The sequence below is a fragment of the Diabrotica virgifera genome, chromosome 2 (genome assembly GCF_917563875.1).
Source record: "Diabrotica virgifera virgifera chromosome 2, PGI_DIABVI_V3a".
In the NCBI taxonomy this organism is placed as follows: Eukaryota; Metazoa; Arthropoda; class Insecta; order Coleoptera; family Chrysomelidae; genus Diabrotica; species Diabrotica virgifera.
In genome coordinates, this window is record NC_065444.1 from 265955174 (window position 1) to 266027262 (window position 72089).

Consider the following 72089-nt stretch of genomic DNA (forward strand, 5'->3'; position numbering starts at 1 on the left):
TGTAAAATCGCATAAAAAAACATTTTGAGAAAAAAAGAAGAAGAAGATTTTTTGACCTTAAATATCTTATTTTTAGGTCCCGCAGAAGCTATATACCAATTTTCAGACAAATCGGAGGTCGAAAATTTTTTTTGCTTTAAAATTGAGTGATTTGAAATGGAATGACCCTTATAATATAGTGAATATCAATTTGATTTAATACTGACGACTCTATAAAGATGATACATAAATTATTTATCAACCGCCCTTGACTGATGGTCGATCTCAAATAATTTTAAGTTTCAGTTTATAAAAAGATCACTCAGCAGTGGCATCAGATATGGCCAGAGTGAGCAGAATGTGAAGAGCTATTGCTAAAATTGGGCAAACTTCAATAAATTCGTTGAAAAATATAAATTTTAAAATTTTACAAACATTATTTAATTCTTTTAACAAATGCTGAAGCTGTATAATTTCTTCAATTAAATCGTCTCCCTCTATATCTAGACGATCATGAAATCTCATTTTTTTACAAACTACACACAACTTTTAATTGTGAGTGTGCTGTACTGCCGTTTAAATTATATAAAAATTTGAAAGAATTAACAGGATTTTCCAATATGGAAAATCTTTCATTTACTGAAATTAATGCTTGGTTGAGAACACAATAAAAGAAATGAACTTTGTACGACATTTTAGGATACAAAATCGGTTCGTCTTTATGTTCGTAATAGAACTGTTTGCTTTTATTCCGACGCCGAACTGTGTGTCTGGTTGAAAACTGAGCTCCACATCCAGTTTCTCTGCAGTTTCATTTGCTGTAGTAATAACATCAATAAATTTGCTCTCTATCCGAAATTAGAGCAAGAATTGTTTTAAGGGCGTAGGCGCAATATTTCGCCCCAATATGTTTTAAATGAATTCATTTTTTTCTAATTCCGAGAAAACTTTTTTTTTTTTTTTTTTTTTTTTTTATAACATCCCATTTATTTACAATCTGTAATAATGATTACAATAAGTAAATTCTTAAACAATTAAAAGAGACTTGCAGGAGACTGTCCAGTGACAATAACCTATAAAATCATAATTTTAGTACTTAACAAAATTATTTGTGACTAATAAATAAAACCCTATAAATAAAACTCTATAATAAATAAAATATTTTTGAAAATTTAAAATTTAAAATCTTGTTCGTAGATCGCTTGGAGTGTGGCGCTTTAGCCTTCTGTTTGCCTGGGGTCTCATTAGGTTCTTCGCTAGCCTGTTGGGGTGGTTTTGTAGTCGAATGTCGTATTTTTGGGCGTAACTGGCAATTTCTTCTTTGACAGTCTTCATTTGGAGATCACGATTGATGTGTTCATTGGGCATGTACCACGGTGCAATTGTGATAATGCGCAAGGTTTTCGATTGGAATCTCTCCAGGATGTCGATATTGGATCTCGACGCAGATCCCCACAGTTGGATACCATAGCTCCATATTGGCTTAATCACTGCCTTGTATACTAAAATTTTATTGTACAAACTCAGTTGTGACCTTTTTCCTATCAGCCAGTACATTTTATTGAGTTTCAGACCCAACTGTTTTCTTTTCGTGAATATGTGTTTCTTCCACGTTAATCTGCGGTCCAAGTGCATACCTAGGTATTTTACGTCATCCTTTTGTTGTAGTACTTGATTATTTATTGAGACGGTTGGGCACGTATCTTTTCGATTAGTGAACGTTATATGTACTGACTTGCTTTCGTTTACTTTAATTCGCCATGTTTGTAACCAGATATTTATACTGTCAAGATTTGTCTGGAGCAGTTGCGAGGCGATGTACGGGTTTGAGTGAGCTGCAATGATTGCTGTGTCATCTGCATATGTGGCTGTGATGATGTTTTGGCTTGTAGGAAGATCTGCTGTGTAGAGTAGGTAGAGAACTGGTCCAAGGACACTACCCTGAGGTACTCCAGCGTTGATTGGATATAAGTTAGTGCACTGATCTTTAACTTTTACAAGGAAATGGCGGTCGGAGAGATAGGACTTGAGGATTAGAAAGTAGTTGAGAGGAAGGACTTTTCTTATTTTGTATAACAAGCCAGTGTGCCAGACTTTATCAAAAGCCTGCGAGACATCCAAAAAGGCTGCAGAGCAGTATTGCTTCTCTTCTAAGGCTTTGTTTATGGAATTGCAGACTCGATGAATTTGCTCGGTGGTAGCATGTTGTTGTCTAAATCCAAACTGGTGGTTGGGTATTAGCTGCTTTTCCACGAGGATTGGCTGCAACCTGTCTAGTAAGAGTTTTTCAAAAACCTTTGACATCACTGAAAGTAGACTGATAGGTCTATAGGACTTAACTTCTTCTACAGGCTTGCCTGGTTTGGGTATTAAGATGATTTGTGCCACTTTCCACAAAAGGGGATAGTAACCAGTTCTTAAGATTGCGTTAAAAATCTGTGTCAAATATTGCACGCCTTTCTTGGGAAGTTCTTTTAAAATTCTTGCAGTGATTAAGTCGAACCCTGGGGACTTTTTCGGATTCATATCTGTTTGGATTTTGTTGAAAACTTGTTTGGCTGTGAATTTCTCCAACGGTGCTTCTAGTTGGTATGGATATTCTAAATACAATTGAATATTATCTTCTGCATCAGAGTTGTTGTTTTGGGCATGTGGTTGGAACACTTCCTCCAGGTATTTGGCAAAGACTGTAGCTTTTTCGTTGTTACTTTTAGCCCATCGTCCGTTACTGGCCCGGATAGGCGGATTAGAGAGTTGTGGTCTGTTAATCTTTCGTGTTGCCTTCCATAGCGAGTATTCGGAGGTTTCCGTAGCAGATAGATTTTGTAGATATCGTTTTATGTCGTTGTTTTTATTGTTGTTTAACAAAGTTTTTAGTCGCGCTGTAGCTTGGTTTAATCTACTTTTATCCTGGGGTGCACGGGTTCTTTGCCATACTTTCCTTAGTCTTCTTTTTTCTGCGATTTTTTCTTTTATTTCGTTGGGTAAATCTTTGTGTATGATTGTTCTTGGTTGTTTAGGTGTTGACTGCCAGCCAGCTTCCTGAATTATCCTACTTAATTGATTTACTGCTTAGTCAATTTCGCCATCCGATTTTAGTGGGATGTTTAGGTCCAGTCTCTCATCAAGGATAGCCCGGAATTTAATCCAATTGGTATATTTACTACTTAGATATGGTGGAGGTTGTGTTTCGAGGATATTCGTAGATATCATGACCAAGACAGGAGAGTGGTCGGATGAAAGATCGAAACAAGATTGTGCTGTCTGGGATTCAAGTGGTATTCCTTTAGTCACACACAAATCAACCAAATCTGGAATTTTGTTTGTGTCTGTGGGCCAGTATGTGGGTTCGCCAGTAGATATGTATTTAAGGTTGTTGGTTTCCATTGCCATGTATAATTGCCTACCTTTCGGAGTTATTAGCCTGGATCCCCAGTGAGTGTGTTTTGCGTTATAATCGCCGCCTGCTAGAAACCTGTTTCCAAGTGTGTTGAAGAATTCTTGGTATTGATTTTTGGCTATAGTATGTCGTGGTGGACTATATATTGCAGTTACTGTTAAAGGACCGTTCCAGTCTTCTATGCTAATACTTGTTGCTTGTATATAGTCTCTTTTAAACTTATTTAACACGTGGTGTTTTACAGATGACTTAATTATGATTGCAGTTCCTCCATGTGCAGTGCCATCTGGATGCTTGGTGTTATATATTGCATAGTTGGGAATTCTCAGATAGCTTCTATTTGTAAAGTGTGTTTCAGATATTAACATTATGTCGATGTTGTGTATTAGTATAAAAGCTTTAACTTCTTGAGCATGATTTGTTAGCCCGTTGGCATTCCAAATAGCTATTTTCAAGAATTTGATCATTTTGTTAATTTAGTGACGACGGTGGTGAGAAGGTTTAACAGTGTACCCATTTGTTCCATCAGGACTTTTAACATATTCTTTAGTTCAGCCATGTCATTTGAGGCGGGAGTATTGGTAGTAATTACTTCTGTTTGGTTTGTATTACTATTCGTAATTTGTTGTGAGTTATTAACGATTTGGGCGTAGGTAACTCCTGCTTGGACATGTTGTGCATGATTAATTGGCATGCTAGGCCTGGGTCTAATCGTTGGGAATTTTTTCGTTTGTAGCTCCTTGTATACCCTGCAACCTTTGTAGTTTGCTGGGTGGTCTCCCTCGCAGAGTACACACTTGACGTTGGCACTTCTTTCTTTATTAGTGCATTGCTCTGTTGCATGATCCCCTGTGCACTTTACACATCGTGGTCTAAGGTGGCAGTATGATTTGGTATGTCCGTATCGTTGACATCTAGCACATTGTGGTATCTCTCTTTTCTGGTACGGTGGTTCAATTTTAATCTTATGGTTTAATAGGAACTCAATGTCATATATATTTCTATTATTATCAGAAGGTTCCAAGTCGACGAAAAATAGTGATAGCTGATCTTTAGTTTTAGGGTGTTTGATGTTCCAAATGTTTCTAACAGTGTGGCCTTTCTCTTCTATTTCCTTTTTTATAAGATTTTTGTCCATCGAGTAATGCATGTTCTTAAGAACAACCCTGAAACTGCGCTCGTTTTTTATTTGATAAATATGAAACTCTGTCTTTTTTTCCGATAGGGCTTTTGTTATTGTATAGAAAAAGACTTGTCAGTAACAGCTGTTTGTAAGAATGGTAGCCATTTTATAAAAAACACATTAAATGTAATTTTTAAACATTTAAGGGTTTTTACCCTAACCAGTGGTTATATCCCTGGGTTTATTTTAAACTAAAGAATGTGTTTGTTCGAAGTTTTCTCTTCTTTTGAGGTTTTTACACCTATAAGACGATAGCTCTGATGATGGCATAATATGCTGAAAGTACTTAGCTGATTTAATAAATTTATTTACACACTATCAGTCTTTTGAAAACATACACCAGTTCCCGTTTAGATTTTGTTATTGTACTATAGTAGTCAGTAGATTTTGGCTGAAGTTTAATTTGATCGGAGCTAAGAACTTTTAATTCGTAATTATTTTCAGCAATTTGGTTTAGTAATTCGATAAGTGGGGGTATGTGTTTAACCCCCTTAATAAATATTGGAGGCGGTTTGGTTATTTTCTCTTTTTCACTTGTGCTTTCATTGTCATTTATTCATCATCTTTTGACTCGCTATTTAGTGCCTCGAATCTGTTAGAAGTGGTAGTCGGCGAGTTCAGCCAGTAATCGTTTATTTTTGTTTGCTTTACAATTCTTTTGTCTGGACTAGTTCGATGTCTTTTGTTGGAGTTTTTGACTGTTTTCCATTCGGTTTGATTTAATGAGGTGGAAGGTGGGTTAGTATATTGGGGTTGCTTTAAGGGTTGAGAGTAAGATGTGTTTAATGGTTGAGAAATTTGCATATTACCTTGTAATTGTTGATCAGTGCACATTTGGTATTTTGGAGCGTACGCCACTGGCTGCTGACTAGTACCCATTGCGTCGCATTGCATAGGTTCGTTAGATTGCAGAATATTCCGATTTATCGCCGTCGAAGCGGAATCCATTTTCGCTTTTTGGGTCCCATTAACAATCGTTTAATTTGTTTCACCACAAAAACTGGATTTTTATTTTTGTATTTATATTTAACTATAGATAAGCAAACTGGTAATATCGACTGTCTCGTTCGAAATTCAAACAAAGACTCCGATAAAACTAATAAGAATTTTTACAAAATTTAAACGCAGAATGAAAAAATACATTATTACCGAGTGCAGAATAACCAAAGTCCCTTAAGTCCCTTAATAACATAAGTCCCTTAGAATAACCAAAAATCATGAGATATTTTAAATTAAAAATCACACAAAAATTTTTTTTACCCCTGTAACCTAATAAAATGAACATCATAGAAGTTTTCAGGGACTTTGGGCCCTCGGTAATAATGCAATCTTTCATTCTAGGTTAAATTTTTCAAAAACACCTTTTAATTTTCTCAGAATTTGAAAAAAAATAAATGAATTTAAAACACATCTGCGCGAAATTTTTCGCCTACGTCCTTAAATATTGTAAATCATTTAAGGTAGGCTGCATATTCATTGTTTTTGATTGTAAAACTTTGCTAACGAAGTTAACTTTCATCAGAACTTCATACCATATCTATATACATATTATGTATACCATAAGCATAATATGAATGTAAATGTTGATATTTTATCTCCTAATATAAATGTTGATATTTTGAATTAAGATCAAATTTATCCGAATGTGTTATTAGGCTATTGATTATGTTCAAAATAAGAGAGCTAAAAGGAACTACAACGTTAACGGGATTTTATTGTCTCATATGGTCAACGGACATCTATGTTTGAAAAAACCGCGGAGTGCTACCATTTAAATGGGTGCGTTTTTAAGAAAGGGGTGAATTAGTCCCTAGGCACAGGGTGAATTAGGGTGAGTTCCATTCACTTTTGGTACAAACACTTCTAAAGGAAAATTGTTCCAGGATAAATTTACTATCGAAATATCATATTTTTAAGTCAAAAGTATTTTTTTTTTACAAAAATACATTCAAAAGAAAAGCAAGAAAAAAACACAAAAGAAAGTAATTTTGTTTTTAGCCCCATAATTTCTTTCCACATGGATATAGGTATAGCCATTGCTTCAGCAAAAAATAACTTCCATCCTTCCTTTTTAAAATGACGTTTGGTAGAAGACTCCAGGATTTACAGTTTCTAAAATAGAATTTTTCAAAATTTGCCGCTCACAGAATTTTTGAGAAATTTTCCCCATTATTTCGCAAACATTGTTCTGTAACTTTTTTCTACGCATTTCTAGGTATATGCAATGGTACATTTAGTAAAAAGAGAAGTCAATTGCCTTTAAAATGGTCCACTGTGTAAGGTCGTACGACTATTTTTAAAGAAGTTATGCTTTTTCAAGCTTTTATACTTTTAATGATTTTTGATATATTTTATGATTATTTTTTTAAATTTCTTATTATGACTTTTTTCTTGTACATTTAAGTATATACATTTTAGAATAAAAAAAGCTTATTTTCTTTACTTTAAAATGTTGTATTGCAATCACCTCTAGCACTATTTTTAAACAAGATATCCGTGGGATATCCAAGGGGATCCGTAATTTGAGAAAAAATTTAATTTTTTTTTATTTTTTCAATTAGAAGAATATACTTGCATATTGTAACATAATTTTTAATTCTAAATAACTTTTCTTGATAACACTTTTCGATATTGTGGAATATAAAGGTACTTTACTCTTGAGCTAAATTCATATTTTTTAACATGCCTCGTACACTATTGATAAAATTTTATATCTGATGATTACATCTTAGGTTTTAGACTATGCAGAGCATTTTATAAAGAATAATTTTTGCATAAAGTTAATAATAAAAAGTTTTCCATATGGTTCCAACTTAGTGGGACCTATTGCATGTGTATATGTCAAACTATGAAAAAGCATATCTTGTTTAAAAATAGACCTAGAATTTTTTACAATACACCATTTTAAAGTAAAGAAAATAAGCTTTCCTTTTTATTGCACAATGTGTATACCTAAGTATACAATAAAAAGTTATAATGAGAAATTTAAAAATAATCGTAAAATATATCAAAAATCATTAAAAGTATAAAATTTTGAAAAACCATATCTTACTTAAAAATAGTCATACAGCCTTATACGATAGACCATTTTAAAGGTAATTGACTTTGCTTCCTACTAAATTAACATTGCATATACCTAAAGCTGCGTAAAAAAAAGTTAAAGAACAATGTTTGCGAAGTAACAAGGAAAATCGCCCAAAATTGTTGTGAGTGGCGAAATTTGAAAAATCATATTTTGGAAACTGTAAATCATACAGACTTACACAAAACGCCATTTTAAAGAGGAAGGATGGAAGTTTTTTTTTTCTATGAAGTAATGCCTATACCTATATCCCCGTGAAAAAAAGTTGTAGGGCAAGAAACAAAAATGTTACCTTTCGTGTTTTTTTCTTGCTTTTCTTTTGAATATATTCTTATATATTAATATTTGTGCAATGGCTTTAAAGCATAAATTCTGCTGGACCGGTGGCTGCATGTCTTTACAGGATTTTCCTTGTTTATGAAGATTGTATAAATCAATACGTAATTTAAGTGTTGTTTTGACCTGCGTAAAATTTTTGTAACAACTCTAGTGGCGCCCGTTAATTGCTGGCGCCTGTGTGTGCCGGACACATTGCACACGTGGACGGCGCGGCCCTGATGGAGTCTCCAACCGTGTATTGGTCGTCTCTCCCTCGACTTTATAACTAGAAGAGAAGTATCGATTATTAGAGGACTTAAAATTAATCACATTAAACTTACTCATGGTTTCTTGATGTCGTCAGGAACTCGTCCAACTTCCCTCCATTGCAATGTTTACCTGACCATGAAACACATCCTCACCGACTGTAATCATTCACCAACACTCAACAACCCTTCAGTGATAATAAAAACTATGTACTGTTTTTAAAAACCGTCCAGTTCTACCAAAAGATTTAATCTAATAGACATTAGCTAAAGTTCTATAATAATTATTTATTTTCGTTATAGACACTCCTGGCCAAAAAAATCGTGGTCCAGAGAAATAAGATTTTTCTCGTGACACATCCCCCTCCAGGCCGAAACCAAATTTTTTGAGTAGTATGGACATCTATATTATTAACCTATATGTTTCCTGCAGCCGAATTTGATGATATACATAGTTATAAACAAATGAACATTACCAAAAAGTTAAGCACTTTAAACAAATTTTAGTGCAAGAAACTCATAAATCGTATAAAAAACTTCAATATGGCGTTCGCTGAATATGTCCATCCTTATTGGTTGCTTAGAAAATTGCAAAATAAATCATAAATTTTGAGTTTTTAAAAATATTCATAACTTATGTAAAAATTAACTTAAAATCTTGTTATTACACGGAATGCTGATACTTCTTGTACTTAAATTATATTTTAAATTCCAAAGCAAATGGTCAAATAGTTTAAAAGTTATTTAATTTGTTTATCCCAAATTCATTTTTTTTGCAGCACTGTAAGTCAGAAAATTATGAGGCTACAATAATACTTCGGACAGTTTATGAAAGAAGAACATTTATACTATTACCTTAAGTAAAAATAAATGACAAAAAATAATTTTAAACAGTATAAAATTATTTTGAAAAAACATGTCGATTTTTTGCTTACTTATAAACAATTAGAATAACTTTTTAACCGTTACCTGTAGAAAAATTATTTTTTCATATTTAGAAACACTGAATTTTTATACACATTTAGAAAGAAAAACAACTGTCCTAGGACAATTAGGGACAAAGTTAGCCCCCCCCCCCATTTATTTAATTCACATGTTTTTGCAAAATAATTTTGCAATATTAATAATTATTTTTTGTAATTTTTTTTAATTAAATTAATACTGTAAATTTCCTTCTTCCATAAACTATCCAAAGTATTACTGTAGCTGCATCATTTTCTGACTTACAGTGTTGTAAAAAAAATTAATTTGGGAAAAACAAATTAAATAACTTTTAAACTATTTGACCAATTGCTTTGAAATTTAGGGTATGAATTAAGCACCATAAGTCTCAGCATTCCGTGTAATAAGAAGGTTCTAAGTTAATTTTTACATGAGTACGTTTTTTCTAATATTTATAAAAACTAAAAATTTATGATTTATTTTGCAATTTTCTAAGCAACCAATAAGGATAGACATATTAATCGAACGCCATATTGAAGTTTTTTATACGGTTTATGAGTTTCTTACTCTCAAATTTGTTTAAAATGCCTATTTTCTTAGTAATAGACGAAAAAAGCGAAAATTTACCGTTTTTTGATCTTCATTTGTTTATAACTATGTATATCATCAAAATCGGCTGCAGGAAATATATAGGTTATTATTATAGATGTCCATACTACTCAAAAGATTTGGTTTCGGCCTGGAGGAGGTTGTGTCACCAACAGGCTATTTTTTTCCTTATTTCTCTGAACTATCGGGACACCTTAAAAATGGGTCATTTTTGATGTCTCGAATCTCCTAAACCTGTTGTCCGATTTTAGTGATTTTTTAAATATGTTATAGCCTTATTCTCTAAGAATATGGATGTAATAATAGTGTTGCTGAACAGGTAAATGTCATTGAATACCGGGTGTAACAAAAATACTGTGTTTTTTCTTGAAAGTTCATAATACCCTGTGGAATATTCTAGTATTTAAAAAATATTGATATTAAAACTCAATTGTAACCTTATCCTTTCTTAACATTCTACTTTTTGACTCATTCACTTATGGTGGATAAGAAAAAGTTAGGTACTTTGACAACTAGCCATGTTCTTCATCAATACAGGGTGTTTCTAAATAAGACGGCAAACTTTAAGGGGTAATTCCGCATAAAAAAATAATGACCGTTTGATTTATAAACATATGTCTGCAAATGCTTCGTTTTCGAGATACCGGATGTTGAATTTTTTCTTACACACTGACGATTTATTTATTGCTCTAAAACCGGTGGAGATATGCAAATGAAATTTGGTGGGTTTTAAGAGGCACTTATTGCGCATTTTTGGACATACAATTATGTATTTTATATTCACCATTGGCGTGCATACTGGTCATATTACCCGGTCATATTACCTGTATGCACGCCAATGGCGAATATAAAATTTTTAGTTGTATGTCAAAAAATGTGAAATATCTACCTCTTAAAACCTACCAAATTTCATTTGCATATCTCAACCGGTTTTAGAGCAATAAATAAATCGTCAGTTTGTAAGAAAAAATTCAACATCCCATATCTCGGAAACGAAGCATTTGCGGACATATGTTTATATAGCAAACTGTCATTATTTTACATGCAGAATTAACCTTTAAAGTTTGTCGCACTTATTTAAAAACACCCTGTATTCATGAAGAACATGGCTAGTTGTCAAAGTACCTAACTTTTTCATTATCCAACATAAGTGAATGAGTCAAAAAGCGGAATGTTAAGGAAGGCTAAGGCTACAATTGAGTCTGAATTTCAATATTTTTTAAATGCTAGAATATACCACAGGGTGCAGGATGTTACGACCTTTCAGGAAAAAACACAGTATTATTGTTACACCCGGTATACAATGACATTTACCTGTTCAGCGACACTATTACTATATCCATATTCTTAGAGAATAAGGCTATAACATACTAAAAAAATCACTAAAATCGGACAACACGTTTAGGAGATTCGAGACATCAAAAATGACCCATTTTTAAGGTGTCTCGATTTTTTTGGCCAGGAGTGTATTTAATTCTAGTGTTCCTGTACCAATGGCCGTAGTTGTCGAGGTACTTTATGTAAATAAATAAATAAAAATAATGCTTACTACTTTCCAAAAAATTTTCTTAAAATAATACCAAAAATTAGAAAACACTAAGGCAAGGCAACAACATGAGGTATTCCCAAGCGGTTACACATCCAAACGCAACCTTATTATTATCTAAGGTTATTAATAAGTCATAACGCACCTTTAATAAAAAAAAAAGAAATAACTCAAAAAACACAGTTTGTGGGAATTTGCAGTCAAAGTTTTTAAGTTTTGCACAGTACAGGTTAAAAATTAATTTTACAAAAATCATACGGGTTAGAGGAATTCTAAAGGTTGGTGTGGAGAGTTTAATTAGTAAGCTCTTAGATTTTAGTAAATGCTAATCCTCTCGTCTATTGTTAAGGGTGCAAATGTGTTGTTCTTTTGATAGTTTATAGTTATTTCACTTTATGATTAAACATATATTCTGCGCCGATGAAATAATTCTACATGATGCTGTTTTATTGCTAAATGAACTGTCATGTAAAATAAACAATTAGGTTTGTTGCAGTTTTGATGTAAAAACTTTGAGTGAACACTGAATTAATCCTAGTTGTTTCTATATTTTCTTAAACACAAAATAAATTTTCGTTTTCTTTATAATAAAATACTGATTATTCGTTTATTTATCTTTATTAACAAAATTGCCTGGTTACAAAATTAAACTAAAACATAAGTAACACTATAATAATACAATGAAAAGATATTAATACATTTTAAAAATAAACCGAAAATATAAAATAGATTGTTTCAAGAAACTTGTGTGGCTACTCTCAAATATGGCACAACGTTTATCTTAGAACTAGGAATTAAAAAACGATTAAACTATTGAATTATAAAATTGGGAGTAAAAAGAAGGAATCAATCCTTTAGATAGCAATGCTTGCAAAACTTTCCGTTTGTTTCTACTCAATTTTTGTTTTTCTGTATAGGCGGGTTTGAGTGCTATTTCCGTTATTGATCCTATTTTTTTTTCGTTTGTTCCTTACATCTACCTGTTTATAAGTCTCATCCTTGTATGATGTCTTATAAAAAAATATGTAGGATTATCTTTGTTCACTTGTATTGCTTTGATTTCGTTTCAGTTAACATTTTCTCCCTCAGTATTAATCGTAAAGTTATACCCCAATTCTTCTTGCAAACCTTTTAAATCATAAAATGATTGGTAATTCATCTCGTGCACAATTAAAGGTGGGTTCGATTTTCTAGCATTCCTTGTTATAGTTACATATTGGTCTGGAGTGTAAATAGATCCAGATTTCAATCTCTTTTTAACTTCTTTCTCAATAAGACTGTGCACACTATCGGCTTCGTTCTGACTGTGACCCCTTAATAAAAATGTATGTGTAATTCTCTTAATTTTTAACGTATGCACAGCCAATAAATACAGCGACGTTATATACTTATTCTTGTTTTGGTCCACAGCAATTGTCTGAATAGAATATAACTTCTTTTTCACCATCGCCTCTTCACTTATATTTTTTAAATAGGCCCATATGCAAGAACCGATTTCTATGGAGCCTCGTTTTGCATCACATTTAGATAAAAAATAACAGTGTACATTTTTATATGCCTGCTTGGATTCTTTCTGTCAGTTCCGACACCGTTAAATTGTAACAGTTCAGTTTTGATTTATAATAAAATGAAGAAGACTGACCTGTATGACATTACAGCACAGCTAACTACTCTTACATTTTGGCTGACTTTGTTTCGGTCATTTAATTTCTCAGCCCTACTCCAGTTTTTTTTCTTCTAAATTTGATTTATATTTTTGCTCCAGGTCTTTATTTTCATTAACATTGGAATTGTTGTAGGTATTACACAGATCGCATTGATCTTTTTTTTTGGTTGGAAGAAACCGATATTAAATTCATTATTAAATATTTTATAATAGGTAATATATGTACCAATTTCTTTAATGTTCCGCTCTTGTTCTAATTTAAAATCATTGTATAAATCTTTAATGGTTTTGCTGCCTTCTATGTATTCTCTTGAAGTAGAAACGCGTAGGCAGTGAGATTCAACCCTTGGTATAGAATTAATATGCCCCTTGATGTCGGTTATCAGTTCGGGATTATTTTTTCTGTGCTTGCCATGTTTTCCTCTTAAATCAGCCAGTGCAAAACCATTTGCATCAATCTTAGTCTGTATTGTAAAAATCATGCGGTCAGAAATATCTAAAGTTGATTTAAAAAATGTTTTGCACACTCTAATTTTGACATCATTTATAACAAAATGGAAAGCCTGGTTGCAGCGCCTAGGATTCTCAGCGTTTGTGTACCTGTACTTAGGTTGAATATCATCTATACAAGAATTTATGTATGCTCTTTGCTTTAGCAAACTGCCCAATTCCCAGAATTTGCAAAAAATACCATATCTGTTTGCTGTATTGATATTATCGGAGCACTTAAATCTGCACTTTTCGGTACATGGCTCTTTCAGACAACGAGCGGGGATAGTTTTTTTTGTATTTTTTGACATAGATACGTTTAGTATTATTGCGTAAGATACTATTACTGTTTGATAGAAACAAGTAAAAGCCTTAGTTTATAATAAAAAAATGTGTATTTATACATATATTAAAGTAATACAAATTAAAACTTACTTCTTCCGTAGTTTCACATTTATTATTAACGGGTTTTTCATTGATGGAATTATTATCCAATGACGAATTTTTCGCTACTAATCCAAGTATTTTTGTGCTCTAGACTAGAAGACGCCACTCTAAAACAAGAGTATAAAATATTATACCGCTTAGTTATACAAGAAGCTGATAGTCAACAAGAATCTAATTAAATTGGATTATCAAAAAATAAGTACATAAGTATCAATGCAAACATCAAACCACTGCATATTAAAAGTATTACTATTACAATAATTATTGTTGATTATATAATAAAGTGAAACAAGTCAAAAACGTGAAGGTTTCTAACTACCTATCTAATAAAATAATAGTAGAATATTGAAATAATACTTATTGTACTTTAGTAATTTTTTAAATTTTTAATAAGAAACTGCATAAAGTTGAAATAATACGGCACATAATAAGAAATAATTTCTACTAAAATGAACTAACTCATAAATGAACTAACAAATCTTCAACTAGTTTTCTAATAAAGTGAAATAAGTCTGAAAGAATACACTTTTCTAAAAAGCGATAGCAAATAATATACTTACTCGTTAGTAAAACACAGAATTGTTTCGTATTGTATCACTTTCTTTGAAAATACCGGATATCTTACCTCCAAACACAGCCGGAGTATAACTGAATTCCACCACTTTACGAGTACCGGTTTGTGCAAAGGCGTTAGTAAAAAAGAGCGGGAAAATCATTTATCTCTCGCATTTTCATCATTTTAACCTGGCTCTTAAACGGAACAGGTTCTTCTCGTCTAGTTATTTCACTTTATGATTAAATCTCGAAAACCATGAATTTTCAGTTATTTCGCTTTTTTATTAAAGGTGCGATAAGCTTTTGTATTTTCCTATTATCTTATAATCCTATTCCCGACGAAGACAAACCCAAAGACACAAAAATTATAACAAAAATGTATTTACTAAAATCACCAATATATTTTTTTCACCCTTTATTTGCACCGATACATACCTCACTCTAATGATTATGCAACTAAGTCGGCGAGCGCGTACTTCATGCTGTCGTTTTTATAAAAATTCATAATTAACTATTCTAAATGGGAAATAAGCCACAATTTACGTTAATAAAATCATTTTTTTTTGGTAAATTGTGGCTTATTTCCCATTTAGAAGAGTTAATTACAAAAATGCCACAAATAAATAGCTTCAGAACAACAATATCAAAATGCAGTCTCAACATTATACAAAAAGTGTAACCTCAAAAAAATTTAAATAGGTAAAAAATTTTTTATACAAAAATAACAAAGCTTTATTATACACATTATTCAGTTTTGTTAGGTAACAAAGTGTCATAAGAAAATTTTTTAAACAAAGTCGTGAAAAGTGATCTTACAATATCTTTAACAACTGTTTCTATAACGGGAATAAATTCTTCTAAGAAAAGTGAGGTGTTATCGTTAAGCAACTCATTTCCTTTTGCATTTAATTCTGCATTGTCCCCGAAAAATTTATCAAATGACATATTATAACTGCCAATTTTCAAATTGATGTCCATTTTATTGATCTTTAAATGTTCTTTTCCTCTCTTGATCTCCTTATCTAAGACTAAACCTGCGTCAGCCTTGATCTTAGCTTAAAATAAAACAAATAATTATAATTAGCAGTACCAAATAATAATAACAGTAAAATAAAATATAACAGTGGAATATAATTCGGAGGAAGAATAAAATTACATTAAAAAATGAACAAGTTGAATATGAACAAAACAGACTAGCAGCCGATTTGAACGAAGGTATTATAGTACCTATATATAAAAAAGGAGATCGGGAGGAGTGCGAGAATTACAGAGCAATAACTTTATTAAACACCACATATAACATTCTAGAACAGCTAGAGAATGTTAAAGTCACAGAAAAATTAATACATGTGCTAACAGTGAGCCTAAAGAACACCAGAGCAAGGATCATTTTCAACGGAACAACTTCTAAGGAGATTAATGTAAACAAAGGCGTGAAACAAGGTGACTATCTCTCCGATATTATTTAATCTGATATTGAAAGTAATCATGAGGAGGACAAACTTTGCAAACAAAAACATTATTGCAGATCAACTTCAACTAGTAGCATATGCAGATGATCTAGTCATCATAGCGAAGGCGAAGATGACACTTATAAAAGCAGTTGGAAAATTACATAAGGAAGTGAAGGCAATAGTACTAGAGATAAACCAGCACAAAACAAAATACATGACTATAGAGAAGGATGACACAACAACTCAGAAATATCTAATAACACAGAACCTTAAATTTGAAACTGTATCCACCTTTAGCTACTTGGGAGTAACAAAATAGGAAAAACCGGAAAAGAGAGAACAGAGGAAAGAATTCTGAAGGGCAGAGAAACATATGGAATGAATAGAAATCTGTTGAGAAGCAAGACTAAGTATAATATGAACCTATATAAGACCTGTTGTTACATATGGGATGGAAACACGACGATTAATAAGAAAGAGGAAGATAGCCTTCTGAAATTTGAAAGAAAAATAATGAGAACAATACTGGGCCACAATGTAACAAAAAACGGAGAAATAAGAATGAAAACAAATGTAGAAATTTAAAAAAAATTAAAGAGAGAAAATATTGTCAGATAAAAATCAAACCAACGCAAATACGGGACATTTAGGCGTCCCGAGAGACTTTGTCGGGACCCCGGGACAAATCGTTAAAAAACGGGACAATCCCGTTTTTACGGCACGTTTGGTCACCCTATCCAAGTAGCATTTAACGTGTCTTGGTTTGTTTATTTTTACTGCATCTGGATTGTAAATATGTTAGTCTAGGCGCCAAATAGAGGTCACCGTGTCATTTTCAATTCTGATGGACAAACTCAACGGTTTCTTATGGATTTTGGGCTGCTGATTACGAATTTCGAGGGGGTATTTCGATCCGAGTGGTCAAAAAATTGTTATAAACAATTTAATTGTTTATAAATTGTTTATAAGGCTCTGGCTCATAAACTAAAAGAGATAAAAAAATGTTTCAAATAAAATTTGTTCCCTAATAAAAAACAAGGAAACAACCGTTTACTAAACTTAAATCCGACAATTAGAACTCAAGATATTGTAAAATTAGTGCACAATGCAAATTGCAAATTGCAAAATAAGTATTTTTTCGAAGGTTTATCGATCGTAACTCGGCTTCTACGCAAGCAAATGAGCCTTATAAGGTGTGCTTTTAAAGCTTAATTAAGAGGCTTCCAAACAAAGTTTGTTAAATTATTTGATCTTCATTTGTTTTAAAGTTATACCCGTTTGAAGTTATAATTTTCTTTAAAAAATTGTACATTAATTTGTTTATAAAGGTTTCAAGCAAACTTGAGCTATAAACATTTATACTTTAATTAACAATAATGATAAAACAACTCAAAAGGAACAATTTGAGCTTACGAATATGTTCGTAAGTTTATTTTTGGCTAAGATGTCGATATTTTAATGGCGCGCTATGAGGCGCAAGATTGGCTCACAGTCAAGTAAGTATGTATTCTTCGACACTTTATCGATCGTAACTCGGCTGCTACGCATGAAAATGAGCCAATATGTGATATCCATATAAAAATGGATCGAGTTCTTTTGCAGCATCATCATTGCATATAAAACGAGCATTTATGATGTGGCGGCATACACACAATTGACGGGACTTGATGATGCTGCAAAAGAACTAGATCCACTTTATATGGATATCATATAGATAATTAGACTCTGAAGCCTCAAAAAGTTTTAGTTTTACTGCCTATAAGAACAGACATGTACCACCATGTAACTGTTAAAATTTCGCTAAGAACTTATGCAGATGTAAAAGAGCTGATATTCCCTGTATATCTCTATGCAGATTTGCAGATGCATGAAAAAAATGTTTGTAAAAATAGTATTAATAAATAATATCAACTTACTGTTTAGTTATACTTCTGAAATATTAGTTTTTAATGTTTTTTTCTCATTTAGTGCAAAAAATAGAAGACAATGTAAATAGAATGAAAGGTGATACGAGGTACAGTATGATAATTTAATTATAATAATTATATGATAAAACTTTATTAGGATCTTCAAAAATGAAAAATGAAGATAACGTATGTATACATAGAAATTATAATTTGCATCGAGAAGTTAGCGCGTGAACCTTTACGCGGTGAGCCGATCTTGCGCCTCATAGCGCGCGCCATTAAAATATCGACATCTTGGCCAAAAATGAACTTAGTAACATTTTCGTAACCTCAAATTGTCCCTTTTGAGTTTTTTTATCATTTTTATTCATTAAAGTATAAATGTTTATAGCTCAAATTTGCTTGAAACCCTTATAAACAAATGAATGTACAATATTTTTAAGAAAATTGTTACTTCAAACGGGTATAACTTTAAGACAAATGAAGATCAAGTAATTTAATAAACTTTGTTTGGAAGCCTGTTAATTAAGCTTTGAAACGACATCTTCTAAGACTTATTTGCATGCGTAGAAGCCAAGTTACGATTGATAAAGCTTCGAAAAATACTTATTTTGCAATTTGCAGTTTACATTGTGCACTAATTTTACAATATCTTGAGTTCTAATTGTTAGATATAAGTTTAGTAAACGGTTTTTTCTTCGTTTTTTATTAAGGAACAAATTTTATTGGAAAAATTTTTTTTATCTCTTTTAGTTTATGAGCCAGAGCCTTATAGACAATTTATAAACAATTAAATTGTTTATAACAATTTTTTGACCACTCGGATCGAAATCCCCCCTCGAAATTCGTAATCAGCAGCCAAAAATCCATAAGAAACCGTTGAGTTTGTCCATCAGAATTGAACATGACACGGTGACTTCTCTGGCGCCTAGACTATGTAGTAAAGTAGACTTATTCAACGAAATTTACTGTACCGGGGAAATTCCGAAAGAATTGCTAATATCTAAGTTCATCCCAATACCCAAAAAAACCGATGAAATGTGAAGAATATAGAGCGATATGCTTGATGAACCATGTTTTAAATATAATTTTGCCCCTCACTGTATAAAACTAAGTTACAGATAATTCGATTAAAGTCGAAAAAAGTCGATTAAAACTAATAATTTAACTAATACATTTTTAAAGACTTACTCAAATTTCCAAAACCATGACCAACTGTATCTATAGCCAAGATCAATAACTTTCCGACCATTTTATAATCGGTAACCAGCCCTACAGAATCCCAGGAAATATCCAAGCCGGCCTTCAGGGTTTTTACGTCTAGGTCAATGCTTTTTAGGTTAAACGAGTCTAAGCCGTACAAATTAATATTATATAAATCTACGTTTAAACTTTTGTCAGGGTGTAGTTCTGCTCTGTCTACCTTCAATGGAGATAAAGCTGGAATAAACAGTTCTGGAACGCCATGCCCTAGCTTTGGGCGAAGGCTAAGGATATTATCTAAAAGGCATTCGTTCACCTTCGGATCATTCCTATAGCACTGCGTTACGACAGGAGCTGCAAACAAAATGAATATTAATAAACACATTAAGCAAGTTAATACTACAATTATTAAGATACATCATTATCATCGTCTTTGGCTTTTACAACTTTTCGTGAGTCTTTGCCGCGTTTACTATTGTCTTCCATTAGTTCCGATCATGTGCTACTATTTTCCATCTTCTCCAGGTCTTCCCTGACTTCATTTTTCCACCTTTTACTAGGCCGTCCTGCCGAGCTTCTACCGTCTGGTCTTTCACAAAACACATTTCTAATCAGTCTGTCGTCATCACTCTGTACCATGTGGCCTTCAACAGCCACCACGAAATGTGGAAGTACACCACGAATGATGAAAATGGGGAGGCACTAGTAGAATGGTCCGAAGAGCAAAACACATATCTAGTTTTTGATGCCAAAAACAGAGTTACATTTAAATCAGCTGCATGGAGAAAAGAATAGAACCCAGACCTATGTTTTGTCTCAAAAGATGCCAATGACAGACCACTAACAACTGCGAGAAGTGTCCTTGCAGACTTCCCACATACTCAACATCGTCCTGTGCATATCACCATCGGATTATCAATTCCAATAATTAGATCATATCCTCGACCCAGGTGGAATCTTGGAAAAGCAAACTGGGAGAAGTTCTCTGAACAACTAGACCGGACCTTGAGTGGGTTCCTCCAACCAGCAAACATTACGAGAGGTTTGTGGGTGCAGTAATAAGCGCTACCAAGGAAACCATCCCTAGGGGGTATCGCAAAGAATATGTGCCCGGATGGACTGAAACATGCGAAGACTTATACGCGAAGTTTCTCGAAAGTGGTGACCGAGAAATAGCCGACGAGCTTTTACACAACATCGATACAGCTAGACGCCAAAAATGGATAAAGACTGTCGAAAATCTTGACTTCAAAAAATCAAGCCGGCAGGCATGGTCCCTGTTGCGGAAAATTGGAGGAGCTAACCAGCTGGAATCCAGAGAGTCTAAAATGTCTCCTAACAAAGTTGCCTCCCATATAGTATCTCTATCCAGAGCTCCACGAGGTCGAACACATACTACCAACGTGGAAAGAGACTTAAGGGCATTAAAACAAATGAACAGAACGAACTCCGAATATTCAGCAAGAATACTTATTTCTGAAATCACACATGCTTTGAAAGAAATGAAATCAGGTAGAGCACCTGAGTTTGATGGTATCCATCCTGAGTTCTTGATACACAGTGGTGCATACACGAAACAATGGCTTGCAATGTTCTTTAATTATATACTTCAGTCAGGTAACATTCCTTTCTCACTTAAGCGAACAAAGATAATTGCAACTCCGAAACCGGGCAAATCAAACGATAAGCCAGAAAACTACCGCCCCATAGCTCTACTCAGCATCGTATATAAACTATTAGAAAAGCTTCTCCTCAACAGAATTAGTCACAGGATACTAAAAAAATGTCTCCATTGAACAAGCTGGCTTCCGCCCTCATCGAAGCTGTACGGATCAAGTGCTGTCATTAACAACTTTTATAGAAGCTAGTTTTCAAAAGAAACAAAAGACAGCAACAGTAATTACAGATCTAACAGCAGCATATGATGCTGTTTGGAGACAGGGATTAATATATAAACTGGCCCGTATTATCCCCTGCAGAAAGATAATTAACCTCATTGACAACATGCTGACAAACAGAGCCTTCCAGGTTATAATGGGAAGAGTAGACGAGTAGACAGATGAAACTTAACAATGGCCTTTTCCACAGGGTTCTGTCCTTGCCCCTTTACTTTTCAGCCTCTATATTGCTGACATGCCTGAAACCGAATCTCGATAGTTTGGATATGCTGACGACTGGACCCTTGCAACAAGCCACCAATCTTTAGAAATTACAGAAATAACTCTCACGAATGACTTATCCATCCTCAGCGAATACCGTAAGAAATGGAGACTACAACCAAGTACTACAAGAACTGAAGTATCAGCTTTTCATCTCAACAACAAGCTGGCAAACAGAGAATTGCGAGTGTATTTTAATAACAAGCTGTTGAAACACAATAAATACCCGAAATACCTTGGGGTTACTCTAGACAGAACGCTCACATTCAGAGAACACCTGACGAAAACAGCAACAAAATTGAAAACACGCAACAATATAATACAGAGACTCTGCGGCACTACATGGGGGTCCACAGCATCAACTTTAAGATCCTCTGCTCTTGGCCTGATATATCCGGTGGCAGAATACTGTGCACCAGTGTGGCTAAATAGCAGGCACGCCCATCTGGTCGACACCCAACTAAACCGTGCTATGCGTATACTAACAGGCACAATTAAGCCCACTCCTACAATGTGGCTACCTACCCTTAGTAATATAGCACCACCCAACCTACGCCGCGAACATGCATTGGTTAAAGAACATAACAAAATAATGGACAGTCGCCAGCTTCTAGTCCACAATGACATCCCTGATATTATTGGAAACCGTCTCCGATCCAGGTTACCCCCTCTACAATCTGCTCAAGCGCTGCAGTAATCCAACATTGACATAAACACCCGATGGAGAGAAGATTGGGAAAGTAGGACAGATCCGTATTACCATAGTCTACCGGACATCATAGGAAAACCTAGCGATTTAAACGTCCCCGTAAGATTTGGGCAGACCTTATTCGAATTAGAACAAACTGTGGAAGATGCGCCGACTCCCTCTAGAGATGGGGTAAACTTCCCTCGCCTTCTTGTGACTGCGGCGATGCAAGACAGACGATCAGCCACATTGTTCACGACTGCATACGCAGAGCATACACCGGCGACCCTATAGACTTTGTAATGGCAACCGAAGGGTCAATCGAATATATAAAAAAAACTGGACATATGTTTATGATGCATTGTATAATGCATAAATCTAAATATATTCTGTGATGTACTTAGGCCATACGCTAAATAAAAAAATAAACCATGTGGCCTTCTTATTTTAGTCTATTGGCATTTATGTACCACACGATGCTTCTCTGTCCGAAGAGACTCTCTAATTCATTGTTGTATCTGCTCCTCCATTCATTTGTCACACTGTCCCTGCAAGGACCATATATAACTCGCAGGATTTTGCGTTCCCATGCTAATAATTTATTGATTTCTTTCTTTCTCAATGTCCATGTTTCACTTCCGTATGTCACTGCTGGTCGTATTATGGTTTTGTACATTTGGATTTTGGCACGACTTAAGAAGCTTTGACCTAATTAAATTTTGACCTGTTTGGTTAAATTCTTCCATTTATTTGGAATGTTTTCATTATACAGACATATATTAAAAATGTTTGAAATCGTGTTATCAAAAGTAGATCTTCTAGATTAATGGTCTCAATGACTGCACCAGCTTCTCCCGGCGCTCTATTGTTTTTCATATTTTTGGGGGCATGTTGAATATCCTCCCTAATGATAATAATCTTTTTAATTTTGACGGGTATTCTTCTACTCTGCTAGGATTAGACTCATACTTAAAACATTAAAAGACATGGTTCTGTGAAGAAATAAAAATAAAATGCAAAAAAAAAGAAATTCTACCTAGAATACAAGTCCAAAAGAACGAGACAAATATGAAGAATATAAAAGAGTACGAAATGAATTAAACTCAATAGTAAGAAGGAAGAAAACAGAACATTGGGAAGCATTTTCAAAAGAGATGGAGCACGACTTTTATGGGATGCAAAAGGAAATGTGGAAAATGATAAGAGGTCAAAGAGCAGAGATGAAGGAATTGATAAAAGTAAAACATATTGATACAAATACATGGACAACTTACCTAAAAACCCTCTATCAAACAGCTAATCACAAAGAACTGGAAACACCAGGATTAGAATTGGATGAGAAAACAGAAATTAAGGAGGTAATATAAAGAACGCCTTAAAAAAGATGAAAAATCGAAAAGCTCCTGGGAAAAATGGAATAGCTAATGAACTTTTAAAATACGGAGGAGATAGACTTCACAAAGAACTGAATATCCTTATAAGTAAAATAATAAATACAGAGTACTATACTGAAAATTTACTGAGCACTATACTGAAACTCAGAACAAAAATACTTATGGAGAAAATAATGGCTTGCATAAATATGTCGGATGAACAGCAAGGATTTAGAAGTGGAAGATCATGTATCGATGCAGTTTTTGTGATAAGGCAAATAGCGGAGATATCATTAGAATATAACAAACCAGCCTTTTTCTGTTTCATAGACCTAGAGAAAGCGTTTGATAGAATCCAATTAAAAGATGTGATACACCTACTATATGAGAAAAATTTACCACTGGATATCATAAAACTGATAGAAAACATATATGTAAGAAATAAAATAATAATGAAAGTCAATGGAATAATAACATAACCCATAGAAACAAACACAGGAATCAGGCAATTATATTCACTAAGCTCTCTACTGTTTAACATAATATTGGATGCAATAATAAAACAAGTGAAGAAAAAGAGAGGGTACAAAATGGGCAATAGAGAGATAAAAATACTCTGTTACGCTGATGACACCGTGTTAGTAACAGAGTGCGAAGACGACCTACAAAGATTATTGCACGAGTTCAACATTAACGCAAAAGAAATGAATATGAAAATATCAGCCCAAAAAACGAAAAGCTTAGTAATTGCCAAGGAACCAATAAGATGCAAATTGGAGTTAGACAATCAAATTATACAACAAGTAATGACTTTCAAATATCTGGGAATGAATCTATCAGCCGACAACAATATCGAAGAAGAGATAAAAGACTAAATAATTAAAGCCAGTAGAACGGCTGGATGCCTAAACGCCACAATTTGGAAAAACAAACACCTAAGATTGGAAACAAAGGCCCGAATATATAAGTCAGTTATTAGGCCAGTTATGACTTACACGGCCGAAACAAGACCAGATACAAGCAAAACACGAAGACATCTGGAAACCAACGAAATGAAGATCTTAAGAAGGATTGCTGGAAAAGGACTACAGGATAGGGTAAGAAGTGAGGAAATCAGACGCATATGTGGGGTAGACAATATAAATACCTGGGCAAAGAACAGAAAAGAAGAGTGGAATGAGCACATAAGCAGGATGTCTGAATCAAGGATAGTAAGAATAGCCAGGGGCAAGTCACCGTTAGGCAGGAGAAGTATAGGACGCCCAAGAAAAAGATGGAATGACAACTTAGGGGCAGAATGAAAGGCACCGTTGAAGAAAAACAGGCAGTACTGTCTATATAAAAGAAGAAGAAGAAGAAGAAGAAGAATGGATAAAAAAAGCAAAAACCGGAACGAATGGAGAAATATTGTAGAAGATGCGAAGTTACATAACCAACTGTAAAACCAAATTGTTAATGCGGACTGATTTCCGGCGATAAATGAAACTTCGTATTAAAGTTCCATCTCCTATCGGAGGTTGGATATCATAATGGCTATGGTCACGTTGTTGGCTGCTGCTCTGAATAGTTGTAATTAACTACAGTTAAACCATTCTCTAAAATTCCTCAGCGGGAGATGCGTCTTCTTCCTATGCTTCTTCTTCCTTGGATCCTTCCTTGCATAATAATTCTCAGCAACTCATATTTTTCTCCTCTGGTTATGTGACCCAAATATTCCAGTTTTCTTGTTTTTATACTGTTCATAATTTGTGTAGCACTTCAACATTGGTAATCCTTTGAACCCACTGAATTTTCAATATTATTCTTCAACACCATATTTCGAAAGCTTCTTTTTTTCTTATGTGTTGTCTCTTCATTGTCCAAGCTTTGATTCCGTATAGTAATATAGAAAATATGTTGCATACAAATGAATCGGAAGAGTCCAAATAGGGCGGTAATCACTCCGCTAGGAATGTAGATGCCATGAGGATGATGATATCCGGCAACATTATAGAACATTGTTGGGATAAACTAATAAAAGAGTTTCAAAATAAGTTAACTCATCAAATACTGGCGTTGCCATATGGCAACGTAAAACACTGTTTAAAATATTAATTCTTACACGAAAAGTTGAAACCAAAAAACAGAGATCATGCTACTAGTTATTATGTTTTAAGGTTGTTAGACTGTTTGTCTAATTTAGGGTGTCACTAAAACGAAAATTAATTTGTCAAATCAGTTGTTTGTGAGAGCATTTGTGAAATTGTTACTTCAAGATGGACGTCAGATTTGCGTAAGTAAAATAATAATACTAAAAATTCGTATAAGTGTTTGATATTAATAAAATATAAAGTCAAAATAACGTGTTTAAAATACTCAATATTGTGAGACCAATTCTTTTAGTTTTTATTTGTCATATTATATCCCAAACATGAGTGTTGCCATACGGCAACGCTAGGACGCGCTATTACCGACTTTTATAATATACTGTTTATTTTTTAGAAAAGGCTTAACACTTGAAGAGGCATTACAAGTACGATGATGACATAGAAGTGATCGAAATCTACATTGAGCCTCCAGAGGGTGAGCTGACAGCTGAAGACTCAGGCGAGGAAGATGGTGGTGGACGGTGGTCGATAATTTGTCAAAAGATCAACTTCGCTCACAGGCCGAGGTTGTTCTTTCTAACAAGAATAACATAGAAGAAGAGCGACTGGGGAGCAAAAATGGTCCATTTGAGGAGATAGATTCTGAAAGTGTTGGGGATGAAGAATATTTAAAAGTTGATTTGACAAAAGTCATTTGAGTTCGTGGCGATATTGAAGCAACAAGCAAACCTTTTCCACAACCTACTTGGGTTGTGGAAGCAAAAGGTGGGCAGATAACAGCATAGTGACCGTCGCATCAACCTCATATGAGGTTTCACCTGTGAATGAAGTAAAACGCTATTCCCTGGTCGATAAAAAGAACGTACACATAGGCATACCTCAAGTTATTGCGAAATATAATTCTGCAATGGGAGGTACTGATCTTATGAACCAAAACATATCCAGATATTGTATAAGAATCCGTGAAAAAAACGGTGGTGGTGCTTTTTTACTTGGCTAGTTGACTGTTCAGCGCAAAACAGTTGGAATTTAAAAAGAAAAAAAGGGTTACTATGACGCAGCTTCAGTTCAAGCGAGATATTATAACATTTGTCAGGGGTACGAATCCGGCAAACCAAGGGGGTCGTCAAAGCTTAAGTATTTCCAGTAGATCCTTTAGCAGAGTTTCCGGTAACATGCGTTTTGACAATATAGGACATTTCTTAACAAACACCCCTGATAGAAAAAAGAAGAGATGTGCAGCTGAAAACTGCAAATCCATCATGTGCACGTGCACAATGTGTACTAAATGGAAAGTTGGAGTATGTATAAGTAGCAACGTTAATTTTCACACACGATTTTAATTTAATATTCACTTTTGTAGCTAATTAAAAACAATTAATGTTTTCTAGCATGTGCTTATTTTTTGATCGTACAGGAGACTAGCGTTGCCATATGGCAACATACTATTTTGAGAAAAATAGATACCAAACATAATTATTTCTTGTTGTTTTAAGCATTACTAATAATTTACTTATATTAATAATTTATATTAATAATTTGTTTAAAGTTATTCTAATTTAAAAAAAAATTAAAACTCCGTCCTTGATGGGTTAATAAATATGTAACTGAATACTTACGAAGCTTCCTTTCACTCCCTACATACACAACTAAACTTAACAATATGGGGATAAATAATTTCATTTTTTAAGAACGATAACAACTATATGGAACTTGTGGGCCACTCTCTTCAAAATTCGCTGGTTAGATAATAGTTGCATGCTATTTAATACTTCCCAGAGTATCCTTGACGTAGTTTAATATACATATAAAATACATTAAAGACTGCTTTTCTGATGTTTTTTTACAACAATTTCGAGTCAGAATCATCAAAAAGCTGTTAATAAAATGGAATTAACGACAAATAGGGAAATAAAGATACTATGACTTATATAAAAAATATGCTAATCTGTTCTAAACCTTATTTATTGATCTAAAGCAAAATAATAGTCTTTTGTACAAACACAAATATATTTACATAAATGATGTTAAAATGTTTCCTGGTACTTGTTTGACGGCATAATATCGAACCAAATTTTTTTTCTTTGGGTTAGTAGGTGGCCGTTCAAGTATGACGTAACGCAGGGGGGTCAGAAATCTTCAAAAATTGCGTTACGTAATACTTCAACGCCCCATTACGGTGCGTTACATAGGGGGGAGAGGGGGGGTCAAAAATCTTCAAAAATCGCGTTACGTAATACTTGAACGCTCCCTAGGACATTTGAAAGCGAGTTTGAATAAATAAAGTGTATTTCACGAATTCGCAACTGTTTTGTAATGGTAGGGGAGCAAAGTATGCTAAATGTGCAGTCACTCCATCGCTTTGGGGACCTATTGGGTTGTGAAGAGTATGTCCTAAAACCAAAAAAAGTTAAGTAAAATTTTCCATTTTAGTGGGGACTTGTCCATTTTTAATTTAATTTTCCATTTCTAACAATCGTTTTTTTAGATTATAGCGCCATCCATCCATAATTCGAAAAAATGTTTCTAATAAAAGTTACTTATTTTTACAAAAGGAATCTAAATCTGCAATAAAAAATGGGGGCTCCCATTTAAGATTTTAAAGTAACCCCCCACCCCACCTTCGTGGGGTGTCGTGTTTAGTGCCATTCGATAGATTTTTCAAAAATATTGAATAAGTGTATTTTTCAATTTTTCAATGTGATGTTCATTTCGCGAAATACCGCGGGACACGTATTTAAAATAGTGTTGCCCAAAATCGGTCTTGGTCTTGCAGTCTTGGTCTTGTTCTTGCCTTTTCGCAAAACCAAAACCAAGACCAAGACCGCTTTATTTTAGCAAGACCAAGACTGACCGTGCAAGACTTGAGCAAGAACAAGACTAAGCTTGCGAGACTCTTGCGTCTTGCAGCTAGCATTGAGTGTCATTTTAGGGAATATAGTAGTTCGGATATATTATGCTTAGAGATTATGAGACGCAAAAAATATGTAATAAAAATTTGGAAAATTCGACTTATGCGGATTATGAACAATACAATAAACATACATAGCGAATCAAAATATTCACTAAAATAACATTTGACATATTTATTTGACACGTACTCAGAGGTCATAATAAATTATTACAATGTAAACATAAAATATTTTGTAATACATACTTTCCTAGCAGACGACGGCGACGCCTTCGCTTTGAAATTAATTGTAATTGTCTAGACTTTGAGAATAGCTGTCCTTTCATAAAATAATCTGTGTTGTGACGCCGACAGTAATATCCTATTGAAACTTAGATAGGTCGCCTAAGCTAATAAAAAATATACGACACACACTCAGTTGTTTTTCCTTATCAGTTAGTAGGATTCTAAATACCACATCGTTAAGATTAAACATCGTACTTGTAAACTTTCTACAGAATGTGCAATTTTATATCAATGGGTCAAACCAAATTCCATTCTAGACAGAAAATGTTTTTTAATACAGTCAAGTTTATGTCATTTATTTTTTTTTTGTGTTTTAACCATGTTTTAGCACATGTAATATAAGGTTGTTAAATGCAAATGTTTAAAGAAACAAACCGACTCCCGTGGGATATGGTAGATAGCTAAGTTTGTGAGAGTATAGGCAGGGATAGTTATTTAGTTCGTGGGTTTAAACTCCACCCGATGTGAGTTGTTCAGACGTTTATTAATTTGGTTGGTTTTTACGATGTCTACAGGGTGAGGCAGATAAATGTTCTATTAGAAATATCTCGAGAACTAAAGGCAACAGAATCATGAAAATGGAAACGAAGGGGTTTTAAAGAGTGATCTATTTAATGAAAATATTTTCATCTATTTCCTACTTCCGCACCCTGTATATTTTTACATTTTTAAATTCTCCTCGATGTTTTCGTTGTTAAGATATAAGGTTTTGTAATGTTATATAGGGTAGTTTATAAGAAAATTACATTTTTTTTCTTAATTTCGTAGCAATATTCATACCCTGTAGAATTGTAGTAGTTTGATATCAAAAACTCTATTTATGTTCATATGATTTTTAAAATAGTCTACTATTGTTAAGAATTGTTAGTATAGTCGTTGATTGAAATATTAATACTAGTAATTAGTAGTAGTATTAGTAGTATATAGTATATAGTAGTAGTAGAAGTATTAATACCAGTATTAATATTTCAATCAACGGTATAGCTAAATTTTTAATTTAAGAATATAGGGTTGGTCGAAATTCGGAATGAGTATTTTCTGAATTTTCTTAAATGGAACACCCTGTATTTTAGTATTGTAATGAAATGATATATTATGGTACTTTTTTATTTTTTAAGCATTCCCTATACCTAACTGCTTTACTTTGTCTGTTATTGGTGATTCAAGCCAAATATTAATTGCAACAAAAAATACGGGAAATTTTATTAGGTTGGCCGTGAACATATTCAATCGCAAATAATTTTTCGGAAATAAATATATTTCAATCCCAGAATCTAGACTGATCCTAAAAATTACCAATAGTGGTTGAGGTATCAAAATAGGTACCTACGTATTTAAGAATGTTGGTGCGATTAACAATTAAGCACAAATTAAGGCAGGTAGGTTAGGGAATGCTTAAGAAATAAAAAGGTACCATAAAATATCATTTCATTACAATACTAAAATACAGGGTGTTCCATTTAAGAAAACTCAGAAAATACTCATTCCGAGTTTCGCCCAACCCTGTATATCAAATGCAACATTTAGATATACATACTAATAATTTTTAACAAGAGTAGACTATATTAAAAATCATTTGAACATAAATAAAGTTTTTGATGTCAAATAACTACAATTCTATAGAATGTGAAAATTGCTACGAAATTAATAAGAAAACGTAATTATCTTTTAGACTACCCTATATAACATTACAAAACCTCATACTTTTAGAAAAAAGACATGGAATAGGATTCAGAAATGTAAAAATATACAGGGTGTCTCATTTTAAAAAACGAAGTTATAAGTAACTTACGGTATAACTTGAAGTAGGAAATATATAAAAATATTTTCATTAAATAAATCACTCTTCAAAACCCCTTTATTCCAATTTTCATGATTCTGTTGTCTTTAGTTGTCGAGATATTTCTAATAGGAAGATTATCTGCCTCACCTTGTATGTGAAGTCCAGCTGAAAATGTACCTATATTGTTACGTTGTTCTAAGATCTAAAGTAACGTTTAATAAATAGCAATATGCTGGTGGGTAACTGCGAGACTTGCAACACTCTTGCTGCAAGACCAAGACAAAGACCAAGACCGGGAGTGCAATACCAAGATCAAGAACAAGACCAGGTGTATTGGTGCAACACCAAGACCAAGACTCTCTAAGTCTCGTCTTGGTCTTGCATTTGAGCAACACTAATTTAAAATATTAAATTTATCCCCCACCCCTCTCTGTGGGAAGTCGCGTTTAGTACCACTCGATAGATTTTTGAAAAATATTGAGTACGTATTTAAAAAAAATGTTAGGATATAGAAAGTCTAATGCTCACAATATTATTGAAGGTTTTTATTTAAACAGTTTTTGGGCGACCGGTTTCGGCGTTTACAGTTTATACGCCATCATCATGTACGTATTTTTTAGTTTTTCGATCTGTCATTCATTTGGAACTCACCCATTTCCTTACGTCCCGCTCAAATTGTCAGATTTTTAAAATATACACTGTTTTGGAAGAACAGTGGAAGGAATGAAAGAGGAGAGACCTTAATTGGTTTTCTCCTTCAGAATAATCTAGTCCAAATGAATAGCTTTTTCTATAAGAAACCACATAGAAGATGGACCTGGCAAGCCCAGATAATAAAACAATTCACGAAATTGACTTCATAATAGGGATGTTCACTAATTTTTAAATATAGTTAAATTCAATAGATTACAAGGTATATAAAAACGTAACAATCATAAAACTGTTTAAAAATGTATATTTTTTAAGATAAATGAGTTCATAATGTTGATTTTCTTGGAGGCTAGAAAAACGGTACCCTGCAGCGAGGCTACGGTCTGTGACGTCAGCAGTCGTAACTTCTTTGATCGACGACTAGTTTTGTATACTTATTTACTCAGTGTATTTGAATGTGCGCAGTTTTTTACGTATTTAATTATTAAAAATAAAGCCAAATAAGTGGTGTTTTGTTTCTGGGTGTGTAAATACATCAAAAAACAGTTCTGACAAGATGTTTATTACCGTTCCAGCCAATTTAAGACAGAAAAAGAAATGGTTTGTTGCAGCTAGAACTTAAAATAACTAACTTAAAGAACTAACTTAATAAAATAAACATTATAGAAGTTTTCCAGAGACTTTCGGCCCTTGGTAATAATGTAATTGTTCTTTCTGCATTTACATTTTTCAAAAATACTTATTATTTTTCTCAGGATTCGAAAAAAATGAATGAATTTAAATAGCATTGGACCTTGCACCTACCCCCTTAAAGAGTAAATGAAAAAGTTTCGGGACCTCAAATTTGTATTCCTTAAACTGGGATATTCCTAAAAACGGTATTCTAATAATACATACAGTAAAAGTAAACCTTGAAATAACTACATGTGGATGTAGGTATGACTTTATATTATACTAAAATCATTAATAATTAGTGAAAAGATTGGTTGAAATGAAAATGTATAATACCCAAGTTTAAAAATATTTTTTACCTTGGAACAGTTGTCAACTCGAAATACGAAACAACCGAAATAAGATCTAGAGTTGAAAAGGACATAGCAACATTTAACAACATACATGAGACATATTTTCACCCATTGCGACATAATATCTCTCCCACTAAAAATGCGGCTGCTAAAATGTTATTATTTCCGGTCTTGCTATATGGCGCAGAGGCCTGGACAATAATGGAAACATTAATGAAAAAGCTAGAGGCATTCGAGATGTGGGTGTACCCACGTATCCTCAAAATATCCTGGGCGACCCACACCAACGTACAGGTATTGGGTCGAATGGGAAAACAAAAAGAAATCTCTTTTACAATTAAGAAACGAAATCTTAAATATTTCGGTCATACCATGAGGCATGATAAATATCGTATACTCCAACTGATAACGCAAGGTAAAATAGAGAGCAAACGCGGACCCGGAAGAAAAGACACTCATGACTTAAAAACTTACGCCAATGATTTGGACAAAAATTGATCGAGTTATTCAGAAACGCCTCAAATGAAATTAAAATTGCCATGATGGTAGCCCACGTCCACAACGGACAAGGCACATGAAGAAGAATAAAAATATTTTTAATACATCTAACCAAGGTAAAGTAATAACCGCCAATGTATGTATACAATATGCATGCGTACAATGCATGCATACAACTTTCTCTATATTTTTTTGTGGAGTAAGCATTTATTTTTTTAGCTTAAAGAAGACATGGAAATTTATATGGAATATACACTCAGTAAAGCTGTGGTAGATTTATTTTTTTACAAGATGCCAATAAATCATACACCATTGTTACATCTACACTACAGTCGGTAGTTTATACGAATCGGCTTTCTGAAAACCTTCTTCCATTTTATTTGTTTATTTTTGTAAAACCCAAAATATGTCCTTACAAACAGTCTATCCACTTTAAAGTAAACAAATTCACTATAAAACTCCACTTTAACCCTGATAAAACAAGAAGAGAACAAAATAAAATGACCTGAAACGTCAAACAGATAAACAGTAATACTATGAGAATGGCGCGCGCTTGGGGTATGCAACTAGTGACGTCAGGCCAATAGAGAAGCGTTCTTGAAATTTAAAATAATGCTAGATTTCTAATAAAGATTTTTTATAGAAAGGCTTTTTCAATTTTGTTGAAATTTTGGACAATTATTCCTAGGGTGTTTCTTAATCGTTTTACATGTTTGAAATGACTTTTTAATTTTTTGTGAACATCCCTATTACAAACAAAAAAGAAATCATCCAAGACGTCCCGGTCCTAAATGCATTCAACACTGGTAGTGACCATAGAATGGTAAGAGCAGAAGTTGAAATAAGCACAAAACAAGAGAGACGCAAATTAGTAAATACGAAACCAATACCAATATGGAACCAACCTAGAGACATTAAAGAATATCAAAACGACATCGAAACCAAACTGAGAAACAACACAAACATAACTCTCAACGAAAACATAGATGCACTAAACCAACATATTATGCAAACCATTGGATAAAGCATGAGAAAACACTGTCCAAGAAGTAAGAACGAAGAAAAACTTAGTACTGACACCAGGAATTTAATGAAACAAAGAAATCTTATTACAGAAAGAAATGGTCCAAATGGAGAGCAAAAGAGAGAGATAAACAGAGAAGTCAAGAAGGCAACAAGAAAAGACTTAAGAAAGTAAAATACACTTAAAATCGAACAAGCCATAGAAAATAATAAAGGCCTAAAAAGTCTGCGAAGAAAACTAAATAATGGAAAAAGTCAGATCATTAAATTAAAAAACAAAAAGGGCGAAATAACAACAAATAGAGAGGAGCTTTTAACAATAGTAGAAGACTTCTATGGAGAACTTTATAAAAGCAGACGGATGAACCAAACACAGCTAAAAGATGCAATAAGCAAAAAAATATTAACTCAAGGCTCTGAGCTCATGCCAGAAATAACTCTTAGTGAAATTAGACAAGCGATGAATAAAATGAAATCCAATAAATCACCAGGAGACGATGGAATAGTGATCGAGGCTGTTAAGAATGGCGGTGAACCTCTAATTAGAAAAATAAAATTTGTCTTTAATCTATATTTGACAAAGAAATCCATACCATCTGAATGGAATAGAGCCAAAACAATTCTTCTGCACAAAAAAGGAAAAAACTGATCTGGAAAATTACCGACCAATCAGTCTGTTAAACCATCTTTATAAACTTTTCACGAGAGTAATCACCACAAGATTAGACAAGAAATTATACTTGTATCGAAGTAGAGAACAAGCTGGATTCAGAGCAAACTTTGGAACCAACGATAACCTCTAAACAATAAAACAACTCATCGAAAAATCCATAGCATATAACAAGCCCTTAGTTTTAGCATTCGTAGATTTCCACAACGCATTCGACTCAGTAGAACTCGACAGTGTTATAGAAGCACTAAACGAGAGCCGCATTGATAGCCGATATTCGAGGCTAATACGTAATATATATATATAAAAATGCGACAAGCTCGATACAACTACACTCTAACAGCAAACAAATAAAAATCCAAAGAGGTATCCGTCAAGGGGATACGTTGTCACCTAAACTTTTCTTATCGGCTCTAGAAAAAGCAATCAAAACCCTGGAATGGGGTGATAAAGGAATAAATGTGGACAGAGATGCTACACCACCTAAGCTACGCAGACGATATAGTCCTGATTACAGACGATTTGGGACAAATAAAGAAAATGTTGGAAGAACTTGGTACAGCATGTCATAAAATAGGCTTAAAAATGAATATAACAAAAACAAAATATATGACGAACTTAGTACCAAGTAAACACCTTGAAATACAAAATGAACAAATAAAACTGGTAGACAAATATATATATCTGGGTCACGAAATTAAGTTAGGTAAAGACAATCAAACAGCAGAAGTACCCAGAAGAATAATACAAGGATGGGCAGCATTAGGGATGGCGGTTTTTGACAAAACACCGGTTTTCGGTTATACCGGTTTTTTTGCTTACGGTTTAACCTGGCGGTTATAACCGGCCGAAAAAAACCGGTTTTTGGAAAAACCGGTTATCGGTTTTTTTAATCAAATAGGTTACAAAGTTACATTTACAATGCACTTTAGTTTGCGATACTCCATTCGACTCGATATCAATATGATCAATATTAGTACTATCGAAAGAACATCAATATCAATATAAATAAAACACAATTTTTAATAAAACCATTTTATTCTATTAATTAATATATTTATTTATTATCTAAAATATTCACCAATTTTTCTCTCCTCCCAAACTTAAAAAATTCCCCAACCATCTCAACTTATAATTCCAGTGTTTTTATTTTTATTTTTATTTTATTTTTTTCTTTTTTTATTCCAGTGTTTTTATTTTTATTTTTATTTTTTTTTCTTTTTTTATTCCTTTTTTTATTTTATTCCTACATGACTTTTGACATTTCACATAACCTACATATGTCTATACTGTCGTTATTCCCTCTTAATAACACAAAAACCAAACTTCAATTTAAGAAATAAAAAATAAGATATTCAGTGAATTGGGGAAATGTAGTGCTACCTCCAATTTTTTTATCAATTATTATTATGTCTTTGTGCTTTTTAATCCTGTGTGTTATGTGTTAATTTATTTATTTATTTTTAAAAAATATTCTCAAGTAAGTGCCAACACCCTACCAATATCTTTTCTTTTCTTTGAACATATTCCTTTAAACAATAGCTCAAACAAAATAACCCTTGTTTTTCTGATCTTTTTATTATTTACTTTTACAGTTTCTTAACCAATCTTTTTGATAATTTTTACTACTTTTTCATTTAATTAGCTTTCTTTCTTATAATTTCTATGCAGTTCATAGATTTCAAAGTGTCTGGCACCTACTAGTTTATTAAATTTATGACATCCCTTAGTCATTTGACCGGGAACAAGACATTATAATTCAAGTTAATTATTAAAATAATTTCCTATTTGTCATTTCCTATGCTTTGACCTCTGCCCGTATCGTAAGACATCTACGAGCTAAGACCATCACATTTGTACAAGTGTCTACAATAAGATTTTCATACTTGGCTACATTCAATACACAACCACTTGAGCATTGTCTTTCTCCATTCTAACAAGACATCACCTGTTTCACAGCACGCATCTTCCTTCAGGATCCATTCCAAATTCAAAAATTTACTTTGTTTTGACCTGCGTAACATGTCTGTTTACCGTATAACCCTCCCAGCAAACCAATTAGCATAAGTTGGACGAATTAATATGATAACAACTAAGTGGCAACGCATCCCTTGTAACGGCATGTAAGTAGGTTTGAACAATATTACTATCTATTTGTTATTATTATTTTGAGTTTGGATGCATATTTAAGTTTGCTTAATGGTTTAATTTGTTTTTAATTGTTAATAATTTAAATTTCAACACATATTCACAAACTACATACACCCATTTGCTCATATATGCTTATGAGCATTTTAACTCATAGGTGTGCATTTGTAGGTATCAATATTCTGAAATGTCAACAGTTAAAAACCTTTATTTCAAAAAAAAAAAAAATTTTTTTTTCGAATTTGGCTTTCTGTTAACACTTGTGCAACCAGATAATGTTCTAACTCTGGTTTTCTTTAATTGTAGCATTTAACTACTTGTAACGGCGACCTGAAGATGATCTGTATAATGTAGAGATCGAAACCGGTCGTCAAAGTATAATTAAATGATTGTGAGTAAGTCTGTGTTTCATTACTACATTTAATATGGACTCACATATGCAACCCATTCAATATTTAAAATAAGTTTCTTGAAATTTTTCTCAAAAGTTAATAGTTTTAAAGTTATAAGCGATTTAAAATCAGAAAAATGCCAAAAGAACGCATTTTTGGATTTTAAATCGCTTATAACTTTAAAACTGTTAACTTTTGATAAAAATGTCAACAAACTTCTTTTATTTTGAATGGCCCAAAGAATCTAGAAAAAATTTTTTCTAGGTATTTTCTAGATATCTAGATGGACATGCATATTTAACAATTGAAAAACAACGGTTTAGATTAAGGTCAGACGCAATCCCTCTTCAGAATCTTGAAGCTGAATGTCTAATCTTAAATTTAAGTATCTGGCAACCTCAAAAATACTAATTTAAATATGAGTTTTTAGGCCTCGAAAATGCGTATTTTCGCGTTTTTGAGAAAATTTACAAGATATCTTTCTTGTTTAGAATGACCCACAAAATTTAAAAATATATGTTCCAGAAAAAAAACTTGATCTTTTGTATTTGTTTAAAAAAATTGTTTAAACAATTTCTGCCAAAAATTTCTCCCGGCACCCTTCAGATTTTTTAAAGGGGACAATTTTGAATAGGAATCCACAAAGAAACCGAATCAGAAATTTTTCCAGACGGGAACGGTCTGACCATATGGACTATAAATATTTTAAAAATTGTCACACTTGTTGCAAAATAGCAATAATTGTGAAAAAAAAAATTAAGAAAACAAATATTTGCATTTTACGTTTTTCAACCGTTTATGCTACACTTATGACCTTCATGTTTTAACCAGAAAATCTTTATGATATAGTAAAACAATACTGTGAAGTTTATTAAGATCGGTTTAATAGATTTTGCAAAATAAATTTTTCAATCCAGCTGTCGCAAAAAAATTAATTTTTTCAAAATGTTGCAGGACTGAAAATAACAGACAGCAATTTGAATTTTTTTACATATAGAAGAATACTGTACCTTTCATTTGCAATTTACAAAATTAAAATCGGTTAACCACCACGGCGTCAGGAATTTTTTTAAATAAACATTAATTTTTGGTGCTACGCACAAGACAGCGGATAGTTTGCTCTGATTGGGAATTCCAATGACCTTTGCTAAGATTGATAAATTTTAATTTTTAGTACATTTCGATATAGATAAATAAATTTGTTTATTGCAAAATAAAAACACATACTCTGTCCTTTGAAATAACACTTTTTTAGCAAAAATTTTATTTGTTTATATATTTTAACTCATAGAATAAAAGTTTATTATATGCAATTGTTTAAACAATATTTCACAAACAATAATCAAATTAGTTTGATTTTTGTGGAAATAAAATATTAAAATACAACAAAATATAGAGTAAGAAAATAATAAATTAGATAAAGGTTGGAAGAAATTTTGGTGGAAATCAACTTGTGTGAATCGAACACCACTGTGATCTTCATTTGCAACTTTCACTTGCAAATGCAAGGTACAGTATTCTTCTATATTTAAAATAAATATCAACTTGCTGTCTGCTTTATTTTCAGTCCTGCAATATTTTGAAAAAATAAATTTTTTTGCGAAAGCTGGATTGCAAAATTTATTTTGCAAAATCTATTAAACCGATCTGAATCAAATTTACTGAATTGTTTGACTATATCATAAATTATTTTTGTGTAAAATATTAAGGTCCTAAGTGTAGTATAAATGCGTGAAAAACATAAAATTCGACTACTTGTTTTTTTATGCTCTTTTCGCAATTATTGCTATTTTGCAACAAGGGGGACAATTTTTAAATTTTTTAACCAATTCTATATTGTAGGAAATTTAATTACGCAACTTTTATATTATATATCTTTTCTCGAAAGTGAATACTTTGAAAGTTATATTCAAAAAACGAAGAAAAAAATCAAATTCTTCCTTAATTTTTTGACATTTTCATTATTTAAACAATGTTTCGGACCTTTCTGAGTGGAAGAATAACTCAATTATTATTATATGAGTTAATTCCAAGCAATTTCTGCAAAAAATATGAGTCACCTCTCAACGTCCATCTCATAACAGATGCGCCCTGGACTAATATATTTAAAAAAAAACTTCCGTAAAAAGCAAGCTATTTTAACACATAATGCAATATAATGGAAGGTTACAACTAAAAATTAAATAAAGACACATTTTATTAAAACGTATATTTATTTTTCTGGAAACAATACATCAAGCGGTATTCTCTTAAACAAATTTTCATGTCTCTCGTAAACGACAGCCTTAACTATCTGTTCAATAACAGGTGTAAATTCTTCTATGATCAGTTTATAGTGTTCATTAAGAATCTGGTTCGTTTTTTGGCTAAGTTCATTGTCGCCACCGAAAAGTCCATCCAACACTGCTACGTATTTACCAATTATTATTTTTAGATCGGTCTTTTTAATTGTCAAATATTCTACTCCTTTTCGGTATACTCGGTCAAGATCTAGTGAACCTGATGCCTTAATATTTGCTGAAAATAAATAAATTTTATTGGTTTATATTGTCTGATTGTTGATTTATATTGTTGGAACATGAAAGGAAGCCCTAATACAATTTGAAGAAAAATGGCCAGTAGTATTAAACAGACTGGTATTGAAATACTTGGGACAACGTCAGGAAAAAGTTTGAGGAAAAAGAGACTTGGTGGTCAAACGAAGTACACGGAAAAATAAAAGAGAAGAGAAAATTATATAAAAAGTGTCAAGAAACCAGATCCGACACAGATCTTCAAAACTATATGGTGGCGAAAAAGGAAGCGAAAGTAGCAGTAGCAAAAGCCAAAGCAGAAGCGTATTCAAACTTATACGATCAACTTGTTACCAGGGAAGGCGAAACGAAGATATATAAAATAGACAAACAGAGATCAAAGAAAGCAAAAGATTTTAATCAGATTAGATGTATCCGAGATGAAAATAATAAAATACTAGTTCACGGAAGGGATGTCAAAAATAGATGGAGAAAGTACTTTGACAGCTTATTAAATGAAGAATTTGACAGACAACCTGTAGACTCAACGGAGACAGTAGCAGCAATGGTCACCAAAATAACAAACGCGGAAGTGGCTCAAGCGCTTCAAAAAATAAAAAAAGGAAAAGCGGTAGGACCAGATGATACTCCTGGGAAAGTATGGAGAGCATTGGGAGAGACAGGAACAAGGTGGCTAGCAGGTCTATTTAATAGAATTATGGAAGTTGGACAAATGCCAGATGAATGGAGATGTAGTATACTGGTACCTGTTTACAAAAACAAGGGAGATATACAACATTGTACAAACTACAGGGCTATAAAATTGCTTAGCCATACCATGAAAATATTGGAAAGAGTAATTGATAGACGGATACGCGAAGAGACCGAAATATCCGAGAATCAATTTGGCTTTATGCAGGGCAGATCAACAACAGATGCAATTTTCATTATAAGGCAGTTGATGGAAAAATACAGGAGTAAAGAAACAAACGCTCATATGGTATTCATTGATCTTGAGAAAGCATATGATAGAGTTCCTCGAAAGATTCTGTGGTGGGCATTCAATAAGAAAGGAGTCCCTGGTGAATATGTAAAGATTGTGAGGGATATGTATGAGGGAGTAACGACTAGTATTAGGACAGGTGTGAGAGAGACTGATAAATTTCATGTGAAAGTAGGATTGCACCAAGGCTCTGTGCTTAGTCCGTATTTATTCTCATTAATTTTGGACCAGATAACAGCGAAACTACAGGGTAACATTACATGGTGCTTAATGCATGCTGATGATGTCGTATTAGTAGGAAATAGTGAAAGAGACTGGAACAAAAACTGGAACAGTGGAGGCAAGCTCTGAAGGAAAAAGGTTTAAAACTTAGTAGGACAAAAACAGAGTATTTGGAATGTCCATTTAAAGATGGAGTTGCTACAAATAAAATGGTATCTTTGGATGGTGAAGTGATTGTAAAAAGCAATAGATTTAAGTATAAAATGCATGCAGTAGAATTAGGGCTGAATGGATGAAGTGGAAAGAAGCAAGTGGTGTGTTGTGTGACAGAAAAATTACAATGAAGCTGAAGGGAAAATTCTATAAAACAGCCATACGACCGGCTATGATGTACGGAACTGAATGTTGGGCAGTGAAGATGAAAGAGGAACAACGAATGCATGTGGCGGAAATGAGAATGCTTAGATGGATGAGTGGAGTGACAAAGAAGGATAAAATTAGAAATGAGTATAGGGGAAGTCTAGGTGTGGCACCAATTGCTGCCAAAATGAGAGAGCATAGGTTAAGATGGTTTGGTCATGTTCAACGTCAAGACGTTAATCACCCAATACAAAGAAAGGCTGAAGTGCAGATTCCTGGAAGGAGTAGGAGAGGAAGACCAAAGAAGACCTGGGGGGAGACGATAAGGCAGGACATGTTGGTAAAGGGGATTGACATTGATATGACCCAAGATAGAATTGTGTGGAGAAATGCAATTAGGGAAGCCGACCCCGAATAGGGATAAGACAAAGAGAATGATGATGATTGTCATGATTCTCAAATGCAATATATTCAATGTATAGGACAAATTTACGAAATAAGTATAAGTAGTTTTTATGTTGTAATTTAAAAAATTAATTAATTCGGAGAAACTATGGACAATTTGTGCACTTAATGACTATCTTTTGTGCGGTTTTTACTGAAAGTATATTAATCGTATATATTTTGTTTTTACGCAAAAGGACTAAAATTATAGACAGTGGATTTTTTTTTGACCAGATATATATTATATAAGGATTAGGAAAATACGGTTTGTAGATAGTTAGAAAATCAGTGTTGTAAATAGAATAATTAAATATTAAATTTACATGAAAATATGGTGAAATTTGGTTTCGTAGGAAAAGAGAAATTGCGTTGTATGCAAGCGGTTTGGTTGAATAAGAACCGATTTCGGATTGGTTATGCAGAGAGGACAGAAGCTCAATAAAGAGCTGTTAAAAAGTGAGTTTCTTTAGTGGGAGAAGCCTAAGTTTGAAAAAAATGTTTTAATAAGTTAGAAAAGAAAAAGTTTGTGAGTTTAAGTGTTATTCTACGTATCCAGAAATATATGCTGAATACACCTAACTTGGAGATAAAACTTTAAGTTATTTGCTTTCATTATTTGGTAAGGTTTCGGGAACCATCCGGTCCTGGATTTTTGGAGAATTGAATATAACTAAAGTCTCTAACGGGTCATTCAGAATTATATCTGTATCCGAAGTGTTATGTATTTCCAGTTTTGTTATATGGAGTGGAGGCGTGGAAAATGACCGTTACATTAATGAAGAAAGCAGAGACCTTCGAAATATGGGCTTACCGACCTATATTACGTATAACCTGGATCACGTGACCAACGAGGAAATACTACGCCGGATAGGTAAGGAGAGAGAGGTAGGAATAACTATAAAGAAAAGAAAGTTGGAATATTGGGTAACAATGGGTCTATTGAATAAAAAGAAGTATTTGCTTTTACTTCCTCGTATTTAAGTATTTACTTAATAGTAATTAAATAAAGCATTAAAGAAATAACTTTATTCAATTACTATTAAGTAAATACTTGTAAGTAAAAGCAAATACTTCTTTTTATTTAATAGACCCATTATATGACACAGTAAATATAGAATACTTCAGCTTAAAGGGTTTCAGGGAATAAGAGACACTAGTGACTCGAAAACTTGCGGCAATGAAGAGGAAGAAGAACGGTCTATATTTTGAAATAAAATGTGTCCATTTGATATTATTGTAACAGAGATATTAAAAAAACTTACTTAAATTGCCTTCGGCATGGCCACTCGCATCCAAATTCAAATTCAGTAGTATCCCCTTCATTGTCGCATCAGCTTCTACCCCTATCAAATCCCATTCAAGGCTTAAATCCAAATGCATTTTCTTCGCATCATATTTAATGTCGATCAAAGTAAAATTCTCGATATGGTACAAATTGATATTGCGCATGCTAATTTTGATATGTTTATTGGGTTCAAGTTCTGCTTTTTCTATTATCAATGGAGCGAATTGGGGTATGTAGAGTTCGGGAACACCTTTTGCTAGCCTTGGTTGGAGATTCTTTATGTTTCTAGCCAGACACTCGTCCATTTTCGGATCATTTCGATTACATGGTTCCACGAATGGTGCTAAAATTGTGTAAAATAATTATAAATTGTAACAATTTTAATTTCTACTCTCATGAAAATGGAATGGCCAAAAATAGATCTGTCCATCTAGTTTTTGTAGATCCTAAGATACACTATGATTCGAAACCAAGAACCAGGCTATTACGCCAGTCAATGGGAGCAAGAATATGATATTACCTCCGAATTCTATCCTACTTCATGGATTTTAATGAAATTTTGGGACTAGCCTCTACTTATCTCCTAATTCAAAGTCTACCCTATGCCAATGTGTGCTTTTATCTTGGGGGTGTTTCCCACCCCTTCTTAGGGGTGGAAAAATTTTTGATTAAAATTGCCACGGAATTCGCTAGAGAACCTAATTCTAAGCAAAAACTGTTTTATAATTTTTTTTGAAAACTCAATACTTTTTGAGATATTAGCCATTTTCATTGAAACATAATACCTTTTCGAACGGTTTTTTGCGAATACCTTAAAAGCTATGCATCTAACTAAAAAAAACTATATTAAACATTTTTGTAGGTTATAAAAAAACAAAGAGACACTTGCCTTGATAAATCTTCTAGTTATAATACACATAGAGATATGGTAGGTGAAAGTAGTTTGTTTTTTGGTACATTCTCAAATTGCTGTATTCAACTTGAAATAACAGAGAAACGGTCGATTTTAGGTGTATAATGCTACCAATACCTTTTGTAGTGCTTGAAAATTCCTTTAAAATGAGCTATATTAAAGGCCCATTACATTAAAACTAAGCGAGATATGCTGCAAATAAAATTGATAAGTAATGTATTTTAAGAAAAATGAGAAATAATTTTAACCCCCATCCACCAAAATGTAAATGCATCTTTTTCTTCCACAATACCTTTTATTATAGTGTTATTTCTATGTTAAAAAAGTTGGAGGGGTTTAAAATGAATGGTTTTGAAGAAAAAAAATCAAATTATAGAGCGCATTTTTAAATTTTCTTAAAAATCTTCCTTTTTCTCCATGTAACTTGAAAATGATAAGAGATACAGTAATGAAAAATAAAAATAAAATTTTTATCCAAAAAAGTCCTACATTTTTGTGTGGTATTTGTTTTTCGTATCTCTTATCTTTTTCAAATTACATGGAGGAAAAGGAAGATTTTTAAGAAAATTTAAAAATGAGCTCTATAATTTGATCTTATTTTTTTTTTCAAAAACCATTTATTTTAATGCAGTCCAACTTTTTAAACATGCTTTGTTAAATGATACACCTCCCTCTGTTTCAGCTACTTCTCAGCGCCCTGTAATCCTATAAAACTCTTCATAGCCTTCGCCCTTCATAGATAAAATTTTAGTTAACTGTACTGATACCGAACACTCGTGGAATACCGGTCCGACTCCGATATCAACCGAATAGATACAATACTCAAAATCAAAATGGGTACTCGCTCTGATACGATTGGTACGAAGTAATCAGAGTAATCAAAGTAATCAAAGTAACGAGTTACCTCTCTGTATAGTAATCGTTACTTTCGGTATTCGTAAGTAACGAGTACTTTGTAACGAATAGTTACTTTTTCAACATCACTAATCGTCACCCCCGATAGCGAAATTATTCCGATTCGATTTTTTTGCACAAACTTACTTAAAAAGAGGTCCTTATAATATATCCACAGGGTGCCGTGGCCGAAAAATTGTTTCAACAATTTTTTTAAATTGTTTAAACAATTTTTTTTAAACAAAGTCACGAAAATCATTTTTTCGTTTTGAACAATTTCTTTTAGATAATTTAGGTCATTCTTAGCAAAAAAGGTCTCTTGTGATTTTTCTCTAAAATTGATTGTTGTCGAGATATATACGATTAAATTTTGAAAAATGCGAAAATGGCCATTTTCGTGGCTTAAAAACTCGATTAAAAATTATTATTATAAAATTCAAAAAGTAACCAGATCAAGTTTCAAACCCCTTTTTTAAGGTCTTGAAGAGATTGTTGTCATTATTTTATTACAAAGCTGTTATTTTTAATTATTAACAATTAGCGCCATAGTCCAGGATGTATCGTCGCCCCCGTTAGTGAAATTATTCCGATTAGATTTTTTTGCACATTTTTTTTTAAGATAATTTGGGACATTCTGAACAAAGCAGGTCTCTTGTGATTTTTCTCTAAAATTGATTGTTGTCGAGTTATAAGCGATTTAATTTTTTTTTATTTAAATTTATGTGTCTCGGCTGCAATGGCCATTGACACGATTTAAATTTGAAAAATGCGAAAATGGCCATATAACTTGACAACAATCAATTTTAGAAAAAAATCACAAGAGACCTTTTTTGCTCAGACAGAATAATCCAAATTATCTAAAAAAATCGTTCGCAATTAAAAAATTATTTTTGTGAATTTGTTTAAAAAAAAATTGTTTAAACAATTTTTCGATCACGACACCGCCCGGCACCCTGTGGATGTGTTATAAGGAGCTCTTTTTGAATAAGTTTGTGCAAAAAAATCTAATCGAAATAGTTTCGCTAACGGGGGCGACGATACAGTTGGACTATAGCGCTAATTGTTAATAATTACAAATAGCAGCTTTGTAATAAAATAATGACAAAAATCTCTTCAAGACTTTGAAGAAAGGGTTTGAAACTTGATTTGGTCACTTTTTGAATTTCATAATAATAATTTTTAATCTAGTTATTAAGACATGAAAATAGCCATTTTAGCATTTTTCAAATTTTTAATCGCATATAACTCGACAAAAATTAAGTTTAGAGAAAAATGACAAGAGGCCCTTTTTGCTCAGAATGACCCACATTATCTGAAAAAATATTGCTCGGAATGAAAAAATTATTTTTGTGAATGTGTTTAAAAAAAATTGTTTAAACAATTTTTCGACCACGGCACCGCCCGGCACCCTGTGGACTGTGGATATGTTATAAGGTCCCCTTTTTGAGTAAGTTTGTGCAAAAAAATCGAATCGGAATGATTTCGCGAGCGGGGGCGACCATACTGCCCGGTCTATTACGTTCTGAGTGAAATAAAGATAAAAATATACTTACGTAACTGTTTTTTACACTCAACAAAAAGAGCGACAAACAAAAGGATGATACACCTTCTCATCTTATTAAATTATCTATAACACCAATAACACAAACAATATAAGCTTTGATTTTTTACAAAATAATACTGCGAAATATCATAGGACTCCTCTATTTGTAGGATTATTCAAATAATTTAATAAACATAAAAATTACATTAATCTACAAATTTTATTAGTACCCAGAAAAAAATTTGAAGTGGACGTGATAATTTGATTATATTGATTTAATTTTAAGTAGGTAATAGAATTGATAATAATTTTTTATGAATAAAATAAATTAATTGGAATATTTATTTATGTACAATATGTAAAAAAATATTTGATATGATATTTATTAAAATTATCAGTATTTTGTTACGTATTGATAAGGTGTTTTTCCTGTATACAAACATATGTACTGGGTGCGGCATTAGTGTATGAATAAGTCCAATTACTCATTTAATAAAAGAGATGCTGTAACGATAGAACTGGCACAGATAATTGGGGAGTTAATATAGAACAATAAAACTCCAACTAACTATGGGAGTCTACGGTTATCGCTTAGCTTAGCTCAATCACTCATATGTAAGTTCGTCTTGACCTAATCGAAAAAATTACCTATGAATTTTAGAATGAAACAAATAAAACATAAAACTAACTAATCGTATTTATTTAGCATAAAACAAAATAATTGAATATATATTTATATATTATTGTTTTGATTCTACTTATTTTCTTTATGCAAGCATTTAAAAAGTATACTTATATTTATTTTTAATTATTAATGTAACAAAAATTTTATTGGGCTAGCTCAAATTAATAACTTATCTCAGGGTTTTACGTCATCTAATCACAGAAATGCAAAACCAATAAAGAGAGTCCTCAACCAAGTAAAGAGAGTCCTCACAATACAGTTAATAACAAAGGGCTCAAAGCCGTTATTGGAGTTCCAGTCAAGCCGTTATTGGAGACAAGTTTCTAGTCGTTTAACTTATTGATTAGAAATTTTACAACAGAGAATTTCTATAGTATCGAAATATCGCGCAACAAATGCTTTGGATCTCCGGTCGTATAGCATAGCGTATAGCCTATATTTCTATCTCCCTGACTGGCACCTAGATATTGTGCTGTTGGATGGCAAATTGAATTGTGTTGTGTTCTCCAGTTTTCTAGTACCTTTCGAACAATTATTGACAAAGTATTCCGAGTTTCGAAATTTACGATGAGTTACAATTGAAACTTTAAAAGGGTAAACCCTGTAGTTGGCTGTATACCTTTGTTAAGACAACGTAGAATGAAGTAAACACTTCTGTTGTATGTAGGTATATAAATTTATTAAAAAATTCTTAAAATTTATCCACAAGGGAGTGGAAGTACAACAAAACGTTTTCGGTCAAACTGACCATCCTCAGTGTAAACCTGGAAATAAGTGAACCACTTAGATTGAAATGCAAAAGGGTGAAATTTTGACAGTTAAAAAAAGAAAATGTGGTCACTTACGTCCAGTGTACAAGTAATTGAAACTAGCCACTTGAATAGGTGTAAAACCTCAATAACATTATTGCTACATTATGAGCTGTACAGTAATCGACAATAAGTCGATGTCTTAAGATTAAAAATATATCACATGTGGATGTATGTCATCCTTGCTAGGAATTTGCACAAGGTTGTTGTGATCAGGTGAGAGGTTAACCGGAAAAATTTGACAGAGTGAATTAATATTTAACTTAATTATTAAATTGGGAATATGCAACTATTAAAAATGTTTGTTATGAATTCTAAGTTGTAAATAAAGGTTAATAAGCTGTAATAATATATTCATTAATGCACCGAAAACAAAGGCAAAATTCTACTCATATGCTGTGACGTCATAGACTGTTTGTCAACTGTATAGGACTGAGAATAATTATATTTATTTGAGTAAAGTTATAATGAATGAATATTATTGAAAATTATATAGAAAATTTTTTAAAAAGAAAATTTTTAAATATGATATTTTAATAGAGTAGCAGCTGTAGAATTGGAAGAAATGCTAATAGGGAATGGTCGGTTGCATATGTTTCAGGGAACGAACGAATATAATGAGGAAATACCAATCTATAGATCTGTAATGTAAATTATTGGAGGTATTAAAGGAAATGGTATTAAATGATGGAAGTGGAATTGAAAAAACGTATGTACATATCTTGATCAAGAAATTTTTTAAAAAAATTTTTGTTATGACTGAATATAAAAAGTTTGTCGCATATAGAACTATTGAAATTCTAAATGTAGAAAAATTATTCAAACGGGTGATAAGGTAAGTTGCCTATGTTCAGTGGACAAATAAATGAAATATAATTACTGTTTTGAAAATAAATTGTGTGAATTGTTAAATGGATAAAGACTGATATTAAATTAGGAAAATTGCGCTGAAAGAAATGTACATGTTTTGATCAAAGAAGAAAATTAATTTTGATTGTAAGCTCTAAATGTAAAAAGAATATGTCACATATTAAACTATTGAAATTATAGATTGAATATTGTATTGACCAAAGTTGATATTAAGTAAATTTATTAAATGTTGATAGCTGAGATTTATTTTTTAATTTTAATCTAAATGAAAAAATAGAGTGAATCAATTAAAAATGTTGGAAATTCAACAAAATTTTTTTTTGGTTATTGTCTATATTATAATGTCATATCTGAAAAGATCAAGGGTTCCATGGTGTGATTTTGATATAATGAGAAAATGATTATGTTAAGTGAAAATATAAATAAAGGTAGGTATATAAATAAATTTATATACCTACATACAACAGAGTTACAATTGCTCTGAAAGATGTATCGTACGTACACCGAGAGAACAATTTCTTTTCTCCTAAAACACCGATTTCTTTGAGCAATATTTCTTAAAAGTTAACATATCCTATTAACTTAAACATACCGGTTCACATATAAAGAAACGAGTTTTTTAAACACAACTCAATAATTTCTTACAGATAATTTCTTCAATACTAAGAAATGCATTAATGGCTACATTTAATTTTCTTATCCTAAAGTTTTTATTTCTTAAATTGAAAACTACAAATATTTTGCAGTATAAGAAATATAATGTTAAGTTAATGCATATTTATATTTGTGAACAAGAAATTTTCTTGCAATTAATTAAATATTTTAAACCACAAGAAATAATTCTTCAGAAATACCCTCTGTAGTAACTGTGGTTATAAAATAAAAACTTTGTCATTAATGCCGAAATGTTACTTGCAAAGAGATTTTCTTCCACAAAAGAATTGCGCAGATTAACTATTTATGATTTAGTCGTCAGTGTTTGTCAAGATGGCGTGATATGTTCATGTTCATATAGATGGATGTTGGATTTATTGGTATACTTTAAAAATTAACGGATATTTTGAAGGTACGTACATATATAAGTATTAAATAAAAGTAAATTGAGTAATTTAGGATGTAATAATAATATTGTTGCGTATCCGAATGGTTAAAAAAGAAACATAATAGTATCTTTATATGCTTTTTAGGTATAATGATGGACGACTCTGAAATAAAGGAGCTTATTATTCTAACTGGGAAATATGCCACAATTTAAAGCTGGGACAGAATGATATAATATATAGCTTCAGAACAATATTAAGAAAGGAGTTATTAACCAACTGCGGGACCTTCCAGAACTTCATACATGTAAGTACCTTTTTAAACATGTGTATACTTATGTATCAACTATAATAGGTTTCTTGAATGTATCGTCTTCTATAAAAATATACAATATAACGCTATATCAAACATGGCGGGTGCAACGCTGAGGATTTTTTCTGTTAATTTATTTGAGATAAAGAAATCAGTTAGTCTAAAAGAAATATATGTTTATGGTTAAGAAATGTTATTGCCGAAAACCGTGAATTAATTAATATGTATTAAATGACTTAGATGTAAACTAATAATACTTTCCCGTAATAAAATTTCTTAATGATTAGGTATGCTGTCTCTTTTAGATTATAAAAATTAAGGAAATTACATATTATTATGTCTGCTTCAATGCTTTACATTGGTTGTATTTTCCCTCTTGTTTTAGCTAACAATGTTTATTGTGTGACTTAATATTATACAGATAAATAATTAATATTTCATTAACAAAAAGAAAAAAATAAACAAATATATGTAGGTTAAATAAGGCCATATGCCTGAACTAAATATGATTGATTATTATTAGTATTAATAGTTCTTACGTGGGGCCGTGTATTTGTCTTTTTTTGTATTTCCTAAATTTGTCAAAATAAATATCTATATCTTTATAAAAAATTTTTTATTAAAGTAAGTTTACTCTTTCTACATAACGATTTTGTTTTAGTGAATTGCTGATATACAAAGTGCTATTAACAAAAGAAGGAAAATTTGAGGAAGTTGGATTTGCCTCTCCATCCTTTTATTGTTGTGTAGAAGCCAGTGGTTTAAGAGTGGAGAAAATATTTGTATGTAATAATAACGTTTTATATCTTGTTTTATTAATAAATAATGATTTTACCTTAACACAATGATTTATTTCGCCGTATGTAATATCACTTTATTTTCAAGAAATATTAAAACTCTAAATATACGTTTATCTCTGCGAAATATATTTCTTAACATTAAATAAATAAATTATTAATAGTAAAATAATAATATTCCTTACTAAGAAATATTATTGCTCAGAAAGAATAGTTTTCTAATGTGTAGAAAATATATTTTCATGACTAATAAAATTAATTAACATCAAGTGTAATTTCTTTCTGATAAATGGGTTTGAAGTTTGCCAGAAAGTGATAGTTCAATCATGTTTAAGATATATTTCTTTGGCTATAGTAGAATTTATTTGAAATATTTTAGAAAATTATATCTTACATACCAAAGATATATTTCTTAGGCAATATGTTAAGTCGATCTTTCTTAAATATTAATAAAGTTTCTTTATGTCAAGAATTTTTTTCTCTCGGTGTATATGATATGATACACATATTAAAAGATTTTGGGCAAATAATTTAACCATTTATGTATGACGTAAATAAATTTCTGATATGGATCGACACTGTGGATATCAGTCTTAAATTATTATGAATGTTACAGTTCAAGTTGATTATCCAGTTGGAGTTGACTATTCCTAGCTCGAGTCAACTCAAACGGCTGGTTTTAGTAAAAGTTGATTATAAATATAAAATGAAGAATTTTATTCAACACTTACTAGTAAAAGTAGACTCCAACTAGAAAAAGTATCCTCTTCCAAATACCTCTTACAAATTTAGTAAGAGTTGATTCACACAAACAACCGATTCTAGAAATTAAATGTTATAGACCAGGGCGCATCTGTAAAAATATTAGTACATTTGGACGTTGAGAGGTGACTCAAATTTTTTTGCAGACATTGCTTAAAAATAACTCAAATAATAATATTTGAGTTATCCTCCCTCTCAAAAAGGTCCGGAACATTGTTTAAATAATCAAAATGTCAAAAAATGAAGGAAAAATTCGATTTTTTTCTTCGTCTTTTGATAATAACTTTAATAGTATTCATTTCCGAGAAAAGTTGTACAAACATAAAAGTTGCGCAATTAAATTTCCTACAATATATAATTGGTTGAAAATTTTAAAAATAGTCACCCTTGTTGCAAAATAGCAATAATTGCGAAAAAAACATACAAAAACAAGTATTCGCGTTTTACGTTTTTCAACCATTTATGCTACACTTAGGACCTTCATGTTTCACCCAGAAAACTTTTATGATACAGTAAAACAATACTGTAAATTTCATTAAGATCGGTTTAATAGATTTTGCAAAATAAATTTTGCAATCCAGCTTTCGCAAAAAAAATTCATTTTTTCAAAATGTTACAGGACTGAAAATAAAGCAGATAGCTACAATAGTTGAATTTTTTTTTGAATATAGAAGTGTACTGTACCTTTCATTTGCAATTTGCAACAATAAAATCGATTAACTACCACGGCATCAGGAATTTTTTTAAATAAACATTAATTATTGGAGCTACGCGCAGGACAGCGGATAGTTTGCTCTGATTGGGCATTCCAATGACCTTTGATAATTATTGATACATTTTAATTTTTATTAAATTTCGATATAAATAAATAAATTTTTTTATTGCAAAATAAAAACACATACTCTATCCTTTGAAATAACACTTTTTTTAGCAAAAACTTTCTTTGTTCATATATTTTAACTTGAGAATAAAAGTTTATTATTTTTAAACATATGCAATTGTTTAAACAATATTTCACAAACAATAATAAAATCAGTTTGATTTTGGTGGAATTAAAATATTAAAATACAACAAAATATAGAGTAAGAAAATAATATATTAAATAAAGATTCGAATAAATTTTGGTGGAAATCAACTTGTGTGAATCGAACACCGCTGTTCTGCGCGTAGCACCAAAAATTATTGTTTATTAAAAAAATTACTGACGCCGTGGTAATTAATCGATTTTAATTTTGCAAATTGCAAATGAAAGGTACAGTACACTTCTATAGGCAAAAAAAAATTCAATTTGCTATCTGCTTTATTTTCAGTCCTGCAACATTTTAAAAAAATGAATTTTTTTTGCGAAAGCTGAATTGCAAAATTTATTTTACAAAATCTATTAAATCGATCTTAATGAAATTTACAGTGTTATTTTACTATATCATAAAGTTTTTCTGGGTAAAATATTAAGGTCTTATGTTTAGCATAACTGGTTGAAAAACGTAAAATGCGAATACTTGTTTTTGTATGGGTTTTTCCGCAATTATTGCTATTTTGCAACAAGGGTGACTATTTTTTAAATTTTCAATCAATTCTATATTATAGTAAATTTAGTTACGCAACTTTTATGTTAGTACAACTTTTCTCAGAAATGAATAGTTTTAAAGTTATAATCAAAAAAACCAATAAAAAAATCCATTTTTTCCTTCATATTTTGACATTCTGATTATTTAAACAATGTTCCGGACCATTTTGAGTGGGAGGATAACTCAAATATTATTATTTGAGTTACTTTCAAGCAATTTCTGCAAAAAATTTGAGTCACCTCTCAACGTCCATCTCAAAACAGATGCGCCCTAGACTATTACTGGATATGTTCAAATCGTAATAAGTAGTTGAAACGGTCAAAACAAAGAGACGCACACTGATCAAAAAAGCACGTGAGATTATACTCGTATAATCTACATTTACTGAATCGATCCAGGAATAGTCAACTCAAACTAGTAAGAGTTGATTCTATTTTTCCCGCGATCTACTTTTACTAACAAGGGTTATGAAGAGTCTACTTCAACTAGTAAAAGTTGAATTAAATCTTTCAAATCAACTCTTAATGTTCGTTTTAGTTGAAGTTGACTCGAACTAGGAATAGTCAACTCTAACTGAGAATCAACTTGAACTGTACCATATACATTGAATATATTCTTTAGCTATACCTCTTGGATTGATTGGTACTATCTTTTTCTAGCACATTGTATCGAGAAACTAAATGGGGATATAGACACGGTAGAGGAGGACGACTTAAGTGTAGGAGTGAAGCAGCGCCCATTAGAAAAAAAAATAGATGGTGTCGTCACTTCACTCAACCCGATGCTCAGTCTATTCATATTTAGGTCTATGGTAAAATCCCCAGCATACGTGACTACTCAAAAGGCCGTTATGAAAACTTAAACTAACACAGTTGGTGATTTTTCTATAGGCGAAAAAACGAACTCATTATCTCAATGAAAAAAGAATCAAAACTATACTTACAAACGCTTGAATTTGTTCACACACCGAACGGAACTGAAGTCCCAAATAAAATTGTTTAATAGTTATTTATGATATAAGTGTTAAAAGTACAATTTTAAGGCACGCATGTGAAGGTTTGTAGAATGAGCGAAGCGAATTTTTCAATTCACATGAGTGTCTTAGAAATGTACTTTTAACACGTATATCGTACAATATTTTTTCTACAGACGTGTTAACAATGCAATAATACAATGAAATGTACATAATGTAATACATAATGTAATACAATAATGAAATGTACAGGGAAGGAAAGGCATATCCTTACTGAACAGCGTACTGTGGGATAAAAATATTTCTAAGGAAAATAAAAAAAGAATATATAACACTATAATAAAAAGCATCACAACATATGGATGGATAACATATGGATGGACACTATAATAAAAAGCATCACGACATATGGATTTTGGCCCCTAAAATACAGAACAGAGAAAATGCTTAGAGCAACAGAAATGGACTTCTGGTGCCGTTCGACGGGAATATCTAGACGCGACAGAATAACAAACGAGAGAGTCCGAGAAATCATGGGGGTGACACATACTATTGTTGACGACATCAGGACGAAACAACTCAGCTGGTACGGACACGTAAGGAGAATGCCGGAGAATAGAATACCAAGAGGAAGGCGCAGACCAGGAAGACCTAGAAGAAGTTGGAGAGAAGGAGTTGATAAAGAAATCAGGGACAGAGAACTCGAGGACGAGCTATGAAATGACAGAACGAGATGGAGATTGGAAATCGGAAGACGTCGAAGAACGTTGTAAATCGATATTATATAATATACAGGGTGTCCCGGAAAATAGTGCGTTCCTTAAAGGTATATGTAGAAGGCACCATGTAGAACAAAAAACTCTTATAACATTTTTTTCTAAAAGCAACCGTTTGACCAAAAAATTAAAATGTATTTTGGTAGGCAAATTTAAATCTGACAACTATGTGCGGTACGCAAATTTAAGCATAGACAGTCCCATGTAAATAAATAGATAGAAGATAGATAGTAAACAGATAGTTTTAAAGAATCCTGTTTAGTGTCAATGCCGAAAATGTTTTCGAATAGTGAGTGTATTACCTATGATGTTATTACCTATGAATGGTGTTTGTGAAAGGTTACTTGAAACATCTATTCGGTATAATAATTATTTTCAAGTAAGTACAACTTAGTTATTTCAGTTCACAAGTAAACAAATTATTGAGACATTATCTGGTGTATTTAAGTTCCACTGTAAACTATTAAAACTATGTAATTCAGTTAAAGTCCTCAGCAATACTCAGCATTCAACCCATTTAAACCTTACTAAATACATAATACTAGTTCAGTTAAAAGATGTGTTTTTAGGTTAAAAGATGTGTAATTCGTTTAAAATTATGCAATAGGTATTTCAATACATTTCAAAAGAAAATAATTTTAGTAAACAAATCGTAAATACATAAGTATTACCTACTATTAGGTTGGATTATTTTAAATACTGTTAATCACAATCACAAACGAGTTCTTATTATGTTATTATTCCGTAGTGCGTACGATGTTGCCAGTTTATTAAAATTTCCAAACATTAAAATACAGGTATACGGAAAACAATGTTAACTTTTTTTTGGAAACGGTTAACTTTAGAAAAAAATGGTATAGGACTTTTTTGTTCCAAATTGTGTATTCTCTCCATACCTTAAAGGAACGCACTATTTTCCGGGACACCCTGTATAAATATAAACTTGGTACATTAATTATAACATCTCTTACGAATCGAACGCAACAAGTTTCATTGAGATGCATAGAACTGCAAAAAAATTGTAGGATAGGATTCTGCCTTTTTATAGCTTCATTGCCTCTCCTAATATTCTATATTATTTTGCGGACAACAGTCTCAAGAGAATTTCCCCAAAACCGAAAAAATGTGAAAACTTCCCACGGTTATTTTCTTTTCTTCAATACGTAGTGACACATTAAGTTCAGAATAAGTTTCTCCCAATTTCTTATCATATATAAGCATTCGATCGTTGTTTCCCGAGGGACAGAAAAACTAAAAAAAAAGAATTTCGTGTCCCAATTTCTGTTTTTTCTCTTAGTGATTAGATAATGCGACTGTTATCGGCCTTGTGAGAAAATAAAGCGAGTAAGAAGTTTTTCCTTTATTTATTCACCATGGGCGGAACAGTTATGCTTAATAGTGTGTGTGTGTGCGAAATATATGGCACGGAATCAAGTCCATCAGCCACCTACTATTTTATTTATGTTGAAAAATATTTTTCCTCTTTGTTTCTTATTTATTAGATATAGGGGTGTATTCTGTAACATTTCCGTTAAATTTAAGAGGCCTCTAAAATTTAACTTTTAACGGTCCTCTAAAACTTTTCGGTTAGATTGTCATTCTGTAAACACATATTATAGAGGACCGCTAAAATAATATTATTTTAGAGGAATCCTCTAAAAGGTTTTGGAACAAATACGGCAACGTCGCACGTTGATCGTTTTGAACTACTTTTAACCTAGAAATTGACCGAAAACTGACTGTTAGAGGCCAAAAACCTTAAGAAGAAGAAGAAAATGACAGTTTCCTAGAAAATAATATTTATTATAATATTTAATTATTTTTTAGTAAAACTCATATTTTCCAATTAAACATTTTTATTTATAAAGTTATACATTAAAATATTGCTGAAAAAATGCATATCTTATTTTTTCTTCTCCCCTTCGACACTAATTTTGGTCAAATGGTCTATTTTCAATAACATTAAGGTCATCTTATTAATCTGCATCTGGTTATAAACCTTCTGAAACTTTACCTTTGTAATCATTTGGTACGTTTTGTAATGTTCCACAATAACTTTAAATAATTTTACCTGCATTAATAGGATTTAATTGCTTTGACAAACATCTTTGACTTCCAACACTTTTTCAATAACATTTCTAGGTACCTTACTAGTAGGTAGGTAATACCTACTTGCTTTGAAATGGTGATTGTAGTTATTTACTTGCAGGTCAATTATTTACTTTGTGTTTATGTTGTAATCTGAAATCAGCTCTACAAAAAGAAACAAACATTTGAATTTTGTTACTTATAGGTGTAGTGTGTCAATTGTAAAGTAAAAATGAGACTTACCTTTCATTATTATTTATTAAGTACTTCTTCACCAAATACATTATAAAAAGCCATTTTCCATTTTTAAATATTTATCCTCAGTATAAATACAAGAATAACAAACTACTATTCATACAAACATAACCCAACAAAAATAATCAAACCACATTTAACGGACTGCTAAAAATTTAGCGGGTACGTTTTGACATCCTCTAAAATATTTTTATTTAGAGGGAGTTTTAACGGTTTAGGTTATGATTTTAACGGATGTATGATTTACAGAATACCAAAATATTTTTAGCAGGCGCTAAAATTTTAGAGGCCACTAAAATTTAACGGAAGTGTTACAGAATACACCCCATATGCTATTGAATCTATACTAATTTAGATTTCTACTTTTACATCTTTAATAAAATTTATTAGACTCAACGAAAGAAAATATTTCATTTCAATAATTCTTATTCTTCTTCTTCTTCTCTTTGTGTAGACGACATAACGCTGTCTGTTTTTCAATATGCCTCAAGTAAGCTGCCGATCCATCGTTTTCGAGGTCTTAGTGTTACCTAGTTCTTTATATCCTCCATATTGCATCTCAGTCGTATATCTGAACTTCTAGCTCTCTCCCGTACCTTTGATTTTACTAAGGGGTTTCATCTTCATCTCTGCTTTTTCTAGCATTGTTTTTGTTCTCTCTGTATAGGGTCGTGTTTCTGCCGCGTATGCCATAACTAGTCTGATGACTGTTTTTTTTTTAATTCTTCCTTTCATCTCTTTTCCGATATTTTTATTTCTCCTCGTTGTTTCATTCCGGCAACCTTCGGCAATGTTTGTCCTATTCACTTGATCTTCCACTTCTGTTTCGAGCTTTCCGTAGCTGCATAGTGTGATGCCTAGATATTTAAACTCTATCACTACACCAGGGAAATAAGGCAAAAATATACCATGTTCGGGACACTTGAGCAGCCAGGTTGCAAATGGGTTTTTTGGGTACTATATACCTAATCCATTTAAAATACAAAAATGCCCGTCACAGTTTGGACGAGAAATTTAGTTATTAACAAATAAGGGTCAAAAATGAGAGTTTTCTCGTTTAAATCGCTACAGGTAAAATTAGGGTAATTAAATGTCTTATTTCTAATATTTTTCTTTTAGTAGATGAGCCAAGGTTTAAAATAGCGCTTTTTGAATTTTGGTCCGATTATTTTTTGCTTCGGATATTACAAAATAAAACTAAAAGTTCGACAATAAAAATATTACTTGTAACTTTTAATTATTACTCTAACTTTTGAGAAAATGAATTTAGAACTTTAATATTGCACGAAAAGTTGAGTCAAACAGTCCATACAATTCAAAAAAAATTTTAAGACGATGCGTCTATTAGTTTAAATTTTATTCAATTTATTTTTCCCAAAGAGCTTTTTTTCGCAATGTTATTGTTCAGAAAATAATAATGATACAGAAATTCTGTGAAAACAACATCAAAGAAGAATAGTCATGTTTTCAACGCATTTAAAAAAATCATGAAAAAGTCATTTTTATCACTCAGAAAACATTTTACTAAAATAAAGTCATTTTTGGCTTATAAACAATTTGAATAACTTTGTTAATATTGACTTTAGGCTAAAACTACAATGGAATTTGGAAAACTGGTATTTTTATACGAATTTTCAAAGAAAAACTTTTTACCTAGGTTAATTACGGTCAAAGTTAGCCACTTTTTTTATTTAATTGACGGCTACTTTATTTATAACAATTAAGCAACCTAACTAGAGCCATTTTGAAGTTGAAGATATATATGTTATGTGTAAAAGTTTGAGTAAACTTTGAACCTCAACAGAGTGGTTAATAAAGCTTTAAAAATGGCGTCCGAACGGAATTAATTCGTGGTCGGTGGAGGGGAATTACTAAAATACGTGCACTAAAAAAATGAAACTGATTCTGCAAACATATGCTGGGATTAATATCGCTGGAACTTGTTGATGGATTTTGATCATAATTTTTTTAATTTGTATGTACTCGTAGTCTTATAGAGTACGTTATGTACACACAACCCCACCTAACATTATAAAATGTTAGGGGGAACTCCCCTTATCACTCAGGGATATGAAAAATAGATTACGACCGATTCTAAGACTACCGAATATACATATAAAATTTCATAAAAATCGGTCAAGCGGTCTCGGAGGAGTATGAAAACTAACACTGTGACAGGAGAATTTTTATAGATGTAAATATATAGATGCCTATTAACAAATAGTAGTTGGTGATAGAAGAGTGAAAATTAAGGGTTGTATGTATTTTTTAATTCTAAATCATATAAAATTAAGATAGATAATTTTGTCCAAAAAAACAAAAAAAAATGTCAGGGGGCAACCCCCTTATAACTTATGGGTATAAAAAATATATTAAAACCTCTTCAACGTCATACAGGATAAACGTGTAAAATTTTATAAAAATCGGCCAAGCCGTTTCGGAGTAGTATGGTAACTAACACTGTTACAGGAGAATTTGATGTATATAGAAGTAACTGCGAATTAAATAATAAAAGTGGCTGACTTTGAACCTAATTAACCTAGACAAAATTTTTTTCTGAAAATTCGTATAAAAATACCAGCTTTTGAAATCCTAAAGTAGATTTACTCTATAGTCAATATTAACAAAGTTATTCAAATTGTTTAGAAGCCAAAAATGACTCTATTTTACTAAACTTTTTTCGTAGTTACAAAAACGACTTTTTAATGATTTTTTTCAATACTTTTAAAATATAACTATTATTCTTGCATGTGTTTTCCACAGAATTGCTATGTCGTTATTATTTTCTGAACAATAACATTGCGAAAAAAAGCTCTTTACAATAAACAAATTGAATAAAATTTAAACTAATTGATAAATCGTCTTAAAATTTTTTGTGCATTATACAAAATGTTTGACTCAACTTTTCGTGCAATATGAAAGTCTTAAGGATATTTTCGCAAAAGTTATAGCACATTTTTTATTTTTCAAATTTTAGTGTTATTTTGCACTTTCCGAAACAAAAAAGGATCGGACCAAAATTAAAAAAGTGCCATTTTAAACCTTGGCTCATCCACAGAAAGAAGAATATTATAAATAAGATATTTAATTACCCTATTTTTACCTGTAGCGATTTAAACGAAAAAAACTGCCATTTTTGACCCTTATTTGGTAATAACTAAGTTTCTCGTCCGAACTGTGACGGACATTTTTGTATTTATAATGTATCAGGTATACAGAGTCGGTATTTTCTTATCGATGGTATGCGCATTTAATAAGAGCAACAAAGAGACATGCATTTATTATACATTTAAAACGGGTTAGAAGATATTGGGCGGCCGAAGTAGGAAGGGTCACCAAAAAATTTAGAGTTGTAGGTATGGCTTTGTCAGACAGCGTTGCCGAATTTGGAAATTATCAAAAGAAAATATTAAAGTAGAAAAAATAATATAGTTAACTTTTTGTAAACAGATATAATAAACAAATTATTTAAAAATAACAAAATATTGTTTTCACCCATTTTAAAAAAAATGTGAAAACGTTGAATTATAATTCAACGTTTATTTTTTTACTTATATTTTTCTTTTAAATAATTTGTTTAGTAGATGTACTTATTTGTTCACAAAAAATAATATAGGTATCTACAGTAATGAGTGCGCTATTAAGAACCGGCAAAATAACGCAAAAGATGGAAAGCATAATACGTTGTGGAATATAAAAAGAGATGAAACTAATAGAGATGTAAAATTATCGATAGGAACCTATAAATTTACATAGCATTATATATTTTCGCACCTTTAGACATATCTGAGGAGTATAACAAATCTAACTGTGTCAGCAGAATTTTATAAAATTCTAAATGTTTTCTGTCACAGACGTCTAAAGGAGGGAAACTATGTAGGTACCTGATGTAATGTAAACTTATAGGTTCCTATCGATAATTACACATCTACTAGTTTCATCTCTTTTTATTTCACAACGTATTAAGTTTTCCATCTTTTGCGTTATTTTGCCGGTTATTAGCGCGCTCATCACTGTATTATTTTTTTTCTACTTTGTTGGATAATTACGCATGTCTGTCTCTCTCAGAGACTTTGTAAACACAACTTTTCCGTCATTAGATAAGACAGGACAAATGAGCTGTCGAATGAAAGCTCATTACCCAACGATCTTATTAAGGTGAGAATTTTGACCCTGCACTTCCAGTTTTAGAGTTGAAACTTGAAGTACTATTTTAAAGTCGCCCAATAAATATTATAAACGACTTATTATTGGACGCGCTTTAGCAAGACGAAAACCATTATATTTTTCCGGCTTTGTGCAAGTCTGTCTGTCCGTCTGTCTATCGAATATAACTTCTACGTTATTAAAACACTCAACTCCGGTAGCGAGATAATATAGCAGGAGACCTGAAAGCTACAAGCGTGGAGAACTGGACAGATATTGTCTAAGACAGAGAAGAGTGAAGGCATGCTGTCGAGTGGGCTAAAACCCACGAAGGGTTGTAACGCCACGTAGTAAGTATGAGGTGTCGAATTAAGGATGGTATTAAAGCTGAGAAATTGGACTTCACACTTCCGGTTGCAGAGTTGAAACTGGAAGTAGTGTTTTAAAGCCGCCGAAATAGTACAAGCGACATATTATTCGATGCGCTTTAGCAATACGAAGACAAGGTATCAAATTAGATCGTATAACCCAAAGATGGTATCAGTTGCAACCGGAAGTACTGTTTTAAAATCACCGAAATACTACAATACATTTGTTTTCGTCTTGCTAAAGCGTGTTAAATAATACATTGCTTGTATTAATTCGGCGTCATTAAAACCGTACTCCCGGTTGTAACTCTATAAACGGAAGTCCGAGGTCAAATTTCTTACTTCTAATGCCATCTTTGGGTTATAAGCTCTCATTCGACACATCATTTGTCATTCTATTTTTTTGTCGGACGGATCGACTTGAATAATACCGGAAGCATCTTGCTACGGCGCGTCGAATAATATGTCGCTTGTACTATTTCGGCGACTTTAAAATAGTACTTCCAATTTTAACGCTCAAACCGGAAGTGAGATCAAGTTTCTCACTTTAATAACAACCTTGGGTTAAGAGCTTTCACTCTTACACCTCATTTGTCCTTCTGTCTGATCTTATGACGGAAAAGTTGTGTTTACAAAGTCTCTGGGACAGAAAAACTTGCATAATTAAAGTAGAAAACATATTATATTAATTTTTGTTAACAAATAGTGTAGGTACTAACCAAATTATTTGAAAGAAAAAACTAATAAAAAAATAAACGTTGAAATATAATTCAACGTTATCACATTTTTTAAAATTGACGAAAAAAATATTTTTTTACTTAAGTTTTTTTCTTTTAAATAATGTGTTTATTATATCTGTTTACAAAAAGTTAAATTATATTATTTTTTCTATTTTAATATTTTCTTTTGATAATTTCCAACTTTGGCAACACTGTCTGATAAAGCCATTACCTACGACCCGAAATTTTTTGGTAACCATTCCTAGTTCCGCCACGTTCGGCCGGCCCACATCTTCTAACCCGTTTTAAATGTATAATAAATACGTGTCTCTTTGTTGCTCTTATTAAAGGCGCATACCATCGATAAGAAAATACCGACTCTGTATAGTACCCAAAAAATCCATTTGCAACCTGGCTGCTCAAGTGTCCCGACAACAACCTTATATCTCTGGACTACACTTGCTTTATTATCCGACCCTCTAGTTCTAATTTACATCTTACTAGATTTGCTGCTATAATCATGCATTTTGTCATTTTTGGGAAAATTAACATGTTAAATTTTCTGGAGATTATATTAAATTGGTGCAGCATACGTTAAAAATCATCTTCAGTGAAATGTAAACCAATACCAACTTGAATTTTTTTATATAGGACAGGATCCATACTGTAAGCACTGCCCTATAATCCCATGAATTGTTGTCCGTATCTCGCCACTAGGAGGCACGTACTTGAGATACGAGGATGGTATCGGTAATAATCCAAACTAAAAAATATACTAGAAATATAATATGTAGATGTGTACTAGGTCTACATAATCTTCAATAAAGAATACGATTGTGTATTTACTAAAAGATTTATCACAAATTATACCACACATTCTGGGGTCAAAAATAGTTTGATTGAACCTAAATTACCTTAGTACAAATGTGCTCATAAAAAAAGTTATAGCCCTTTGAAATTACAAAATGAAAATCGATTTTTTTCAATATATCGAAAACTATTAGAGATTTTTTATTGAAAATGAACACGTGGCATTCTTATGCCAGGAACATCTTAAAACAAAATTATAACGAAATTTGTCCACCCCATAAAAATTTTATGGGGGTTTTGTTCCCTTAAACCCCCCCCCCAAACTTTTGTGTACGTTCCAATTAATTCATTATTGTGGTACAATTAGTTAAACACAACGTTTTTTACAACTTTTTTGCCTTCTACTATTTTTTAGATAAGCCAGTTTTTATCGAGATGTGGCTTCTTTTTTAATCTGTTTACATAAAAATTTTATGGGGGTTTTGTTGGTTTAAACCCCAAATGTTTGTGCACGTTCCAACCGAATTGCATGAAAATTTGGATTTAGGTTCTACTTACCCTCCACTTTAAAGTTGAAATTGTGCCGTTGGTTGCTTTTACTTGGGGGGTGACAGTCACCCCTTCTCGGGGGTGAAAAAACGTACCTCCAAAATAAGACCGTAAATGGATAAATTGACTGATTCTAAGCAACTTTTGTTCTATAGAGTTTTTTACGTAAGTCAATACGTTTCGAGTTATTTGCCATTGAAAATGTTGATTTTTCGACAAAAAAATCTACGTTTTCAGGCGGTTTTTCGCAAATAACTCAAAAAGTAAATATTTTATCGAAAAAAATATTTTAGCAAAAGTGTAGCTTATAAAAACCCAAAAAAATGGTGTATCAGTAAAGTCTCTCAATCAAATAAAAACAAAGTTGTAGCTCATGAAAATACGTTCTTATTCGTCTAATTCCAAATCGAATATTTCAAGGTGAAATCACCGAAAAATTAAGCACTTTTCAGAAAAAACCTATTTAAACTTTTTTAAAGTATTTATAAAAAGCTTCGTTTTAATTGGTAACAAAAGTTTTAGCATTAAAAATAAGTGAGTTACGCTCAAAATAAAGTTGGCCCTCTTTTTTTTTGTAAAAAATCATGAAAATCTCGCCGTGTTTAGCTCCCCAATTAAAATTAATCGCTACCGCTTTACAAACAATCTAATTACCTATCTATTTTTTATATGATCTGTCAGTCTCACCGGTTTAAAGTGTTTATTTTTTAAGGGTTATAATTGAGAAAGCTTGAATAGATCACTAATCACGAGTGTATGCAAATTTTGAACAGCCATATCTTAACCAATTTTTGTCTTACATAGAAACAAAATGAAACTAGCATATTTAAAATAGCAAAACCTACATTTTTTATTGTTTAAGATTTTTCTTATCACTAATACTTTTTAAGTTATTTTGAAAAAATGAAATTTTTCAAAAAATTTTAGAAAATTTTTTTTTACTATAAAACCAAATGTTTTCAAAATTAAACACTTCAAACCAATCAAACTTAAGATCATATAAAATATACACATACAGTTAAAATAGATGGTAAAGTCAAACGATTAATTTCATTTAGGATGCTAAATAGAGGGAGGTTTTCACGATCTTTTTTTACCAAAAAAAAAGGACCAACTTTTCAGTGTAACTCGCTTATTTTTGATGCTGTAAACTTTTGTAAAAAACACATAATAAGACTTTCTCGATACTTTAAAAATGTTAATAAGGTATTCCCGAAAAACACTTCTTTCTTCGGTGATCTCGCGTTGAATTATTCGATTTGGAATTAGACGAATAAAAACGTATTTTTCATGAGCTACAACTTTGCTTCTGCTCAATTTGTAGACTTTACTGGTACACCATTTTTTTCGTTTCTTTATAGGCTGCACTTTTGCTAAAAATATTTACTTCGATAAAATATCTACTTTTTGAGTTATTTGGGAAAAACAGTCTAAAAACGTAGTTTTTTGGTCGAAAAATCATTATTTTAAATCGCGAGTAACAGTAACTCGAAAAGTATTGACTTACGTAAAAAACTTTATAGAACAAAAGGTGCTTAAAATAAGTCAATTTATCCATTTCCGGCCTTATTTTAAACACGCGTTTTTCACCCCCGAGAAGGGGTAAATGTCACCCCCCAAGTAAAAGCAACCAACGGCACAAATTCAACTTTGAAGTGGAGGGCAAGTAGAACCTAAATCCAAATTTTCATGCAATTCGAAGTTGCCCCTGGAAATTACACTCCAAAACGGTCATTTATTGGGCTATTTGTCTCGAAAACGGTTGAGTTTCGTGAGATGAATAATGTAGTATACCATTTTTAAGTAGAAATATTAAGAGAATAAAAGTTTTGATTCAAAATGTATGTAGAGTGGGTAATAAAAAATGGAACGTATTAAACAAGCGTTGAAAGGCTTATGTGGCGCCCTCTGGGTAATACATCATTTTTGGTAGCAAATTTAGATTTCTGGTCTCAAAAAACCCCCGCTTACCAAATTTCGTGTTATTATCTCATGCATGTTAGGAAATATTCAAGAATAAATAATGAAATAGAAGTTTAACTTTGACAACCTGTATTTCGGTTATTATCAACTTTCATACTAAGGTAAGTTAGCTTAAATCAACCTATTTTAAACTCGGGAATCTAAGGTTAAGCTATGGCCCATTACTTACCAAACACCCTGTATATGCAAATACTACAACAGCAATAAACCTCCACACCCAAACTCAAAAAATAAAACTAAAAAGGGGAGTTAGACAAGGAGAAAATATGTCACCAAAACTATTTAATGCCGTAATGCAATATGAATTCCAGATGTTAGAATGGGAAAACAGAGGTTTGGCTGTCGATGGCGAAAGGCTGAACCACCTGCGATTTGCAGATGCCATAGTTCTAATAACCGATGACTTAAAGGAAGCCCACGGAATGCTGCAAGAACTTCAACGAGTTTCCCAAGAAGTAGGGTTGGAAATAAACTTCGGGAAAACTAAAATGATGATCAATTTAGTAACTCGCGGACCATTGAAACTAGAAAACTGGCATATCGAAACAGTTGACAAATACATCTATCTTGGCCACGAAATACAGATAGGTAGAGACAACCAAACTTGCGAATCATCTAGAAGAATAGCTTTTGGATGGGCAGCGTATGGCAAACTAAGAGACGTGTTCAAGGAAAACATCCCAATAAATCTAAAAAGAAAAGCATTTAACCAGTGCGTACTTCCGGCGGCCAAGGGCAGACAAGCGAAATCGTGGAAGACCACCTACCAGATGGACGGACGACACTAAAAAGATAGCGACAAACTGGATTGAAGCTGCACAGGACAGAGAAGAGTGGAGACATCTTGAGGAAGCCTATGTCCGACCATGGATAAATTTGGCTGTGTGATGATGATGATGATGATAACTAAGATTAAGACAGTCTTGCAGATAATTAAGAATCATGTGGAAACATATTTTAGAAGTGTTCTTTTTTCATATTTGTCATAAATGAAAACTGACAACCAATTTCCTAAAAAATTGTCTGATTTATAAATTTAAAAAATATGGATAGCAAATATGCACTTGACAAAAAGCTCAAATAAATGATCCCTGCCCTACTTTCCCTGCTCATTCTTGTACGTCTATGGACTCACGCTCTGATAAGTTTTATTACTTGGCAAGTTTGTTTGTATTTTTCTCCTTCATGGAATTGTTAATTTGCATGCTATGTTTCAATGTTGATATACCTTAGCTCCTTATTATTTTATGGAAATCTACAAAGATTACTTTTCCGTTTACTAGAAAACCTCTATAAGGGAAGTTAGGAGTTAGGGCATTGTTAGACGACTCTGCGACGAGTGTGAGTTTGTTGAGTGGGAGTTTTATTGATATATTCCAATCGCATGAGTATCAGGTTTTAGGTTATGATAAACTGAAATGTTCCTATGCATGGGGCTTTTAAACTTACCACAATCAATTGTGCAGAAGGACCAATTACATTAAAAACATATTAATTCGTGGTGTAGCTAGTTTATTATAGAAGTCAAAGAGAAATTAAAAAAGTGAAAGACATACATAACAGATATGTTTGAGGATAATAGACAAGAACCGGAAGAAATCGACAGCGAAACGGGACCAGAGATCATAATGGAGGAAATCGAACAAGCAATACGAAACGCAAAAATCGGAAAAACTGTAGGTCCAGACGAAATACCTGCGGAATTACTGAAATGTCTAGACGATGAAACTCTACCGCTACTGCTAGATCTATTTAATGAAGTATATAAAACCGGAAAAATCCCTCAGGAATGGTTGGTTGGTGTCCACCTTTATAACAATACAAAAAAAAAAACAATATATGCCAAAGATTGTTCGGACTATAGGACAATATCACTAATAAGCCATACCCTCAAAATATTTCTAAAGGTGATTCATGGAAGATTATACAGAAAGCTAGAATATGATATGAATGATACAAAATTTGGGTTCCGCAAAGGACTTGGAACAAGAGAGGCATTGTTTGAGTTTTATGTTCTCTCTCAAAGATGCTTAGATATACACGTGGATATTTATTCCTGTTGTATCGACAGCTTTTTTTAAAAGAGAGAGTTCAAAACACATTGACTGGCCAGTTGGTTGCTTAAACCAGTGCCAATAAAACATAAACACACACACACAGCTTTTTTTCCTTCGAAAAAGCGTTCGACAGGGTCGGACATGAAAAACTAATAGAATTATTGAAAAACAGAGGTATAGACAGACGAGATTTACGAATTATCATCAATCTGTATTGGAATCAAAAGGCCAATATAAAGATAGAAGAACAAAAATCCGAGAATATTGATATAAAGAGACAGTAAGACAAGGCCAATATAAAGATAGAAGAACAAAAATCCGAGAATATTGATATAAAGAGACAGTAAGACAGGGTTGTGTTCTGTCGCCTCTACTGTTTAACCTGTAACTGTACAGTGAAGCCATATTTCAGGAAGCGATAGCGGAGCTAAGTGATGGAATCTCTATAAACGGAAGAATAGTAAATAAAATAAGATTCGCTGATGACACCGTTATAATGGCAGACACCCTGGAGTCGCTACAAGAATTGCTAAATAGAATTAACGATTATTGCATTCGATACGGACTAAAAATAAACAAGAAAAAAACTAAATTTATGATTGTCTCAAAAACAGAACATGGTAATGAAAGGTTAAAAATAGAGCAAACCCAAATAGAAAAAGTTAAGACATACAAATATCTGCGAACCTGGGGTGATGACAAAAATGACCAAAGTAAAGAAATTAAAGTCCGAATTGAAACTGCAAGGCAAGCATTTATAAAAATGAAGAAACTCCTTACAAACAAAAAAGACCTTCAGTTGCCTCTCATATGGAGGGCTCTAGGATGCTACATATTTTCTATATTGCTATGCAGAGCTATACGGAATGGAAGCTTGGACATTAAAGAGACGATACATAAGAAAAATAGAAGCGTTCGAAATGTGGTGTTACAGAAGAATATTGAAAATTCAGTGGGTTCAAAGGATTACCAATGTTGAAGTGCTACGACGTTTAAATAAGGAGTTAGAAATGATGAAAAGTATAAAAACTAGAAAACTGGAATATTTGGGTCACATTACCAGAGGAGAAAAAAAATATGAGTTGCTGAGAATTATTATGCAAGGAAGGATCCAAGGAAGAAGAAGCATAAGAAGAAGACGCATCTTTTGGCTGAGGAACCTTAGAGAATGGTTTAACTGTAGTTTATTACAACTATTCAGAGCAGCATCCAACAAAGTGACCATAGCCATTATGATATCCAACCTCCGATACTGAAACTTTTTGATACAAAGAGAAATAAAGTTTTTTTTAAACACTTTAAAAAAGTTGTAATGTATTTTCCCCAAGAATGCTTCATTATTTGTATATTTCACATTGAATTATTCTATTTGGAATTTGTAGAATATGAACCTATTTTTCATTAGCTATAATTCTGCTTTTGCTAGGTATAGAGACCTAACATATACACCGTTTTTTTCACTTTTTTATAGGCTATAGTTTTGCTAAGAATATTTTTTTCGACAAAATGCTTATGTTTTGAGTTATTTGCGAAAAAACGTCTAAAAAGGTGGTTATTTTGTTGAAAAATGAACATATTCACTTTTGCAAATAACTCGAAAAGTATTGATTTGGTGAAAAACTCTATAGAACAAAAGTTGCGTAAAATTAGTCAGTTTATCCATTTCGCGACTTATCGTGGACATATATTTTTTCACCCCTGAGATGGGGTGAAACTCACCCCCAGGGCAAAAGCAAACATCGGCTCAGTATCATTTTTTTCTTTGACATGTTAGCTATGCGTATACCAAATTTCATGTCAATCCAAGCGGTGAAGCGGTTCTTTATAATTTACAGCAAAAACCACGAAAGAATGTACTACATACTTAGAAAAAATGAACATCCATCAAGTACTGAATCCATCACACATTTTATATACTAATAAATCTTCCGCGAGAATATATAAAAAAGATATTCACTACTATTTATATCCGTTCAAGTCCCTGTTTAATAAATATCCATGTTCCACCTTTGCAAATGTGACAAAAATCGAAAAGCTATAAAAATTATTTGTCTGTAGGAGTTTATTTACAACGTTGTGGTAGGTGTTACGATCTGTTTTCCCACTAGAGTCCTTTTCTTGATCAGTTCTTGGTTAATATCACTAGTCCATAAAATTTGCAGTTGACTTTTAGTTTTTTAAACTGTATATACCAAGTTTATTGTTATAATATATACAGTGATAAGTGCGCTAATAACCGGCAAAATAACAGAAAAGACGGAAAACATAATACATAATATATGTAATGTTGTAAAGTAAAAAGAGATGAAACTAGTAGAGGTGGAACATTATCAATAGAAACTATAAATTTACATTATATTGATAGTTTCCCACCTTTAGAAGTATCGGAGTCAAACTGGCATTTTCTAAAATTTTATAAAATTCTCCTGTCACAGGAGATCCCAATGATGCCTGGCAAAACTTATGGCAACAGAGCAAAACAACTCTTCATAAACTCCAACAAGTGCCGCGCCAGCATGTGGTAGCGCCTGTGTGCAAAACATTTAATGGCGCCCAAAATGAACAATTATTTATTGTAACCAAAAAAATAACTAAAAATTCTTACACATGTAACAGAAAAATAAAGTAAGTTATAATAATTAAGTAAAAATAAAACTTTGGCATAACAGCTTAAAAAACAAAAGATATAGGTAGGAAAACATGAAATACTTAGCTATTTTATAAAAAATTAACTTTCCGTGTCTTCATTTCAAAAAATCTGTTTATGGTACATTCCATGTCAAATCACTCAGGTAAAAATTTTGGATCTCCGATTTGTCTGAAAATTGGTATATAGCTTCTGCGGGAGGGACGTAAAAATAAGATATTTAAGGTCAAAAATTATTCTTCTTCTTTTTTCTCAAAATGTTATTTTATGCGATTTTACAGTGATTTAGTGTTTATTTAAACAAATTTGCATTTTCTGTCGTAAAGTATCAATGAAAAACATAATATTTTAATAGAAAGGACTTAAAAAAGTCATTATCTGGCATAATAACAAGTTATTTTAAATCAAAACAAGTTTTTGATCAAATTTATAGTGTAAAAAACGTTAAAATACCGTTTTTTACATTTTCCTCCATTTCCAAAATACATTATCATCGATTTGCCTGAAAATTTGCCCACAGATAGCCAAAAGATAGAACTTTAAGTGGTTAGAACGATTTGAATTATATTAAAATACCAAAAAAGTTACATGCAGTAATATCAGACTAAAAAGTATATATTAGTCCAGTCGGGATAGCATTTGACCTTGAATGCCGAGCTGCCCCAAATTTTATTTTTCTGATCTTTAGGGGAGTCCATAGTAGCCTTAATTTAAAATCACGAATGAATTCCTCCGTTACGTTAGCCGCCATCTTGATTTTAAAGGAGAACCTGTTTTGCTCAATATCTCCGCCATTTTTAACTTTTCGACAAAAATGTTAAAAACTGAAATTGTTCCAAATAAATCGTATTTACAATTATTACATTTTTTTTAACAATTTTTGTCGTGAAGTCGATATTTTCGAGTTAATTGTATTTACAGTAGACGCCTATATTTTTGACTATAATATTGCATGTAACTTTTTTGATATTGTAATATAATTCAAATCCTTCTTAGCACTTAAAGTCCTATATTTTGTCTATCTGTGGGCAAATTTTCAGCCAAATCGATTATGATGTATTTTGGGAATGGAGAATAATGTAAAAAACGGTATTTTAACGTTTTCTACACTATAAAATTTGATCAAAAGCTTGTTTTGATCAAAGTTACTTGTTATAATGCCATATAATGACATTTTTGAGTCCCTTCTATTAAAATATTATGTTTTCCATTGATACTTTACGATAGAAAATGCAAATTTGTATAAATAAACACCAAATCACTGTAAAATCGCATAAAAAAACATTTTGAGAAAAAAAGAAGAAGAAGATTTTTTGACCTTAAATATCTTATTTTTAGGTCCCGCAGAAGCTATATACCAATTTTCAGACAAATCGGAGGTCCAAAATTTTTTTTGCTTTAAAATTGAGTGATTTGAAATGGAATGACCCTTATAATATAGTGAATATCAATTTGATTTAATACTGACGACTCTATAAAGATGATACATAAATTATTTATCAACCGCCCTTGACTGATGGTCGATCTCAAATAATTTTAAGTTTCAGTTTATAAAAAGATCACTCAGCAGTGGCATCAGATATGGCCAGAGTGAGCAGAATGTGAAGAGCTATTGCTAAAATTGGGCAAACTTCAATAAATTCGTTGAAAAATATAAATTTTAAAATTTTACAAACATTATTTAATTCTTTTAACAAATGCTGAAGCTGTATAATTTCTTCAATTAAATCGTCTCCCTCTATATCTAGACGATCATGAAATCTCATTTTTTTACAAACTACACACAACTTTTAATTGTGAGTTTGCTGTACTGCCGTTTAAATTATATAAAAATTTGAAAGAATTAACAGGATTTTCCAATATGGAAAATCTTTCATTTACTGAAATTAATGCTTGGTTGAGAACACAATAAAAGAAATGAACTTTGTACGACATTTTAGGATACAAAATCGGTTCGT

The 72089-nt window shown here is 32.1% G+C and overlaps 2 protein-coding genes and 2 long non-coding RNA genes across 4 annotated transcripts; 1 reads left to right on the forward strand and 3 right to left on the reverse strand.

Moving 5' to 3' along the window:
- Positions 1-15189: 15189 nt before the first annotated feature.
- On the reverse strand, positions 15190-27202 carry LOC126879864 (uncharacterized). The gene is made up of 3 exons (XM_050643179.1): positions 26973-27202; positions 19035-19400; positions 15190-15537 (listed from the first exon to the last, which is right to left on the reverse strand). Exons 1-3 carry the CDS (start codon positions 27034-27036, stop codon positions 15227-15229), a joined length of 741 nt encoding a protein of 246 aa, XP_050499136.1. The 5' UTR covers positions 27037-27202; the 3' UTR covers positions 15190-15226.
- An 11731-nt stretch (positions 27203-38933) lies between these two features.
- Positions 38934-46090, reverse strand: LOC126879866 (uncharacterized). Its single transcript, XM_050643182.1, has 3 exons — positions 45927-46090; positions 42544-42909; positions 38934-39256 (listed from the first exon to the last, which is right to left on the reverse strand). Exons 1-3 carry the CDS (start codon positions 45985-45987, stop codon positions 38952-38954), a joined length of 732 nt encoding a protein of 243 aa, XP_050499139.1. The 5' UTR covers positions 45988-46090; the 3' UTR covers positions 38934-38951.
- A 3366-nt stretch (positions 46091-49456) lies between these two features.
- On the forward strand, positions 49457-50478 carry LOC126879869 (uncharacterized). Its single transcript, XR_007696321.1, has 2 exons — positions 49457-49627; positions 50295-50478. It is a non-coding gene; the product is annotated as an uncharacterized LOC126879869 (long non-coding RNA).
- Positions 50479-56347: 5869 nt separating this feature from the next.
- LOC126879868 (uncharacterized) lies at positions 56348-56916 on the reverse strand. The gene is made up of 2 exons (XR_007696320.1): positions 56841-56916; positions 56348-56762 (listed from the first exon to the last, which is right to left on the reverse strand). It is a non-coding gene; the product is annotated as an uncharacterized LOC126879868 (long non-coding RNA).
- Positions 56917-72089: the final 15173 nt, after the last annotated feature.

Coding starts and splice junctions, on each gene's coding strand:
- LOC126879864 (XM_050643179.1), bottom strand. CDS start 27,036: ATGAAATTATTTATCCCCATATTGTTAAGTTTAGTTGTGTATGTAGGG. Junction 19,401..26,972: donor AGGGAGTGAAAGGAAGCTTC/GTAAGTATTCAG, acceptor TTTTGTTTGCAG/CTCCTGTCGTAACGCAGTGC. Junction 15,538..19,034: donor TCATGGTTTTGGAAATTTGA/GTAAGTCTTTAA, acceptor TTTTATTTTAAG/CTAAGATCAAGGCTGACGCA.
- LOC126879866 (XM_050643182.1), bottom strand. CDS start 45,987: ATGAGAAGGTGTATCATCCTTTTGTTTGTCGCTCTTTTTGTTGAGTGT. Junction 42,910..45,926: donor TGAGTGTAAAAAACAGTTAC/GTAAGTATATTT, acceptor ACACAATTTTAG/CACCATTCGTGGAACCATGT. Junction 39,257..42,543: donor CCATGCCGAAGGCAATTTAA/GTAAGTTTTTTT, acceptor ATTTATTTTCAG/CAAATATTAAGGCATCAGGT.